Source organism: Choristoneura fumiferana, chromosome 6 (assembly GCF_025370935.1).
Source record: "Choristoneura fumiferana chromosome 6, NRCan_CFum_1, whole genome shotgun sequence".
NCBI lineage: Eukaryota > Metazoa > Arthropoda > Insecta > Lepidoptera > Tortricidae > Choristoneura > Choristoneura fumiferana.
The window spans coordinates 13,486,221-13,558,309 of NC_133477.1; the positions used below are offsets into that span (position 1 = coordinate 13,486,221).

The 72,089-nt window shown below is 35.9% G+C and overlaps 2 protein-coding genes and 1 long non-coding RNA gene across 3 annotated transcripts; 1 reads left to right on the plus strand and 2 right to left on the minus strand.

Moving 5' to 3' along the window:
* Positions 1–4,410: 4,410 nt before the first annotated feature.
* LOC141429106 (uncharacterized) lies at positions 4,411–40,994 on the minus strand. The gene is made up of 6 exons (XM_074089307.1): positions 40,660–40,994; positions 15,692–15,858; positions 13,398–13,581; positions 11,637–11,776; positions 7,209–7,428; positions 4,411–5,077 (listed from the first exon to the last, which is right to left on the minus strand). Exons 1-6 carry the CDS (start codon positions 40,727–40,729, stop codon positions 4,995–4,997), a joined length of 864 nt encoding a protein of 287 aa, XP_073945408.1. The 5' UTR covers positions 40,730–40,994; the 3' UTR covers positions 4,411–4,994.
* Positions 40,995–48,418: 7,424 nt separating this feature from the next.
* On the minus strand, positions 48,419–49,689 carry LOC141428665 (uncharacterized). Its single transcript, XM_074088673.1, has 2 exons — positions 48,942–49,689; positions 48,419–48,842 (listed from the first exon to the last, which is right to left on the minus strand). Exons 1-2 carry the CDS (start codon positions 49,246–49,248, stop codon positions 48,553–48,555), a joined length of 597 nt encoding a protein of 198 aa, XP_073944774.1. The 5' UTR covers positions 49,249–49,689; the 3' UTR covers positions 48,419–48,552.
* Positions 49,690–57,195: 7,506 nt separating this feature from the next.
* On the plus strand, positions 57,196–59,287 carry LOC141428667 (uncharacterized). Its single transcript, XR_012451454.1, has 3 exons — positions 57,196–57,678; positions 58,813–58,903; positions 59,204–59,287. It is a non-coding gene; the product is annotated as an uncharacterized lncRNA (long non-coding RNA).
* Positions 59,288–72,089: the final 12,802 nt, after the last annotated feature.

The following is a 72,089-nucleotide window of genomic DNA, read 5'->3' on the forward strand; positions in this document are numbered from 1 at the left end:
AAAATTTTTCTCTTTACAGTTATCTTATTTCTGTACCCATTGTAGTGCTTTCATAGATCGTAAAGTTCAATGAAAAGTCATCCTACGAATTTGTGAGAATTCTACTGTGTTTGGAGTAACAAACGATAAAATGTTTTGGCCTCAAACAACTTAAAGACGTCTTGTATGTGTCAGTTTTAGATTAAGTGTCATAATATTAAACGCATGTATAACAAGTTCCTTAGCTGTCGTGGTAACATGGTTGATATGTACCTATCAGCAGTTTCCACTCACTGTTTATTTACTGTTCATTGAACGAAACTTAAGGGTAAAAAAAATATGCAACAAATAAACCGTCGCGTCGACTAATGGCAGCTTCTACAAGGAGACAGCAGCGCTTGAATATTTATGTGTTCTTATGAATGGAAAATCGATTCGCAGCGATTATTCACCAGTCCACCTCATTACCGTTCGGATTAGCTAATACACAATTAATTCCCTTTGAGCCCTCAATATGTAGTTACAGGGTTTCTCTTGTACACAGGGTGTGAATGAGTTTTACTGGCGCGCTTGCTTTTATTTTACTGTCGTGTTTTGTTTTACTACAGAGGGGTGAAGTTGCGTAGAATGTGTATTGCGATATACTGAATCTAGCTAAGAGCGTTAGAAATATTTGTGGTACACGGTTGCGATTAAAAGATAATGCAATGTGATACTTCGCAAAAATAGAATACCCCTGTTAGGTTAACAGTAGAGATGTTTCGACTAGTCGGGAAAGCCGACCATCCAGGCATAATAATATTATAGTCGGCGAAAAGTCGGTGACTAGTCGACAAAAGATACCGAATATTAAACACTTTATAACTAGTTGGAAACTATACCAATAAAGAGCACTAGTTCACTGAAAAAAAAGGATAGCTGAACTAGTTTGGCTACTTGACGTTTAGCCAAACTTACTAATAAGGAACCAAAATAATGCTAACATTACAAAACTGATTTTGTAAGACATTATCTAACTTTTAACTACTAGCAGGCCTTAGCTTTGTAGTCACTCAAGCTATATTACAAGCAACATTTTTTTTTTTGTTATTGTTAGCAGTTTTTTTTTCAGTGTATTTGTGGAATACAGCAATATGATAACCTTTTTTATTTTGTTACTAAGACACGAAACAACTCGGCCAGTAGAGCAAATTAATCACTAACAACGTAAACAAAACAAATTTGATAGAACACGAACTCATGACGTGTGACGGAACTAGCTCGATTACACCCGAACTTTGCCGAAACCAATGATCAACATTGCGGACTAGTCGGACACTTCGGCACCGATTTTCGGCTAGTTGTCCCTTAGTAGTCTACTTAGTAGCCTCTACCCACTTCTTTGCTAGAGTGAATCGAGATCTGTTATTTCTAAGAGTTAAAATTCCGGAATTTCTCTAAATCCTTTAGTTTTAGAGTACTATTAGTTATTCTGTGGTTTTAGCGGTTGAGACTTCGAAGTTTTATTTGCGTGAATACACATACACAAACGCAAACTTTCCTATGTACCGATAGCTAAGAAAAATATTAGGTAGGTACCTACGTAAAATGCATCGGTCCGGCGGGACATCGATACTTTTATCGCTGAGAAGAATTCTGTAATTCTCCTCTGACTATATTTCGTTTTTTTTTAGCATTAGAAAAAAGGTAAACAATCTTGACGAGTCTTTTTATTGAAAAACGTTTTTAAAAAAACAGTACCTAACTATTACTTATGGTACCTGCTAATTGTTACTTTTTGCTGTTCCTAATTTATAAAAGTGTTTTTCAATAAAAATACACGTCAAGATCGCTTGCCTTCTTTCCAATGCTAAAAAAAACGAAATATGTCGCGAGGATATAACAAGTTAATCGATAATAGCAAAATTATTTAGACAGCGTCTTTTTTACATCAACAATACTATTATTTAATTCCTCACGATAGGTATAGCTCCCAATATTAAACTTTCTTTCTTCTTATGACAGACAATGTTCTTTGGAAGATTAGTTTGTAGCGAAGCTTACAAAAATTATTTGAGTAGCTGAACATTTTACGATGGATATTAAACCTCCTTTTCTGGCACTTTAAACCCGTGAAATCTTTAAAACTCAATTGCTATAAGTTTTTAAATTTTACGATCCCCTTTTATCGTTTCGCTTTTGTTGAAATTGTCGAGCTCCCTCGAACGCATTCGGCTTGTGAAATTGCTGCCTCCCAAAGGGCTTAGCCGAAACTTTATTAGTGGCGCCAACAAGTCTGTAGGTACCATATAGACGTCGTTGTGTTTTAAATAGTAATTAGTGAATGCCGCTTTTGCTTATTATGTTTTGATAACGCCCCGTTCGGATGCGGAGTTTGGGTACTTGAGAAGTTTTACTGAGATTGTGAAATCTGCATTTCAAAGAACAGTTGTTCAAATTTATTTTGTTGCGTACGGAGCTATGTATATCTAGCAGCCCAGTGATCATTAAGACGTGTTCACAGGCTATGCTAAATATATCTAGTTTGTAAAAGTTATTATTTACTAATAAAATAATACATTGTTGTAGAGGCTGGAAAGTAAGCAATACATGAACGAGTTAGTTTAGTTTTTCTTTTGTGTCATATTTTTTAAACGAAACGAAACGTCATCCTCGTCATGTCTGACCTGCGGTAGCACGACGAGCATGACGAGGATGAATACTCGCGCACGAAGATTTTTTCCCAATTTTCGATTTAGGCGCTGGGTATTTTGGAAATGAAGAGTGATATCAAAAATTTAAGAAAAACTCCTCTGGAAAATTTACCTCTAGTCAACTACAATTTGAGCCTAAAACAAAGACGATCGGGTTGAGGGTTTGCCCTGTAACCTAACCTTTTTGAAAAAAGTCAAAAAGTCAGAACAATATTTTTCATAGATTCATTTCCAATGTGCTCGATAGCCGTGTGAGGCACGAAATCTGTGAATTTTTGCCTAGGACTTTGTCGCGCTACGCTTAAGTTCTGTATCGCATGTATACCAACTATGATCCACATAACGTCAACGCCGAATCGCCTTCTGTGACTAGACGAATGCTGAGATCCCTGTCTCAAAACACGATGGTTTAATTAATTATTTCAATATTTACATATACTAACTAATCCTTTTATAAATCAAATGAAATTTTCTTGTTACGTGTCAATTTATTAATAAGTGCTAACTTTTAGGTAGATAAGAATGTTATAAATTCTTAGCTTCAACAATTTTTATTTAAATCTTTAAAAATTCTTATCTGGGACTCGATTGCCTTCGAAGCATATTTTATTCACCTCGACCTATCGGTCGCATTGCAATGACCGTGGCTGCAAGTATAATGCAGTAGTGCTCTCGGCTATTACTAGCCATAGGTGTACATAGTTTAGCTTAGTTATTTTTATTTTTACTTATTATTGGTAGATATAAAACCAGAACAATATAAATGTCACATCGTAATTTTAACTGTTACTTGCTGTTATTTTCGAATATAAGGACAGGTAAAGTTGTAACTTATTTCTAAAAACAGCGCATTTTTCTTTAAAAAGTTAAATGCTCACGTAATAATAAGGAACATGCTAGTTTTTAAACTCTTTTTAATTTTTCAACTGATATTAAATTTGTGTTCCACTAATATTCTCTGTTATATTCTCAGTGCCGTGTTAATGAAAAACATAACCTGTTGCTTACCTATAATCAAACAAAATCGCCTTCACCCGGATAGTTCAATCGAAGCCTATCAACAACCCTCACCTTTGTCAGACCTACGAACACCGTAAGTAAACAGACGCAGGCTAAATGCCCTCCCTTTTTAACCAATTTATTCACGTTTCGAATCTACATAACAATCGCTTTTTTACAAATCATAATATTCGGAGCAAACAACGAGGACCGTATCAGGAAATTCCCGGGAGAGGCATTCCGTCTGTTGATTTATCCGACGAGTTATTCGCGAGCTTAAATAAAATAATTTTACGGTGTTGTTAAAACCACGCTACAAAAGTAAAATATATTATCCTTCTGGCAGCTACAGGTTGAATTGAATATGAACGGAATTAAGTTACTTTGAAATAAATACTTTTACCCTCACTTCTAATTGACTGTATTCAGTGGGGAGAAATCTACCACAACTTTTTTATTCGAGCTTTTCAATACAGTTTAATCCGATGTACAGATTTAGTTTCCGTCTGAATCTCAAATCTAATTTATTTGGAGCGAGATTGGAATATTTTGCTGGAACGCGCAGCCCGGTTTAAAGGGTGAATACTTACTTGTTGGCACTTATCAGATTATATTCAAATAATGTCCAATTTTCCAAACTGGCTCGTAATAATGGTAATGTTCTCAATTTGGAACAGATGCCAAATACGCCAAGTATGACCGATTGGAGACGGTTTGGAGCCAAGAAAAACCATGTAAATAGATTGTATTTATATTTTATTTACGTATCCCATTCATATGTTACGATAAGTAAAACAAAAACAACAATTTCGTGTAACTGTACAGTATAGTTAAAAAGATGTCGTGCAAAGAATTGACGTTACCTTAAGTAAAAACACAGCCATTAGATTAATGCCTAATTATGTCTATATAGTAAAACTAATTAACGCTCAGGAAAGCTACAAAACATGACATCTTTGAGAAACAAACGAATTTTTCTTACACTTAAATTTCACCTCTAGACACCTCCTTGACAATTAAATAACGTTTATGTGCTTTATACATTTTTACTTTCATTGTGTCAACAATTTGTTAACTTTTAGAACGTACAAAAAATATTTTCCTCATCGATACGCAAATTCAAAGGCATATAATGCTCTTCGCAAGAATGTATTTATACGTTAATGATTTATTCTGAGAGGTACAGTTACATTCGTTCTATGGACATTAATATTTCATTTATTTGTAATTACAAATTTTATAATATAAATTTCGAACGCAGGCTGCGGGAAATGAGGTATCTACACTTACTGCTAATATCACCAGACTGATTCAGATCGATCCTCATAAGCTCGTAAATTTTGATATTACATTGAAAGTCCAGAAGAGGGCAAACAGCGCATTTGCATTTGCGTACAAATTTCCACCTGAAACAGAATAGTGTATATTAATCTCTAAGCGCGAGTTCTACAAACCTAAATAAATATTAATTCCGTATTCCCAAGACGAGAGTTACAAACAAGGTTGTGAACGCCGGTAGCCCCGCCCAGGTGATTATGACTCATAGCCGTTCACAATATTCCTGGATAAACCACCCATACCTACTATGAGTTTCAGTGAACATTAAAATTGAATTTGCTGACAACTTTACTCGCTGCCTACTTTTACAGTTGGCAGCTAAATAAATAATTTTGTGAAATTAAAAAAAAGGCAAGTTATTTTCTGAATCTAGATTTTATTCTTTTGGAGTTTGAGGTTTAAATGTTTTAAAATGAAAACTAAAGTAATCTGTTTCTTGTATGGAAAAAACCCTTTATTTTTAATATTTGCCTGTATGTTTTTTGGCAATAAACATCAGAAGTGCTTTTTTTAAACTAACAATGTACTTCAATGTAGGTAGGTATAGTCGAGTGCAAAACCATGGACTTATCTATCCCTTCAAAAATATGTACCACTGATGATGACTATACATTCATTTTGGTTCTCGTACAGTAACTGCTAAGTACTACTATGTTTCGAAAAGAAATAACAGTTACTACAAGGCGACCAGAATGGTCCAAAATTATGTAGATATGAGAATGTTATTTAAACATCCCCAAGTCAGTCGCTTCGACAAATTTTTTAATCAGATTCTTTTATAACGCGTAACAAAGAAAATTAAATGTTACTTCAAAACAATTTATTTTACTTTGACCGTAGCTTTGAATAAGTAGGTATTTATCTTGAAAACTGATTACGGTCCCGCTATATTTTAAAACAAAAATGAAAGTGTTCCTACGTCATTCATGATCTGATCACCAAACCTTTATTTTACGTAAATGTCAGGACTGTTTGAAGTGCCTGAAATTAAATTATAATTAAAATAACTTCACAAGGGATTGTCGTTGCTACGTGACTGTGGTAGATAATAAGTTTAATACCACATACTACCTTAGGTAGACGAAGAGGCGAGGCGAGGTTCGCCTTTGTACGTATATTTCATTGATTGTCATCTGTGTTTGTTTACTTATTTTGTACAATAAAGATTTTACATATATACATACATTATGGTTAAAACTAACGCATCAAGGTTTGTTTAGAACAAAAGTTAAAATGTAGGTACTTATTAAATTTACTTTGACAAGCACTTATAAGCGATGAAAAATCTACAACATACGACGAACGAATCATCCGATTCGGAAAACGCTGTGTAGTTCTGTGTAGAAATAATAAAACAGCATGAAACTCAGTGAGGTATAAATTTCTATCTATAAAACTTAAAAATCAGATATTATATTTTATAACAACTAGGTAGAGTACCTTGGGCGAACTTATATTATTGTACTCAAAAATACGCGTTTTCTAAGAAAAATCCCACATACCTAGTACATAAGATATTTTTAGAGCTGTTTCCGAGATCCCGAAATAAATAAATTATGCAAAAATGTTACATTTGATATCTTGAATATGTTGGAGCATAAAGTAATAGACAGACGTTCGAGGAAGTTTAGGTAATTGTGACATTGCGAGCGTTTTTACTCGTATACGCTGTTTATTCAAGTTCGCGAACTTAGGTGACATAGCGAAAATGCTCTTCACAAGTACTCCAAGTATCTCGTACGTCTATCTGGTGCTTCAGAGAAGCGAGTTGAGATGTGCTTGTTCAATAGTAAAACGCAAATTTTCTCTGAAATAACTTTATATAAAAATCATCATATATACATATATGTAAATAAAAATAAGGAAAATACGAACGAAATAAGTAGGTATACATTCTATCTATTTTTAGAAAAATGTAATTTAGCATGGACTTTCTATGGCCGTCGTATTATATATGACGTCATAGTACATGAAAGATCTCTGTGTCGAATTATCAATTTAAAACGTCCACATCTTCGTATTTTTAAGATATTAAAAATTCTTCCACTACTCAAAAGAATAAAAATATATTTGAACAAATAAATGCTTGCACATTCTCTATTATAGGTAGTACACAGCTCCACTTCGCTCCACATCGATGGAAAAACTACATCTACCTCCCCCCCCTCCTCCCGTATCAAATAATTCTATGCAACTTACCTTTATTAGAAACAAATTTCGACAGCTGCGTTCTGGAATAGATGGTGATAGTGGCCGTAGCGTCGCGCAAGACGGGCGGCTCGACCATTAGGATTGCTTCGCAGCGCAGCCGCAGCGCGCCGTTCGCGGCAGGAGGCACGCGCACGCGCAGCACGCGCCATGACGCCCGCAGCCCGCCGGGCAAAGGAGGGCTCAGCTCTATGTGCTGCCAGGGTTCCGGCTATGACAAGAATACAATCATACAGTAGCCATTACGTTACCTTGTGTTTTGCTTACCTTGGAAAATCTATCTATTTTACCTACTATACCTACTAATTATACCTATTATAACTACCTATTTTGTATGCTGTTTCTGCGTGTGGAGTAATAGAGTATCAATTATTCAAACTTTCACATTTTTTAATAGGAAGCGGCAAGAACGCATTTGTTGATACGGCACTAATAAGTTTCTCCTAGAATAGGTAAATATTTATAATTCTAGTAACGTTATCGCAAAAGCAACATCTCCATTATCATTTTGTACCAAATAGATATTTAATTACAAAAAAATACCTACCTACTTATTAAAAGTTGATGTTTACTGCTATCTAATCGTATTTTATTTAATGTTTTCATGTTTCCGTCCGATATCCAATTATTTAAAATTTTACCATTTTTTTTTAAAGGTAAATATAGTTCGGGCTGGCTATCGAATCCAATTCCTTGATAACCCCTGGCTCATGTTTACCAAAAACATTACGTGTATACGTAACCATAGCAAGCAATATGAATATATCTATTATCAATCCGCAGGTAGTCTTATGTCATGTAAATGATCGCAGTCAACATTCCCGTGGTCGCTAATCTACCCAATGCCAAATTGCCATTCGATACCGCGCAGATTAATCCTAACGAACAGCGAATACGAAGCCGAAACAGCCCACATTCTAACTGAAGAGTGCACGGTCTATTCAAAGCTACATCCACTAAATTCCTCTGGCCTGCATAACACTACGAGACGAGCCTGCTAGTTGCTACCAATATCAATGCTACGGTTTTAGTAGCGGCCAGTCTAAAACCACTTAACTGAAGTAGAATTTCCTTAAATACTCTTACCAAAAAGCATGAAGTAACATTAAAGTTTCTCGAGCACTTTCTTATCTTTGGAATTAACGGATTCAGGGAACTGGCTGAAGCATTTGACGCAAACAAGAGGTATATTAATACGAGTAGGTATACTAGTGAAAAGGAAATAGGGACCAAATTAATTTTAGTGGTAAAATAGAAAATATAAATGCAAATAATTACGATTGTTATTAACATTCCTTATCTAAGTAAAATAATGTTTTATCAATACAATACAAATAGGTACACCCCAGGTCAAAAGTATGCAAACAAGCTTAAGTATATGACAAATTGACAATAGAAAACTGTGATTTTATTTTATTTGTGATTCGAAAACAAAAGAGTAAATAAGGGTTCCTTGTTGACTACGGAACCGTAAAAATGAGAATAGAGTATTTTTAAAGTAAATAACTGAAATTATCTTTAATAAAATTGTTAATTCGACACTCGTAGAAAGAGACATTAAAAAGGTCGATTTCTAACTTCTCCCAAATTTATATATTTTTTTACTCTTTTTATAATATATTTTTCGGATGTTTTAATACATTGGCTGTAGTTTTAATCTTTTGAGGCCGCCTTAAGTAAGTTTTGTGTTACCAATAGACAATAATGGATGGAAACATAAAAACAACTTTGTTTCCATAGTTTTGGCCGGTACTGGGGTGTACCTTTGTTTAGTTAAATATACCAGGTGAAAATTTAAGCGCGTAATAAATTCAAATTGGGATCTTTATTTTCTTTTGACTACAATACTTTCATTGTAGCATGGTGCGGGTGACAGCTGTCAATATCACAAGACTAGAGAGTCAAAGTGTCGAAGTTTGAGTCGAGAAAACTAATAATTTAAAATCTTAATCATAATTAATGTCATCATTAGTCCGATTATTACGCTAATTTTGATGAGAATATTAGTGAAATTCTAGGTTGGAATATTATTTGCCACTTAAGTAAGGCTAAACGGAGTTTGCAAGAATATTCGTTACTTGCCAATTAATAAGTACCGATATAACTAAAGATCCATTAGGTCCCATCACTAAACGTTACTTTACATGCATATTACGTTTCTTTACTTAATTGTGCTTTGAACTTAATTAATTGATTATAAAAATCTGATAGCTTAAATTTATTTCGTATAACATAGTTCTTTATATGTTCAAACATTTTACGCCAGTCATATTCAGGCTACAACTGAAATATACTTCCATATATTTAGACCGCAGCAACTTTTTTTGAGTAAAACGAAACGTTCATCAAGTGTCACCCGCACCATGCTAGAATGAAAGCACTGTAGTATATTTATTAAAGTTCATATTTTAGAACAATTTTGGTTCGAAACAATTTTGGTTTGGTTTGGAAGCTCTGAATTTCTGAATATTTAATAAACATAGTGTCATCACACTAGATATTTAGTAAATTTTCAGAAATTCAGAGCTTCCAAAACTTTTTGGATAGGTGGCCATTTGCATCGCCTTCGCAAAAAATAAAAAGTCAATTAAAATAATTAATTATTATTTAATTTTTGTAACTTTTGTTTGTAACTATTATATGTGTGTGTTGAATGAAAAAAAAAACATTGTCTCTTTTTGTAATGGTACAGTCGCCTGCATTAATATCTGACACGTCCTACCGGCCCTTAGAAATGGCGTCGTATCAGATATTTATGCATGCTTTGTTGTGTCAGATATTGGTGTTAGTGACTGTACCTAAGTGTTTTAATATAATTATCAAATTACATACAAATAAAATTTTATATGTAATTAATGACATATGTAGGTAGTTAATTGTAAATGTGATAAGTTTTGTTCCGTGTAAACAAAACTCAAACAAAACAAAAATACATAATATAATAGGTACTTGAATTAGGTTCGGTTACAACTGTAGACCTAGCAATGTGGTTATTGTGTACCTTAATTACAATAATGGGCGGGAAAGGCTATGTGATTCCCGCAAATTGGTATTCTGAATTCCATTACTAGAATAGTGAGTTAACAGGGGCAAGATATCCCTTGGGTTCGCACTCGGCGTGTAAGGGCTGAATGTATTTGATAATACTAGCCTTTGTCATGAGATGAATATTTATATAAATTTTAATACCTATTAATCTATAAAAATAAACAAAATCTTTACAAAGAACACAGTTGTTTAGTTTGGCAAGGGATGAGTGCGAGTGTTTGGAGCATTGAAAATGTAACGTGGAGAATTTGAAACGCGTCAGCGTTTTGTGTGGTGTTTGTGTTATTGAGGCCTGTGTCTGTGTGATATTGGTATTGTTTTATGTGGAGGGCGAGTTCTGGATGATATAATAATAATAATAATAAATATCATGGAACACTTGACACCAATTAACCTAGTCCCAAACTAAGCAAAGTTTGTAGGTACTCTGGATACTAGGTAACGGATAAACATACTTATATAGATAAATACATACTCGTACATATTAAACATTCAGAAGAAACATTCGTATTATTCATATATATAAAAATATCTACCCCGGCCGGTAATCGAACCCGGGACCTCAAGCTTCGTAGTCAAGTTCTCTAACCAAGTGGCCATCGTCTACCGATAATATAATATTATATTTACCGATAATATTATATTTGTCGCACAGACGTATCTGTGGTGCACGGTAACAGGGGAGAAGCAAGGTGCCTACGTTACGTTTTTCTCTACCCTCCTCCCCTTCCCTAAACGTTACGTAACACCCAAATTACCATTTTTAATTAAAAAGTTTTTTCTTAAAAGTGCTAGCCGTTTTCTAAATTTAGTTATATTTTTTTGGGCATACCTAGTTGCACTGGCAAGTCGGTATGAGAGCATTTATAGGCCGCGTACAACAGCTGATGATGCGAATCTCCCACTTTTAAACTAGTGTAAACTTTTTATAAAAAAAAACTGTGATGTATATGCGTTGTCCAAACCCCCTCCGGTCCTGTATCGCATCATCGCATCGTAACGTTTCACAAGAAAAATATCGTTACGTGTGTACGTAATACTTGAACGCTCCCTTTGCCATCAAGGAAATAAGTATAACTGTATACTCATGTCCCACTGCTGGGCACAGGCCTCCTCTCAGAACAAGAGGGCTTGGGCCATCTTTCCCACGCGGGCCCATTGCGGATTGGGAACTTCACACGCACCATTGAATCGCTTCGCAGGTTTGTGCAGGTTTCCTCACGATGTTTTCCTTCACCGCAAAGCTCGTGGTAAATTTCAAAAAACTCAGAGGTGCGAGCCGGGGTTCGAACCCACGACCCTCTGCTTGAGAGGCGATAGGTCAAACCACTAGGCCACCACGGCTTGGTACTGCTGTAACTGTATACTAACCTTTTGTAATTCGTTGTCGATGTACCAATTAATGTCCGACGGAGGCAGCGAGTAGTCCGTCGTACAGTTGAGCAGCATTTGCTCCCCCGGCTTCACCAGCTTCGGGGCCCCAATTATGACCGGGTCCTCGTCCGGCATAGCTGCAGGTAAAATTCATTTGAATAAATCAGAAAGTTATACTAGCTAAGTTTATTACTAAGTTAGCTATGAAAATTGAAGGCGAATAACTGGCAAGGATAAACCCCTAAAGAGAATCGAGCCATTTAAGAATTTTAAGAGAATTTTCTTTTGAGCATCGTTAAGTTTCAAGTTGAAACAATGGATGGAGACGTAATTAAATCTTAAGGCACTCAAGGCGGGTGTCTCGTTACTGGTGGAATCAAAGGAATGACTGTGTTACCACAGTACGCGGCGAGGGGCGGTGCCGCGATCTTTAATGGAAAATTACTCGTAGATCCACCGAATTAATTACAAATTGTGTGTTTACAGTAGGAAACAGTCACTTATTATTATTATAAACAAACTTTGTGACCTAAATGTTGAAATAACATTGAATCACCGCTCCTTCAGTCTGTAATATGATTTCTTAATTTTAATAAGAATGCGGAAATTGAACGAATCTGTATTTACGTTCTGTTGGTTCGAAATTTGAAATAGGTAAATTATCTCCAAGATTGGAACAAATGTTACATAAAAGCCTATTTCATAAATACCATGAAATTGTTCTTGGAAAACAAAATGATAATGAAAATTATAATTGCTTCGCAACCGCCGCACGCGGCGCCGAAGGACGCGAGGGTTTTATTTTTACGTTTTCTCACTTTCATTTAGATTTAGATAAGCCATCTCTGCATAATAAATTACGGACTATCGATTTCCTAAATAGAATAAAAAACATAAATAAGCGTCTTAATGTCAGTGAGCAGCCAATTACAATGTTGAAAATGGATTACTGTCAAGTGCTTCGTTTTACTTTCTTAGTAGATTTACATTTCCTAAGTAACTTAAGTTTTTTATCTGTACCTACACACAATTCGGTTTTTTTTTTGGGTTATAATAAATATTATGATTGTTTTTTGGAGTATTTTTGTATATTTTATTTCAACTCCAAATTTGTTACTTTTACAGGTATATCCCGTGAAACCATATCGAAAATACAAACTGAAACATGGATGCACAGAAAAACCAGAAAAAGAGACCAGCACTGGGAATCGAACCCAGGTCCTCAGCAATCCGTGCTGCGTGCTATAACCCCTACACCACTTTTGGACAGGAATCTAGACACGAATTTTTCCTATGCATACATCGCTGGTTGCTTATTTCTACTATGCTCCTTAAGCAGCAGCACTAGCGACATCTATGTTTCTTCGAGAGACGTCACATTCTATCGGAAGTAACCGCTCAACCAGACAAGAAAATAATAATAATATACTTAGTTATCGTCTAGTTAGATTTGAAAAGTACCTATGTCAATTGGTTGGGTCCTTAGCCTATAGTTAGTGTATGCAATCTAGCCTAAGGCTATAGTGTAGCCTATTAAGTTTTTTCGTCTTGGTTACCTGAAGTCAGATTCAAACTGAAAGGGTTTTGTTACGGTTTTGTTAAACATTTTCAATCTCCAATTAATTTTTAGGTACACCAGCTCTTTGTTTCCCCCTACTCTTGATCCTAGTGATGCCGTCTCTGTTTATTTTATTCGATCAAACAGAGATGCCATCACAGACATCACTCGGGACTTAAGTCTACTTTCCAAGTCCTCACCGACAACAGTCATATGTTTCGTCTGCCTCGCTATCAGGAACTTTGGTCCTTCCGTGGACACTTCGCAGGTGTACGCCGCTCGCGTTGCTTCGGGCGGCGGCATCACTCGCACCACACATGAGTCGGTCTCGCAAGCCCCTCCTTGGACCATGATGCCTGTCACGTTGAACAGCCGTATCTGCGTCTATGGAAGAAAATAGTTTAATTAATACTACACCTGTAAAAGAGTAACACGACTGGAAAAAACGCACGTTTTGATTTGGTAATGGTACGGTGATGCCTATCATAATTGCTAGTTTGTAGTAGGTAGTCTCCAAACTAATGATCATACGCTATAATAATACAAAAATGTGAACGCACTCAAGTACATGATATTTCATTGGTGATAGTATCTATTACCAGGCTTGGCAATCGCTGTACTGTCACCCACATTCGGGACTCAGGTGGAGTTGAAGTCATATATCGTGCTCCAAACGTTAAATGGGAACAATAGGGCAATTGATGAATGAGAAGAAACTGTGCGCAAAAGAAATACCTAATTAAATTTATATCGCAGATGTGCCTACAAGAATTGAAAATCCTATTTATACAAATTTAAATGGGTTACATCTCTTTAGCAGTCTCTGTGTTTAATTTCATTTACCGTCAGATGTGGTTATAACTTTCCAGGTCAACTTCACTTGGGTTGCCGACTTTTTTTTATAGTACAGGAGGAAAACGAGCAGGCGGATCGCCTGATGGTAAGCACAGTAGTTGGACACCTGCAACACCACAAGAGTCACAAGTGCGTTGCCGGCCTTTAAGATACGCTCTTTTCTTGAAAACTTGAAGGTCATATCGGTCCGGGAATACCGCAGGCGATAGTTCATTCCAGAGTTTTGCTGTGCGAGGCAGGAAATTTTTGGAAAAACGCACAGTAGAGGACCGCCAACCATCTAAATCGACTAGCTCTTTATCTACCCCCAGTTAGATTTTTGCGCGTTCTCAAATTTCCTTTTCTTAGTAAAATAATTACTAAACAGGTTCTTACTCCGAAATATCCAGAAAGTACACCGTAGGTACGTACAAACCAACAAATAAACAAAATTTATCACTTTATTATATTGGTTGAATTAAACGACAAATTATAGAATAGTTTGTAGATGACTGGTAGATATTATCAATTACTAATGGCTGCATTAACAGGGGTCATCCATAAATTACATAACACGTTTAGGGGGGAGGGGGGGGGGTCAGGCCATTTGTCACACACGGCTTTGTGCTTATAACTTCTAAATTGCATTTTACCTTTTTATCAATATTCCCAGATCTCAAAACTTCTTGGTCTCAAAATACCTACATTGCAGAATGCCTAATTTTGTTATTTTATAACACCGGAATCTTGATATGGCTGAATTTCAAAATACCTTAGTCTCATAATACCTAAACCTCAAAATCACTTTCATGGCAAAACAACATATGCTTAAAACAACCAAAAGTTTAAATACCTAAATTTGTACGTTGAACAGGAACTATACTAAAATTCAATAATCAACATCAAATTTCTCAAACACCACCCGTGAAAAAAAATAAGGCATTTTGCCGTGTGGGTGTTTTCGGTTTGAGTTGTTTTCATATTTTATCATTTCTGTAATTCGGTAATTTGAATGAATTGTGCATTTCAATCTTTAGGTATTTAGAGAATATGACATTTTAAGTGAAAGTCATAATGAATTTCGTTTATTTTAATACAAGAGACAATTTGACATTTAGGTATTATGAGCCCATGGTAATTTGAAAATTAGGGGTATTAGTGATTAAAGCATTTTGCAAACAAAGCCATTGGTGTGTGATGTACTTTTTGGATGACCCCTAACAACTACCAGGCACAGTTGACCTGGACCTGACCTCAGGCAAACTGTTTACTTTTGCTTATACAGAGCTTGTGTGTGGTTACTATTCACATATATGTATCATTCGCAAATAAAGAATTCCATTAGTACAAATTGCGAACACATCTTTTTAAATCTTGCTTTATTCTTCAGCGCTTAAAAAAATTAAAAAGTTGTGAGAAACCCTAAAACCCAATCTTAGGTTAGGTACTCAGAAGCAAGAAAGGGCTATTCTATGCAATCCTTATAAAAAAATCTCTGACACTTCATTAATGTTTGCAAGATTACTCCAGTTTTTGTCAAAAATCATTAGCTTATGTAGGACATACAGTCGCTATCATAAAAATCGGACCAGTCTTAGCGCTCAAAATTACCTGGAGGGCTTGAACCCTAACATTGTTACTAGCTCTAAATTCAGCTTACCTTTTGCGATGGGTTGTATCGGAATATTTCGTGCAAATCTCTATACCACTTCACAGAGTGAAGCTTCTGGTCGTCCATTTGGAAGTGGCAGCTGAGCTCTGCCGCCCGCCGCGGATCCGCGTACAACGGTACTTTGAGCTGTGTTATTTCGTGTGCCGATGTTATGGCTGTAGACAAGAAAATTAGACGTTATTATCTCATGAAAGTAAAACCAATACCTTGTTGATTCTTGTCTCTAAGTACTTTTAATGGGTAACCTATAGATGGAATTTTAGATGCTCGAAAATTAGGGACAAAGCTATGTGAAATCATTTTAGATCAAAAGTGTTATTTTCTGCTTGACGTGACTTTGAAGATAGACAGTATGACAGTATAGATTCAAGTGACAAAACAAAATTATTTGTTCGTCATCACTTCGTCATACTCAAAACTAAATTACACTTTGTGTATATTTAAGAGGCAAAATTGTATTGTATAACTCTTTATTGTACATAAAACATATAAAAATAACAGTTAACAAAGCAAAGAACATAGTACAAAGTCAAACTAATCCCTTAAAGGGATCTCTTCCAGTTAACCTTTCAACAATTGAAAGGACATCAGAAACTGGAGTAGACACTACACAATAAATAAATTTAGTTTTGAGTATGACGAACAAATAACTATGTTTTGCCGCTTGATCCATCCATACCCTGGCGTTGCAGATATTTATGGGCGGTGGTGATCTCTTACCATCAGGAGACCCACTTGCTCGTATGCCATCCAGTCGAATAAAAAAAAACAAAAAAAAACTGTCTACTTATCTTCACTTTCAGTCACGAACACGGAAGAATTAAGATTTTGGGTAGCTAAGGTTAATAATAGTCACCCCCTTCTCATTCGTCATTATAATATTCAAAAAGACACTAGAGGTGAACAAATTATTATTAGATCCTAATTTTACACAACGATGCTTTATATTTTACATGATTCTATTTACTTTGATTAAATCTACTCAGTGTAAACTGATTAACCAATTAAACTTTCAAACGACTTGTATACGAATGTCACTAGTTTTAATATTCCAATTATCTCGGATAAAATTATTGCACAAATAACACCAACGTACCTACTTACATAATTGCTTAATTGGTGTCACTGATGAAAATAATTTACACCGAAATATTAATTAAACTCAATTGTTCCACATCAAAATAACACCTGTTGCTTGTGCAGACTAAGTAAAGTAAAACTTGAAATAAGAACTTTTATATTGGAATAAATTTTATGCACGGCCCGGCCATGAAATGAAGAAAGTTTGTTAGAATTATTCGGGTGTTGTTCCTAAAGAAAATAGTAGAAAACTTGTGTGCTAATAAAATTATGTTTTATTGTTATGGTTTTGTTAAAGAGCTTTTGCTATCTCACTTATCCATAATATACAGGGTGGAAAGATCGAATGGCACATAGATGGCAACTACCTTAAATATTGGAAATAGCACATTCTGTGTAAAGAAGACTCCTTTAGGTATTTTTAAAAACAAAATAATTCTGCATTTATGCAATTCAACATTCAACTTAGTCAATACGTATTTTTTCACACATTAATTTAAAATGTTGTTATAAACAGTAAGAGATGACGTTCTTTTATATCTTACTGAAAGCACTTCTTATAATAATAATGTTAAAAGCGACTCCATCGTACCCCTAAATATCTTAGTAAATCCGCTAACCGAAAAATCAACCGAAGTAAAACTTTACTGAATACCGTGGACTTTATCGTGCTTAATATGTTTAAGTAGTTTGTTCGTGCTCGCTCACCTTGTTGCTTGTTTGCCAACTTTTAGGTATTCACGCAACTGCTGTCAAAGATATTCTGAGAAGTTTGTTTGCAAGGTGTTCATTCTTAAAATCTTGTCAGCTCAGTTCAGAGCTTAAATGTTATTCTCTTTTCTGATTTATGATTTGTAAAGGATGATGAAAATCATTAATAATTGAGTATTTTAAAGTCACTTAATTTCAATGAATTAGGTCCCACTGCCATATTTCTAACCGAAACTTTTAGTAAATCGGAATTTCAATTCAATGTTCGCATCAATGTTGCGTGGTATTGGTGATAGTTGGGTTTGTGTCTTTGTGTGTGTACTTACAGTGTGGAGGTGGAAGAGATACATATACACACAATGTGTTGCTGTAATAAAATATATGCAGGGCAGACAGGTCGCAGTTTTAATGCTAGATTTAAAGAGCATGTTTTGGCGTACCTAAGAATGACCAGACAGATCATGAACAACATTTGTTAGAATCGAATCATTCTTTAACGCTGGTTTAATAAATGAAGCAGCCATGATTTGAAACTTTACACGATCTACTCGTATTAGGTATTGTTTCGCGCTATAATAGCGTCGCATGAAAATCGGTCAAGTGCCGCGCGCGCCCGAAGCGACCACGTTCTAGTCGCCCCTTGTGTCGCCTTTAAATAGGTAAATGACACAGTGGATGAGTTAACGCTTTTAAGCTTTCGCGTTTTTTCTAGCCATCAAAGCAGAAAGTTTTGTAAAAGTTTAACGCACTCGTATACAGTGACTATTGCTGCATAACTGTACTACTACCAAGTACTAACTATCTGGGCGCGTTGACCCGAAGTGGGTATTGGCCACCAATACCAGACTATACCATTATTTACGATATTGGGCCAACTCTTGCCACCCTTTGACCCCGAGATCCGAAAGGTCTCTCTGGACCTCGTCCCTCCAACGGTACCTGGGAAGAGAAACCGGTTGCAAGTATACAAGGTGGTAATTAATATATTGAAAACCTCTGTCATCCCAACAGTATTTTTAATAGTAAATTGGTTTATTGTGTTTAAATTCAATTATATTAACCATTCAAAAAAAAATTGTAGGTATGCTTTGTTAGGTCAGTAACTCTACTTGATTTCCAACTCAAATCTACAGTCATAATTTATACTGATTATCATGGATATATCATCATCGACTGGTATATTGAATTGCCTTTTACGAAGCTACTCCGCTACCACAGCTACGTCTGTGTGTGCTTCCAACATGCAAGTTTATAGTCCATACGGAATTCCAAAAGTAACGCCTAAAGCCAAAATTTGCATAAGAACTTCATTTTCCAACTCAATACCAATTTTGCTTCGTAATTTTGATACGCATTTCGTAATTTTCAACACTAACCAAATTTTAGCTTGAGCGCAAATAAAATGCGGTCAGTAGAAAGTATATCACGGGAACCCCGTAATCTTTAACCTAAACAGAGAACATTAAACTCAAATTGCATAGCGGTACGCGAAGTTCAAAGGACTAGCTGAATTGGTTTAAAATTATGACAAATTGTGTACGGAGCAAACGTGGTAAACGGACGAAGTAAATGTTTGCTCGCCTCAGGGGCTCGGTCCTCGTAAACACACGGTTAATTCACACGATGCTGCCATCATTAAATTTGCCCGACTTTTTCACGCAGCCAAAGAGTTCTCAAAGGTGACCCTTTGAACTTGTTGATGAAATGTGTTGTGAAGTGGGGCGATGATTGTAAATACGAATTACCCGCCTTCAAATAATAAGTTTTCCAATAAAAATAAGATTTTATTAAAATATCTCGGCATTCTTACGATGTAACGCTGAAAACTTTTGATTGATTCGCTATTTCAAATGGTTTATCTACTTTCAAATCGACTTTATTTAGTTTATGCATATTACGAGTTTGTAGTTAAAGAGTGGTTTATTTGGTCATGACATATGAGAGAAGATACCATAGTGCGAAACTCAGTAAAATTGCACTCTAAAATGAGTGTGTGTTATAGTTCACAAGTTAGCAAACAACCAACAAATATGCGTACGCAGTGCCATAAACATTCACCTTTTATTCAAGTAAAACTTTCATAAACCTTGAAATTCTCAACTTACTACAATTACATTTCTGATGCTTTCTCTATGCTGATAACCAAGTACCTATTAGTTTTCTCTATGCTGATGACCAAATATTACTTGCGTCTTCGGCCGAGGAGTTGCAGGAGATGGTAACTACTATGAGTGGAGCTTTTGTTAGAAAGAGAATGAAGATGAATGTAAAGAAGACGAAAGTGATGGTGTTTGAAAGAGATGAGACAGTGACAGACTGTAATATCGTGATTGGAGATGAACAAGTTGAACAGGTGAATGAGTTTGTGTGTCTGGGTTCAAGGTTTACAAGAGATGGAAAGTGTGAGAGTGATATTGAAAGAAGAGTGAATGCAGGAAACATGGTGAAACGAACTTTGCACTCCTTTATGAATAGTCGGAAGGTGTCTAACAAGGATCGTTTGGCTGTGTATGGAGGGGTGTTGGTTCCGACACTCATGTACGAAAGTGAAAGTTGGATATAGCAGAAGAAACATGAAAGCAGAATAAATGCAGTTGAGATGAGAGCGTTAAGAAGTATGATAGGAGTTACAGGATAAGAAATAGTGAGATAAGGAAACGTTGTGGTCTGAAAGAAGATGTAGTGACAAAAATTGAGAAAGGTATTCTGAGATGGTTTGGCCATGTCGAGAGAATGAATGAAGAACGATTGACGAAAAAAGTGTATGAGGCGAGTGTGAATGAAAGTGTTGGAAGGGGTAGACCTAGGCGGACGTTTCGAGACCAAATCAGGGATGTCTTGAAAAAAAGCCAGGTCAAGAGTACCCTAAACTGAAGAACATGTATGAAGGGAATAATGAAAGTGGACGAAGCGAAACAAGTATGTAAGGATCGTAGCAAGTGGAAAGAAGTGGTCTCTGCCTACCCCTACGGGAAAGAGGCGCGTGATTATATGTATGTACAATTACATTTGATGGTTTGAATAATAACTGTAATTGATAGTTGGCTTGTGACCCAGATGACGTGGTTTGTGTCATTTTAATACGCTTGTTGAGGCAAGAACTACGAGGGGTTAATACTTACTTAAATAACTATCCACCCTTAATCACGCTACAAACATCAAGCATTTTGCTTTACATTGCTTCTTCGAATAAACTTAAAAGTGTAATAAAAATTAAAAATAATTATTTTTAAATCGCTGAGATAATGTTGTTCAGTTTGAGGAGCATGATATGTTTTAATTATTTGCTCATATTACCTGTAATATGGGGTGTGGCCTGCCACACCCGGTATACTAATTTAGCTCCTGAAGGAAGTCCATAATTATCCAAATAGTATGAAAATGAACTGATATTGAACCGAAAGATGTCAAAAGATAAATAATTAATTACGCGAATTATTAATGTTTTTGACGTGTACGAGCCAGGACTCATGTTATCTTAATCTTGTAGCTCACGTTTCTATTAGAACATGAGAATATTTCACCGTTCTAGGAATATCCGCAGGTCACCTTTGCCGTCGTTATATCTGGAATCTGGATCAGCTGACTAAAAATACTAAGTGGATACACTTTATATAAGGCAGCTCTTTGCGTTATGAAAAGAAGTTTTCCTAAGGAACACTTGCCTTATTTATAATGTATACTTCCTAGGTCAGGTTACTAATGTTGTTTACAAATGTAATTAAACAGTCAAAATCAACAAACTTTTATATTTAGTACGCTAAAACATAGCCAAATGAGACCAAATTAACTCAACACATCTTAAAAAACTAGTTTTTTCAGTCTCAAAATTCAAGGTAAAGTTTAGTAAAAAGTTGGTACAATCACTATATATTTTCTAAAAGGTACCTTATCGTCGGTGGTAAAATATTTAGTGATTATGAAGTGATATCATTTGAAAACGACTAATAACTTACGATTAATTTTAATAGTCTTAATTTAAGAACACTGTAGTATTAAAACTCTTACAAAAACCTATAATTTTATCTCAACACACTAAATGATTAACGTATTTGAAAAGGTACCTTATTGTCGGTTTTAAAATGTTTAGTGACACAGTTAAGAATAAGATCTAAAAAAATGCTTTTGATTTGTAGTTGTAACTATTAATCGTTATTATTATTACTATAAATCAACCTCTAAAGACCAGCAGGTGGTAGGACCTTGTGCAAGGTCCGCCCGGATTGCTACCACCATCTTGCTCGCTAATCCTGCCGTGAATAGCAGTGCTTGCATTGTTGTGTTTCGGTGTGGAGAGTAAGACAGCCGGTGAAATTACTGGCATTTCAGATATTCCATCTTAGGCCTCTAGGTTGGCAACGCATCTGCAATCCCCCTGGTGTTGCAGGTGTCTAAGGGCGGTGGTAATCTCTTACCATCAGGTGACCCACTTGCTCGTTTGCCATCCAGTCGAATAAAAAAAAGACAAAGTGGCGTAAATCGTCAATAAGGGCCTTATCACACTAGCGATTCGCGGTAGAGTTGAAAGCGAGGCAAGCGAGGCGCTGCAAGCGTATAACGATTTCGCCGCAAGCGCGCAACGATGTCGCTGCTGCGAGCGCATGGCGAGTTCGCTGCTTTAGCGCCAAAAACGCCATATTGTAGACTTTCGTATAATAAATAGGGCGCCTTCGGCGCTAACGCAGCGAACTCGCAGCGACATCGTTGCGCGCTCGCGGCGATATCGTTTCATGCTCGCGGTGAAATCGTTACGCGCTCGAAGCGAACTCGCGCGCGCTCACCTCGCTTTCAACTCGCCCGCAAATCGCTAGTGTAATAAGGGCCTAATTGGCTACCGCCTAAGGGTGGCCAGTTATTGATGATTTACCTTACTCTAATGAAACGCATTTTATGATGATTCTTGACGTTTTTTACGCGCCGACAAGCACCGCAATGGCCCGCGTGGGAACTAATGCCCAAGCTCTCATTCTGAGAGGAGGCCTGTGCCCAGCAGTGGGACGTATACGCTAGGATGATGATGATGATGATGACGTGCCGACAAAGTACCGACGTCCGACACGTCTTCCAAACCGATACCGAGCGCACAGAAAGCATTCAAGAGCGGCACCGACAATAAGGTACCTTTCTTACTAAACTTTAAGGGAAGTTTTAACTCATAAAAAATCGATTTAAAACTTGTGTCTCTGTCAAATTAAAATTTATACCCTGCTTATTAATATAGAGTAAAAAAAGAAAAAATGATTTTTTTCGACATTTTACTTCAAGCGCGATTATCTCGGAAACTAGAACCGACAACAAGGTACCTTTTACCAGATAACGCCACAAATACTCAGTTACAGTGACAGTCATAAACGTCAGTGACGCGTACGTACAATGAAAGAAACTGGTTACTAAAATTGCTGGTTTTAGTAACCAGTGACGTGATTCTTGTCACCAGTTTCGTTTCGTTTCGCTCAAATCACGTAACGACCCATGCCTAAAATAGGTGATCGAATTGACATGAAATTTAATACTGATGATGTACAATCAGCAAAACAGCATGTGTTATTTTTTCTAATTTTGTTATCAGTTTAAGACAATTACTTATGCTCTATACTTTGGTAATACAAAATAACATTAATAAACCTACTACTACTACACTTAGCAAAATTTAAAATGTACACCTCAATACGGCAGTAGTGTTTAAACTATGCCTTAACACAGCCAAGAATTAGCAACCTTCTTGTTAAAACCAAAGTCAAACTTGAAATCAAATTCATTCACGAAGTCTACACTACGCTACCTTCAATATCATATCATACTTCAGACCTTTCCTATTTACATAAATTAGAACACTTAGTTAGGAAGGGACTGGTTTAATATTCAGAACTTTGGGACGTAATTCCTATTTAATTTGTTACCAAGTTTATAAATTACATTTGATTAAAGTGTAATATTTTGACGCTAGATGTCTACTTGAGTTGATGATTTGACAAAATGCTGTGTTATTTAAAGGGACGCACAGTTTAAAGTATCAGATATTTTGCTAAACGTACAAAAGAAAATCTTTTTTATTTTCTAGCCCTGTTAGTTTTGTTTTTCATGTTCAATTCAAAAGAACCTCTTGAGTGTCAGAAATTAAATTCAGAAATTATTGGATTTGCATAAATTAAAGTCAAACCAATCAAGTAACTGACAGTTATTTACTGGACCACTTCGAATTCTGCTGTGTTCTCGTTCAAAGTCTTTAGTGACTTACTGTTCTCTGAAAATGATTTATGTCCCCCCTTTTATTTGGGTAAGTTTACGAGTTTAGTCAATAAGATAGAAACATCATTCTAAACATCTGATGCTATCAGATCATCAATATGATGGTATGTTCCCAGTGCCATCTTTCTGATGGTGAACCTTTAAACTAGTTTATTAATTTTATTATATCATGTACCTACCCGAATATAGCTAGCAAGTCCAAACTTTGTTTTAAAGATCCTATTACAGGGCGCACTATGTAATTTAACACTATCATTATACGTGTAGGAAAGTCTCAGACGGGTCTTTATAATAAAGCATTTGGCGTCCAGGTGCTCTAAGCAATGTGTCTCAAAATCTGTAACAACCTTATTTACAGAGCTGCATAATTCTAGTCCTGTTTCGGAAGATCATTCCATCTCTCGCGTGGGATGTTACGAGTACATGCAATTTTTATATATTGCGACATTGCGAGTGATAAGACCTTGTGTCCTATCAGTATTGTGTAAGAACCGGGTCGTTATCATCATCTTTCACGCTAATCTTGCCACCAAGATGTTACAAGTACAGACAGAATTACATTTGTACCCTAACAGATAAAGCCAAACCGACACAAACTAATAAACTTACAATAGCTGAGTTACGCTATAGTGCTCCTCTCATGCATCTGATCTTCCACTACTCTCTTGCGCTCGGTCATCAGGCGCACTACAATAGTCCCAAACAGTTCGATGACCCAAATACTAGTTTTCCACCATATTAATAAACCATTCTTATATTACATCACAAAATATGTAAAAAGGTCTTGGACATAGCACATACAGAACCTTGAAGGCCCTACTGGAAAGTAAAAGTAAGTGGATAACGAGAACCATCATAAATATTTTTGAGATCTCTGCAAGGCCGAGGCCCTGAGCACCTAAAGATCCTAAAAATTCAAATTCAAAACACACACACACACACACACACACACACACACACACACACACACACACACACACACACACACACACACACACACACACACACACACACACGTACATGCACACACACGTACATACACGCACACGTACAGTCAGCATCAAAAGTAGCTGATTATTTTTGTACTTTGTCGTTTTACAACCACGTACTTAGCGCAGAGTAAAAAGTAACCAGCTACTTTTGATGCTGACCGTACACACGCTCACACGTACGCACGCATACACACATCCTTAGCGTTTATACATATTTAATATTAGTAAGATGGTAGATGTGTGATTAAGGTCTACTTCAAAAAGCATTTGTGAGCTGCAGCCAGCGACGCGCGCAAGGAGCCCGTAATGGCTGCAAGCGACGGCTTCAATCGGATTCCTCCGATAAAATGAAAATGTTTGCACTCTAAATATTTGACCGATATTTGGAACGATCGCGAACGTCTTTTTTAAAAGTAATTTACTGTAATATTCCTAGATAATTTATTCGTGAACCGGAAATTCCAGTCCATTTACTCTACTTTAGCACTTTGGTTCGGCGGAGGGAAAGAAATGCTTTTAATAAAAGTAATTTCAGAACAAATTTACTCGATTTGCCTCGGGTAAAGGCTGAATAATAATTATGGCGGAGGGTTCCACAGTAATTTGCTTAAGTTGCCTTACTATAAACATTTCGACAAACCAGCACACTCCAAATTGTTATTCAAAATATTTTTTTGCTCGTATTCTTGCTGTTGAATATTCATTATTTCAATTACTTATTATTAAAATACTTCTATAGCAAAAAAGGCATATTAACGAGTACTACGTTTACTTTTATTTAACTTAATTCTAGGGCGTTCTCCTGAGTTATAGATAAGTACTTATACTAATATAAGTGTAGGTTCATATTTAAATATTGATTGGGTTTAAATTATGAGGGTAGAATAAACCACATCAAATTTAAGTTAAAACAGAGCAGCTAGCTTATGGAGCGGTTTCGTATATATATAAAAAATATTCATCTATAAAGTTAGAGACAGGGTACCCTTGTGTACGTATCCGGTTTTAGATTTGAAAACAAAAACAAAATGCTTTATGACCCGTATAAGGCATATAATTTATTTTTATTGCAAGGGTAGTTGTACCAAATTGTGTTCATAATAATAAAATTTAAGTTTGTACGTATTTGTAAATCTTTATTTGAAAAACTTGAGCACTTATTTCTATGTGCCATGAACAAGTATTTTGGGACTGGAAAATCACAAAATACTCGTATTTGGTAGAAATATAACAAATTACTGATATGAGTGCGAGCAGCCCGTCACGTGTGACAAGTGGCGTGAGCCATTGCCTTTACCTCGCCTCTTGAGGGTTGCCCACCATCCCGGTAATAATACTAATCAACATTTTTGCAAATAAGCCAACCTAAGCGCACACCGCCCTGGTATTACCCTAATTAAGTATTCCTATGTACCGCCCCACTGTAATTTACGGCTTCAACTCGACCTATAAATAAAACTAAGTTTATTCAAACAAAGCCCAAGGGCTTATCCTTATCTTTTATGACAATAAAAACAAAAGCTCTTGAAGTTTTGATTGTACCTATCATTAATACCGTAGGCAGAGTAAGACGTTTCCAACAAACTTTCTCGTTTTTATTCGTACTTTCATTTTGTTGATACTTTATTACTCGTACTGATCTAAATAAGCAAGGATTTTGTAATGACCGAATTTTAAAACTCAATTATCATTTTTCTTCGCAACGACAGAGGACTCAATAGGAGCTGGAAAAACGTGAAGTGTAGGTACGTGGTATCAAACGGTATCAATAGCAAAAAGGAAATTGTCGCCTGTTCTGGCTACAAGCCAGTATTCCACTTTTTTCCATCACCTAAAATATTACACTGGAGCGCAGACAGTTGTCTCAAGAATCTGAGAAAATATATTGCTTTGCGTTTATATCTTCAAATTTATTTATTATGATATCTTTGTGGTTGTTCAAATCAGCCCTTCGATTCATTATTCATTGTTTTTTTTTAATGTGAGAACACTTATTTGGATGAAAATTTATTTAAGAATATAAACTTATAGAAAATACAATCATATACCTAAGAGCTTATTTGGATTGCTTTGCGTACAAAACTCAAAAATTCTAAATATAAAAAGATCTTGTAAGTATGCCAGTGTGTCCACTTGGCCATTTCCTAAAAGAAGTCTAACAATAAGATATGAGTGTTAGGTAATATGACATCCGGCGTATGAAATGGTCATACGGAGATATTAGAACAAAATCTATTGGCCATCTACGTGCACTTATCGTTCCATTAGACGAAATTGTCAATTCGTATGCGGCAGTGACCTCAATCGAGTCACATAATGGCGCGGTCGGCATTTTAGAAGGACCACAGTAATTGCGACAGCCTAATGGATGGGATCATCACGAAGGGCCCCGGAATGGATTGACGTATCTATCTACTTTCTCTAGAGATTGTCTCAAAATCTTACTTAATTGTCACATAGCGTCAAACCACTTTAAACTAAATTGCTATCTCAATTCCATCTCAGATTTCGGAACACGTCATATTCAATTCCCGCTACCACGGAATGATCAGCGTGCTTACCTTTTTTCCCCTATATGCAATAAAGACGAAAACACAACAATTCAGAAAATGCTAGCAATCCCCATAAGTGGAGCTAGGGTATGTGGCTACACGATCCCTCTTCTACGTATATTACCGAATTCCGCTTACTACCCACTCCGTCGACATCTTGGCAACAATAAGTCAATAGCGAGTTCGCTTTATGACCCATAAATATCTTTGTTTTCTAACTACGTAAAGAGAGATTTTAAATTTTACTGTGATAAAATGGCAACTAACTAACATTATTGGGTCGTATAAAATGATGAGGTCTCGTAAACGTATATCCGAACGGCGATATCCATGTTTCACGCGTTTATGTGCGGGATAGACAATGTCGCACCGCGGACACGCTGTTTGCATATCAACATCCGCGACCCTTCACCCGCTTCACATACGTAAAAAAAGCGCAGTATATAATTTTTAACGGTGAACAACGTTTTAAATCCGTGTGCTTCCTTCTGGTACACTTTTCACAGAATAAACGGCCATCATTACAGTCGGTCGTTGCACACGAAAATTCTTTCATGTCCATTCAGTCGTTGGATGCCGAAGCAGTTTGAATAGTGCACCAGTGAAAATAATCGCCATAGTAAAGCACAATCGCTGGTTGGAAGGGTGCCAAGCCATCGCAACGTACGACCTAGGGACGTGGTTTCCTATGTGTTTCGTTTCGATAGAATTAACAATTTCCCTTGCGATCGGCAGGGAGTCGCGGTCTGCGTGCCCCTGCGCGTCGATAACCGTTCCAGATAAACTGTATTACGCGGGGCGTGGAAAAATTCGATCAGATTACTTTTTGTCTTTCAGCTACCTGATAGGTCTACGAATTAAACTGGCTTGTACATTTCCTAACCGTAAGTATCCAAAACCCTCGTTCAATAGTGGTTAGCACTCAACACCTGAAACCATAGTGTAAATAGAGTATTTATACCTACTATTAGATCTTGATGTTGACGTATTGCGTTCATGTTCAAAGGAATAGATTATGATTTGATTTCAAAGGAAATAAGAGTTTATCTACAAAGGTTTTGTTTATTGCTAACCCGTATACCAAAGTGTAGCAATTTTCTAAGATAAAAAAACCTCTGTATCATTCCAGAGCTTATATTGTGGTAAACAAGGGTGTTTTGAATCCATCTAAATTTCATCCAATTCCGACATTCCGATTTAGCGTGAAAGAGTAAGAAATATAGACACTAACTACAGACATGCTTACAAATTACTAACTTTTATCTGCGACGTGCTCGCGTGAACCATAGATAGTTGATTTAAAATTTTGAGATTGTACTAAATTCTCATGTGCATTCCTGAAAATCACATCGCGGTTTTAATTTATATTTTAAGAAAAACACCCATACAAAATGCCTTAAATGCCATGTCTCTGCATAGAGTGGAAATCAAAGGGGGAACCGCGTTATCACAGCTCATAAAAGTCATTTATTGATTGATAATTTCAAATATCTTATAATGTTGTGCACCAGACTCTGCAAATACTAGTCTACCTCCCGTTTTACAGCCATGGTTAAATTTATCCGTCAGTTAAAATTAATCAATTGGTCAATGGGTGTTGAAACAGCCCCTACATCTAATAAACTAAAGCGGTAAAATATTGTGAATTATATCTACGTAGGGGAGGGAGGGGGGGGTATGGAAGGGAGTTTCTCTTTCTCTCTTCCTCTCTCTGTTAAGAATAACTTTCACTGGTGCAGCTTTTTAAGTGCATTGCAGTTATTTTATATTAATATAGGCTGCTTTTGGCCCATAATCTATCTCTATGCCAAAAATCACGTCGATCCATCGCTCTGTTTCGACGTGAAAGACGGACAGGCATACAAACACACACACTTTCTCATTTATAATATTAGTATGGATAGGCTTGCGTTTGACTTCAATCACGCCTAATGGTAAGCGAAGATGAACTGTGCCGAATTCTGTACCTATCCAAGGCTCTGAACCGATCTATTACCTATCTTTTTTTCTTTGTTTAAAGTTCCCGTGGAACGAAGGAAGGTAAGCTAAAGCAAGTAATGAAAGGCATTGAAAGATATTATTTTAAGTGAGAACAATTTTACTTAAGTTATCTCCCCTAACTACATACAACTCATTTCATTGCCAGGAAGATCTCCTAAGACAGAAATTTAAGGCCATAACTATATTGGCACGAAGTAAATATAAAGTTGTATATCCGAACATAACTTGTCATACATAAGTTCAATTTGTATCGTAGCCAAAATAAAATCCACAATGTTAAAACTCCGCAGCAGCTGTTTTTATTCCGGTGCAAAAAGTCGTCTAACTAAAATATAAATTTAACGACATCGACTTTTTCGCAAAAGCCTTCAAAGGATAAAATAATGGAAGCAGTGATTGACTTCCTATTGATCTCTTAATTCCCTTTTGATGAAAGAAGTACTAATTTCCGAGTGCTAATGGATTTAATTTCATCCCTGTAGACAAATGACGGTGGGCCGGTGCGTGGGGTGCGACGGATTCACGATTTATTACATTTTTTTCATTCACCTTTGTCAGTGGCACATTGTTCGCGATGTCCGCGAAAAGTAAACAGACAATACAAGCCTGGCTCGCCGCCAACCGTCTCACGTTCTCAAGAAACGGCAAACTTCGTTTAATTTCGCCGACAATTGACAAAATTTAAATTAAAATTAATTAAAAGACGTTGACGAACTCAACAATGGATGTTGTTTCGAGTTGGGACTTTGACGGGATTAAAATGCCACGCCTTTGTAAATTACGGCTAAGATAATCCTTTTACAATAATCCCACTCAAACCCCACAATTTGTAAGGCAAGACACTCAAGCCGCGTCAAATTATCTCAAATTTGGTTAATTCCTTAAAAGTGGTTCGCTTTATGTCTTCCAAATCGCTTTATGTAAACTAACAAGATTATGCTCGAGTTGTTGCAGTTAATAGAGAAATATATTTTCATATGATTTTGATGTTTGCTTTTTTTAGGGTAATTTAATACACCAGCAGCTCATCGGTCGTTACTGAGTTAAGCTTATAACTTAATAACTTGCCTTACTTAAGCGCATATTAACGGTACGCATGTGCCTCACTATGATTCTATTAACATAAGTTAATTTATTCACTCAGAATAAACCTCTCTACCATTTAAGCATGTTAATTATTTTAAGCGAATCAGCCGTACACGGTTCAAGATATTATTTTACATTTGTGCGTCTATTTGATTTCCAATATAGATTTATAATTACTTAACTACAAATAACACAATAACCTAACAATCAACTATATGTATATTTTACTTAAATATGTGTTTGAATCCAGTTCCACAATACAAACCATCATGCCCCTTTGAACCCTTTTTGAAGCTTTCAATATACGAAAAATAAATTATAAAAAACATTGTCCACCTGTTAATAATTTACTGACATGCTTAATATTATGTAAAAGTTACGAATAAATATGTCAAGCAAACATAAATAATGTATTAGATAAGAGGCAGATTCAGTTTTTTCTATCTCGCGTAACTATGTTATTGTCCGGGATAATTGCCCGGGAATAATAATCCCACTTTTCCCGCTGCAAAACTAAAGTTAAATCAGGGTGCTACGAACTCTGCTACGGCGTAGCGCTACATGATTTCTCGTAGCACAATCGAATTGATACTCAACACTCAATATTTTTTTAGCTGCAGAGAGCATGAGTAAATAAGTGTCTGAATGCGTAGAAAAAAAAAAATATTGAGTTTTACAAACCTAACTTGTTTTTGTTCCTTGTTTTTGTTGACAAAAATCCGTTACCAAAAACGAATAAGACTTTTTTCAATTATTAAGTCAGATTTTCTTATTCATGAGCATTTATTAATTTAACGATCGTTTGTTTTCATTCTGTAATTTCAACATAAACAAAGCATACTTGCTATAACCGCTTGCTAACTTTTATGAACCAGCAAAACTTTCTTAAAACATCATTCATGTAATAAGTGTGTAGGCATCAACTTTAATTGTTTGTTATAGTAAGGTTGCTTGTGATATTTCCAAGTTTTGGTAAAAATACAAAATAAAATTATCGATGTTAAAATATTTAATGAATAGTTTGTCATAAAAATAAGGCGCACCCACTATCCTCCTATTATCCTGAAAAAAAATTCAAAGTTTCTGCGGGAGCGACAAAGGAATTCTTCACATCAAAGTAGTGTGTGCAATAGAAAGTAAAGAATACTTGTATTGCGTAAATTGATTCTTGGTTCAAGTCACTTGACACGAAAATAAGCCAGTAAACGATTATAAATTCAGATGACAAGCCACGTATGGCTTTTACCGAACGGCTGACTGAAACCAAATACCCTTGACGACTAGAATTGGCACACGTATTTAATTTGCGAGGTGCGGCTCGAGAGAAATTTCACGTTTAAGGTGATTACCATATTTACGACTCGGTGTCATTATTTAGCTCTAAAATAGTGCCGTGAATAATAATCGAGCGTACCTAGTTCTGTTTGGTTTGACATTTTAACCCAGGGCGTTCACCGTACGCGGCTATTCAGAGTATTTTCTAATGAAATATAATTTATTCAGGTTTCCATCGTAAAATAATGTTTTTAAATTATAAATTACAATGATTGATGTCTAAAACATTATTTAGACGGCGTGTGAAATAAAATGCTGATTTTGTTACTTTGCTGGGCCGCTCTATATGAATTCATAAATATCGACCATATCGATGGTATTGTACCTACCGCATTCGTATGATATTTCACGTATCACCATGGTTTCCGTTTAATACGCTAAAAATTGTTTCATTCTTATGGATTCATGGAGTATGTTCCCTGACCAGGTGAAAAGCGGACAGTGATACTATATGTTAGGTACTGCGTTTCGTGGTACAGGGTGGGGTGAGCGACACTGTTAGATAGAGATAACAAACCTGTTTTAACATGTTTACTGTTTAGAATGAAAATAATATTTTAATCATCATCATCATCTCAGCCGTAGGACGTCCACAGTTGGACATAGACCTCCCCCATAGACCTCCAGTTGCTTCGATTGGAAGCGGCCTGCATTCACCGTGAACTCGTGGCATAAATAAGAGTACCTAAACCTAAAGTCATTCGTCCATCCCGTTGGCGGATCTCCACCAAACTTAATCTTACACAATAATATTTTATTTCATTCATTACTACGATTCATCATTTGTGTACCTCACCAAAAATGGCTGGTGATCACACTGACCCCTGTTATTATACTCGTAGTATGTAGACACAAAAAATACTGTTATTTTTTGGCCTGTCCTAGGAACATAGTACAGCCTTGACACGAAAATACGCAGATGAAAGGGTTTTAAAAATAAAGCTTACGTCTTACTCTTTTTGTCAGAAATTCAAAACTAACGCATTTATCACTAGCATCATTTTTCTTCCTTTACAAATGAATAAAAGCTTTGAAAAACCCAATGTTTCCATAGGTACGTGACACACGGTATTACACGCTTACAAAAAAGAAACCTTAAATTTCACCGCTAAAAATAAATTATACCTATTTAGTATAAATATCAACAAAATGTTTACGCACCGCGAATTTCCTGCTCCATCTATCTATGTATTTATACGGCTTGTGTTTATTTGACAAGGGAGATAGCTGCGCCGTAAAAATGTTTATGAGCAATATCGAAACTCGGAACGCCCTATATCATCTGTCATTGGCCAGACGATGTTTCAATTTAAACGTAACCATTAAAAGCCGTTCTAATTGTTTCTAACTCACATTTAAAAACCTGCTAATTACGCAAAAAGGATATTACAAAAGGGTTATATGTTAGGTATATTACATAGATCCGTTTCATAACCAAAAGTCAAACGAGCTTTGAATTTTCATTATATTCCAATTTCCGAATCGTATTTTTGACTAGATGAATTATTTAAATGTGGGATTGTCTATCATACCTATTTTAAAAAATCAGAACAAAATATGGGAAATAAAATGATGGAACTCATTAAATATGTGTTTTAATCCATTTTAATTAGGAGTAACCAAGGACGTAAACACACTCAGCACTCTAATTATTCCAGGTAGATGAAAATTCATATTAGATTGTGAAAGCTGGGCGTAAAAAAACTGTCTTGTCATTATTATAATCTTTAAATGTTAATACCTATGTAAGTACATAATATATAAATGTACCTACGTGGTTTACGAAATTTGCAAGTTGAATTCCACTCACTTGTAGTGTTTGGCTTAGCTTGAAATTTGGTACGTGCGTAGAAACAACAATATAAGAACCGTACAGTCACCAAAAAAATGTACTGAAACTGAAAATTGAAAAAAAATATGATTATATGGCAATTTAAGTGATTTAATTTTTTATACTGTACCTACTTGGGCGAGCGAGTTTTGCTTGGAGTTCTATTTTTGTCTAAAACTCGAAGACACGTTTTCCAAGAGATAAGATTAAAGGTAAACTGATTGTTCGCCCCCGAAAATCTCCGCATAACAAATTTCGTCAAAACCGTTAGAGCTATTTCTGAGATCCCCAAAATAAATATATACTTAAAATGAGCGGCAAAAAATCTAACCCTCAAATGTATGCAATAATAGCTAATTTTGTATGGAGTGTGGGCCAAATTTTGCGCCGCTGAGTACATATAGGTACACTGCTCGTTTAAAAGTATGAGATAGATTATTAATAACTGGCTCTTAACATTGTTTGCCTCCCGTGGTAAGTCCACACGTTCCCGGGATAAAATATAACCTATGTTACTCACTGATAATTATTTAAAACTTTGAACAGGTGACAGAATCAAATCTGTAATTTAAGGTAAATTTATGTATTACAAATAAACAAACAGGCTCACAATCAAATCTTTTTTTTTATAAATTGATTTAGACAAAACGGACCAACTTCTTTGGACATGTATAAATTATACCCGTCAAAATCGAGTGAGATGAAAAGGAAAGTCGCTCAAACCGTAGCAACTCGCATTGAAACTCCGCGAAATCTTCAGGTTCAAAAGCGAGCCAATCAACTTTGAGCATCTCGAGAGCCAGTTAAAATAATGTGCTGCACTTAGTCAGGTATTTTAGGAGGAGTGGGCGTTCACGGGCTATCGACCTTGTTTGATGACTGGGAGAGATTTATTGCTCCATTTTCGTTTATTCGAATCGGGAAGACGCGGTTTTTATAGCGGCGCAGGGCATCCGTCTTGGCATTAACGTAAGTGGCGTCGTGTTACTATAACGATAACGATAACCAATGACAAATCAGCTGTCAAATCTCCGGGTAAGTAAATTTCTGTAAGCTGAAATTTAAATAGCTTACTTACTCATAGCGTTAATTGCACCAAGTTAGGTACTGGAATACATAACTGGAACCAATATCAATATTTACTTAGTAAAACGTAGAATGTAACGTACTAATGAACAATAAAAAAATACTTTGCTCACCCGCAAATTCGCGGAACGTAGCTAACGCCAGAGAGAGAGAGAGAGAGAGAGAGAGCAACAACTGTTAAGCAACTCAATTTCGGTTTTACGGGATGACCGTAAAAGTAAAAATTTGGTATTGAAATAAAAAATACAAAAAGATTCTAAAAACGGTGTACTGCCTTTTCGGCGAAATATTTTTCGCCAAATTTCACTTAGCAACCAACCTTTCGCCGAAGTTTCATTTGGCAAACCAATCCTTGGATAACTTTGCTTCGCATTTTTCTTATTTCGCAACATTTTTATATTGCAAATTTTACTTCATCACACTTTTATGTGGCAAACAATTATGTAGCAAATGATGGCTAAGGCAAATAACAAATAGTCAAATAACATTTAGCCAATTTTTACATATAAGGTAGGTAGGTATATCAGTCATGATATATAAATAAAAAGAATAAATGTTAAATTATGTGGCGGTGAGCGAGCGAAGCGAGCGAGCAAGACGAGACTAGGCAGAAGCGACTTGGATAGGTTAGGTTCAGAAGGCTAAGGCGGGAGCGAAGCGTAGCGTAGCTTCCGCTTTAGCCTTCGATGTTAGGTTTTTTTTGTAACAGAACGGAAAAAAATCTTGGCTTGCTTGCTTGTTTGCTTGCTAAATGAAGGAATGCCAATCAACGCATTTGACGAAAACACAATTGACATCTTAAAAAATCCCAGGTAATAATTTGCATAATAATCATTTATCAAATCATTAGTTGGAAATGATATCAGTGCGCAATGTTGAGTTGGGAAATGAAATTTCGCCTAAATAAAAATATGGGATAAATAGTTTGGGAGTTCATAATTTGCTAAATAGTTTTCGCCAAAACATTAGTAAACCCTAAAAAACCAATCTTAATTTGATTGCTTAGAAACGATATCTCTTGTCCGGGTGAGCGGTTAGTTCCAAAGGAATGCCGAAAAAGTTTGAGGGCTTACGGCATAGATGTCGCTAGCGTCGCTGCTTAAGTGACTAAGTAAGAAACACAAGCAGAGATATGAGGTGCATAGGGAAATTCGTGTCGGTACCGTTGACCATCAGTGGTGTAGCGGTATAGCACGCGGTACGGATTACCGAGGACCTGGGTTCGATTCCCAGTGATGGTCTTATTTTTCTGTTTTTTCTGTGCATCTATATTTCAGTTTGTATTTTCAATAACTGTTAAGCAGGGTCTACGGATGAAGAGGCCAGAGAGCCTAATACTAATTATTTGAAAATCAATCAAAAGTGTTTCAGATATCAGATACTTGACTGATTACCACTGTTAAAAAATTTCATCAAAATTTGTGATTCAAAATTTAATCGTTTTTGACTGTCAAACAAAATTAAAAATACCCTGAAAAACATTTACAGGAGTGTTGAGTCACTCAAACTAATCTAACCACCTACTGAAATACTCCGGATTTATTTTAAAAGACCTTATTTGATATCTTTTTGGGGTCTTTAACTATCAATAATCACATGTCAGGTACTTGTACATTTTGTTTACTGAACTACTTATAAACAATTACTTTGCTCACCCGCGACCTAAAAAAAGTTCAAAGATTGAAGGTCGCGGATGAGCAAAGTAATTTTGTTGTTTATAGTTCGGATATACCCTCAAAGTAACGCCTGATTCAATAAATTATTTATGCAAATGCTGTTAAATTTAGAATAAAACCTAGTATTAGCACAAAGTAAAATTTGCAGTGTTAGCTTTAGCTTTATAATCAAAGCTTTAACTCCAAAATAAGTATACAAAACAGTGAGAGAATAAAGTTACATGAAAATGTAAGTAGATACAAAATTTTCCAAGAAACAGACGTTACCTTTTTCCTGAGTAAGTGTAAGAAAATATATCCCGGCTGTAAATTACGGAGGTAAACAGCTGTAGAGTAGAATCGAATTCAGATGTAGATAATCGATTTTAGCTGTCATTTCGGTTAGCTATCATTAACTTAATAGGGATGTGCTTATCCCATCTCTAAGATTTCGGATCCGAGAGCCCTCGGGGCATTTTATGCCAGTTGTGCACAATTCCCGTTAGTAGAATAATCTTGTAAACATGGGAACGAGATTGTTCTTGTTTCTTTCGTCCAATTAAAAGTTTCCGTAGTCAGCGGGTTGATGCTGCGTCAAGTATTTGTTTATTGATGTAACTTGTTATAAATGGGTTGTTTTAGGGCAAAGAATAAAGTAATACATACGTACGTTATGTATAATTTTACTCAAAATGATATTATAAGTTATATTTATGTAACTTTTCAATACAATGAAACTTTGATATTAATTAGATATCTTAGATCAAAAATATTAAGTATCTACTTTTATGATTATTTATGCATTATTTATTATCATTACCCGTTAATAAATTGGGCCTATTTTTAAAATATTTATCGAATGGTATCATGTTTTGAAGGAAAACTTTAATGAACCAAAACGTAGCTAGTCCTAGCTACTCTGTAATTATATTGTTTTATGTGGATGTGGAGGAGGGCGGGTTTTTGCATGAATTCTTGAATATCTCGCATTGAAACATTGTGCAATATTATCAACGTAAATTCCAATTAATGTAAATATTTTATAGCTGGTAAATTTTAGGTTAAAACTATTATAAAGCATCACTAATGGTGCTATCATTTTTACGAACTTTCGTATGGTTTCGCACGCTCGTTCATTAGAGCTATTACTGCATCCAATATTAATTTAATAAAGCTGACATCATTTACTTAAAAGCAGGCATAGCCTTCTATCAATCAGCAAAAAAACGGTCAAGTGGGATATTAAGCAACCATACACTAAAAAGTGTCTATACATATAGTACCTATCTAAAAAAAAAGAAAAAAAGATAGGTAATAGATCGGTTCAGAGCCTTGGATAGGTACAGAATTCGGCACAGTTCATCTTCGCTTACCATTAGGCGTGATTGTAGTCAAACGCAAGCCTATCCATACTAATATTATAAATGAGAAAGTGTGTGTGTTTGTATGCCTGTCCGTCTTTCACGTCGAAACAGAGCGATGGATCGACGTGATTTTTGGCAAAGAGATAGATTATGGGGCAAAGAGTGACATAGGCTACTTTTGATCCCGGAAAAATTCTCAGTTCCCATAGAAACAGCGAGCGATAACCGAATTCCACGCCGGTGAAGCCGCGGGCAAAAGCTAGTCTCCGTATAAAAAAGCTTGCAATCATATAAACCTCCATAAAAATAAGGTAAAACGTTATTCAAATAATTAAATGACTTAACTCAATTTTATATCGAATCTGCAAGCGGCTATTGGATGGACGCGTTCAGTTATAAATTAATTGCTTTATCGCACCGGCGAAAATAACAACAAGAACTAGGGGAAACAGAGTAGCGTTAACGCTTTACAGCCTGCCTGGCCTCCAATATTCCCGACTTTTTCTTTTCATTGCGCGGTTTTAGTAGTGGCAGCGTCGCATTAGTGGTTACAAGACACGTAATGAACAAAGAAAACAATTTCGCTGCTAGAAATACAAAATTACATATTTTTACCATAAAACGCTGGCAAAACACGGGTGTTTTACAATCATTTACGTATAATAGTAAAATCACAGGCGTGTTATTACATATTTTTTTTCAAACCCGCGCGCGTAAAGTTGCATAATTATTGCGTTGTATTCAAATTCCGGGAATTCTTTAAAACAAAACCTCGCAAATCTCGCCTACGTAATTTCATGTCTCAAATCCTAGCACTTGAAATTTTTGGATTTTATTCCAATTCCGTGAGCACATCGGGATAAAAAGTAGCCTTATTCCAGACATCCAGCTATTTATGTGCCAAATTTCATCCAAATATCTCACACAAATGTTAACACATACCTATACAATACAATACAATAACTCTTTATTGCACACCAACACAACAAGCAGTACAGAAAACACAGGTATATACACAGAGATTTTTTGAGGTAAGCAATAGGCGGCCTTATCGCTTCAGAGCGATCTCTTCCAGGCAACCTTTACAATGGACAGAAGGAAGGAATAAATTACACAAACTTTCGCATTTATAATATTGGTATAATAGTAGGATATTTGTGACACTTTGATAATCCAAAATTGTAAAATTCGTGCATTGCTACAGAAATATCGCTGGAATTAATATTTCAAATATCCCACAAATTATTCCACCGTTAATTTTCGAATTATATTCCGAGCTTTTGATCTTGACATTCTTGAATATCGGCATTATCGGCATATTCCAGTGCGGATATTATACAGTCAACAATATATTTTAGTAGTAGTAGTATATTTTTTTTGCAATTTATAATTTGAAGACGCGTGAATCTTTAAGATCTTTTTTTAAGGAAACAGATATCCTAACCCTGCCGTCGCTTTATGATTTTGAAATAATCATGTATGTTAGGAAGAACATATGTGATTATCCCACTAACGTCGATAAGCCAAAGGCTACTAGAAACACAGGGAAGCTTAAAGTTCCATCTTACAGACTGGCTAAAACCAAAAAGTCTTTTCTGGGAAATTGCATACGTTTTTTAATAAAAATTCCAAAAAATATTATAAATGAAACGGATACAAAATTCAGATCTATTGTCAAGAAGACATTAATATCAAAGGCGTATTATAAAGTTAATGATTATATCATGGACAGGGATATTTGGAAATAATTCCGATCCGCATTAGCGATCCCTTCAAATAGCGAACCTACTGTGTTAAAAATAAAGTTGTGTTAAATACTTGTGATGTATACATATCATTTAATAATATTGTAAATCAGTTTTAAAAAAATATATATACCTCGTTGAGTTTCTTGCCGGATTCTTCTCAGCAGAGGTTTTTCCGAACCGGTGGTAGATTTTTTTTGACATTCATAAGTGCTTGTTATAGCCTAAATTGAATAAAAATATTTTGACTTTAACTTTGACTTATCCCTAGACAATTTTGATCATTTCAATTTACTTATCCATATTACTTCTGAGTAAAAAAAACATCAAAATTTGTCTAGGAATAATAATTATCCCAAGACTTTTATGATGTGTAGTATTAAGTCTACTCAAACGCAGATAAGTATACTGAAGTTCAAAAAGTTGGAAATTAAAACGACGTTATTTAAAACAAGTTTTAAAGTTTTCCGATGTGACATGAAAAACATGATTGCATTTTTTTCCATTCAGTCGTATTTCATTGTTAACAACCATTTGACACATTTCAACTTTTTGATCTCCTCCCAGATAATATACCTACCAACACTTTGGACAACTCAAGGTCAAAAATGTTAACACTACCACTTAACGGCTCCCACGCTCTTCAGATTTAAAGATATAATCTATACTCGCTATAAATTGCATAAAATACCACATAGATAGCAAGTAACTTTAACAATAGTGCAGCAGGAAATGCCAACTGATGATCACATCCTTTTTAATTCTAATTCGGGAATTCTGAGTGGATTTGTTTAGGTAGGTATATTTGACTAACATGTAAATCAAAAAATTAAAATGCATTGAAAACTTTTTTTATTCATTTAAATACTTACGTTAGATACTAGAAAAAGAGGAAGTTATAGAGGTAATAATAATAATATGGTAATACTGAAACGAAATTATTACGATGTATTGTCATTAAAAAAAATTGACGGTATCTCATTAATTTATTGTACCTATACAAAGAGATACAATAGTATCTTTATTGTGCAATTTTTAGAATTAGATGAATCATTCCTAAATTATATGTTAACGCGAAAGATAAGTCAAATATTTCTTTGAATGCTTGTAATACTTAATTAAAGCCAAATGGGTTTTTTTTATCGGCTAAATATACATTTTAACTGTCAGGAGTGGTACTTTGAGGTTAAATGTCATCATAATGTACTCGTAAATAGGTATGACATGATAAATTTGAAAGAAATAATTAACGACATATTATTTACTCACCACACAATGTTATAAGCGATAGAATCTTCATTTTGACGTTTTTATGCAACATTTTTCTAAAAGACAACATTAGTTCATCAACTTCACATGCACTTCAGTTAATTACAATTCCAGTAATTACTTAGTCACATTGTAATGATAACTTCACCGACGCCAAATTTTTCACAATCCTGGCAGCCATTAAAAAAAACTCAACAATTGAAACTGGTAGTTTTCAACTTCAATTTGAATTTGGAAAACTTTCGTTAATCGTCAGTTGTTTACAAATCACCGAACGCGATCATACTCCATTTTGGAATGAGCGCGGGCCGGGCGTGCTTGCCACGCGGAGGCCGGTCGCCGTATGTCCTTGGTTTTCCCGCTAGGGCAACGTCATGCGCACTGTGAACTCCCCCTAAAGGGTCCTTAAGTGGATTAAGTTTTTAAACTTTGACAATTGATAAAATGAGGTAGACTTTGTTAAGTGAAAAGTTGAAAATGAAACATTGTTTTGATTATTGTTATAAAATATCAGCGCCGAATCGAATTGGAAGCTGGATTATCTTTTGCGTCTTCATTTTCTTGCGTCGAACCCATGTCACTTTATTCTTATAGAGGGATAGGTACATTTTTGATAGTTTTTTTTTTATCTCGAAACGTCCGGCAATCTGATTAAGATGTCAGTTAGGGATGAGTAGGACATATTTTCGAAAGTAACTACTAATAGGTATACTTTACGGACCTCTATGTCTTGCTTATGCGATGATTTTAAGAAAATATCAAAGTTTTCAGTTCTAAAGAGCAAAAAGAGACTTGTATGACAGAGCAAGTAGGTAAAGGTGAATTTTTCTCCTGGGCCACGGCCATTAAGCGTTTTATGAGACATCGTAAGCTTACCTTCCTCGCTTTAAAAAATGTCTGTCTAAAATCCGAGTCACATATTTTTTTACAAATGTATGAAATTTTAGAGACAATTTTTCACCTGATTTTACTTGAAATTGTGCTTTACCCTTACACTTTGAAGTTAGATTTTCGAAATTCGTATAATGTCATTCCGTTCGTTCACGCTAATAATATTTAACATAAGAGTGACATGGATGGTAGGTACGATACGAATTTCTAATTTCGTAGTAGCGCCAGTAGGAGTAACAAATACATCCATTTTTTAATTACATGATTAATATAACATTTTTTACAAAAGAAATAAAATAATAAATAAAAGTAACTTACTTATTCTAAGCCTAAAAAACTATATTTACAAATATAACCCAGATCGCTATACTATATGGCAGTTTTCCCATAACGTAACGCTAACTTGCGTTTTCTCGTTGTATGGCAATGCTTAAGGGCGTTTTCTTGTACAGGTGTACCCTTTCTTTTTTTCCAATTTTGGAACAAATATGGCTTTTACTACTCAGAATCAAGAGCACAATCGATTCCGATAGTAGTTTAAAAAGATGTCCCCAAAAAAAATACAGTTTTGTTACGATTTTTTCATACACTCAGTATAGGCGTAACAGAACTGACTCATAAAATTTTGTATGAAAAAATGGGGAATTTTTTTAAACTATCGGAATCGATTGTGCTCTTAATTCTGAGTAGGAAAAGCCATATATTTCCAAAAAAAAAAGGAAAGGGTACACCTGTACACGAAAACGCCCTAAAACGTTGACCGAAGAAAGAGCCTCTGGTCACCCGTAGAATGGTGAAAATGAACGGTCTATATTATACATACCAAATTTCGTCAAAAATTCCGGGATGCCCCAAAACTACCCAAAACTATATTTACAAATTTCACTAAAACGTTGCAAAAAAACTCGCGCCAAATTTCATGTTACGGTGTAGCGGTTGTTGTTTTACGCACTACGGTTAGGTACATTTGAAAACATTAAATAGAAGTTAAGTTTTCATTTTTCAATTTTCTGCGTAACTTTCTTAATTTTTTTCCGTAACAACCTTCTGACTACTAAATATAAGAAAACTTTAAAAGAAAAGATGGATGAAATCGGTAAAGTCATTCTCAAGTTATGGCCAAGGGAAATAATCGTATAGGGAATCATTTTTGATACATAGACATAGAGATGTTTTTATCGTATACCTACCTGATTTCTCAGACAGACACGCAGACCAAACTGTAATGTTCGATTATACCTAAGTACCTTCCTAATGACGAATATCCCTTCACCTTCCTTGTAATAAAGCATGTGTTTTTTCCCACGCACTTTTTCAATAATACGTCCAATGATTGATCTTCCGATCATCCCATCGCTCCCACAGAACGGCCACTGTCATCTGGTTGGAATAATTTGGTATTTCCCCGTACAAAATGCTGTTCAAAACATGTCAGTTGCCCAATTGAAGTCAGATGGCGAAACGGGAAAAATAGAGCTGTTTGTTATTTACCAAGGATCACGTCATTTACGTCAGAAAAACCATTAAATCGCATTATATAAAAATATTTTTTTTAGTATTAAAGTAAAATAAGATCTTTTTTTACAATGTTACTCTGACTGTACGAACTCTCGATGCACGAACTTTTGACTAATTTATTTCCGCTTATTAATTAACCTAGGCTTCTAAAGGTAAGATTAAGTGATACTTTATAACTAAAATTTGTGACATGTCGATGGTTTCGGTATAATTCCAATTATACAATACTATTACTCAACCACCTAAAACAAACCTAAACAAACTTTAATTTTAATTATATGCCTCTGTACCAGGTCTCACTACGTTACGTAAACATTGCTGCTAGAGACATGTCAAACCCAAATGAAGTTCCGCTAACTTGGAGGATATTATGGAGCTAGGAAATTCTAAATTTTGATGTGTAGAGTTATTCGCCGAGTCAAGGAAAATAGAATATTATACTGAACACCTAAAGTGAAATTTACCTTTGTTCGATTAGCATCTAATTCTAACATCTGCCGTACTTTCTTGTAAAATATATAGACAGGTACAGTCAATCAAGCTGAATCACGTACCAGGGTGGAACCTTTGTGTTAGTACTAATGTCGTGTTGACATCCCATACATCTGCCAAAGAAATCATAGCGAAATTAGTTATGAAAATGTTCCACGAAATGGCACGTGATTCAGTTTCCTCGACTGTATTAGAAAAAGTACAGCCGTCATCAGATATTTCGGAGCGGCCAAGGTGTTTAAAAATATCGAAACATGAACTTTAATACCTTAATAATAATAAACCGCCGCTCCGAAATATCTGATGGCGACTGTACTTATTAGAATCATGCTTTGCTGTATGACTAAAGTGAGCACAGCCTACGTACCGACACTCCGGTTTTTTCTCGGGCTACCACTTGCTTTTTTTGTTATATAAGAAAGAAGCGTGATTTATTGACGTACTCCCAAGTAAGTACCCCGTATTTAATCATGAGTACGACTCGGATTTTTACTATGTAGACATTTTCCCTAGCGCATTTCCACATGTCCTGGAATAGAGAGCAAGCACGCCACGTCTACTCCCATTTGCTCCCGCGGATTTAAATGGGTACGCGACTGTACACGGGCGCTATTGTGGACTTTTTACAGTGCACCGACGAAGATTATAGCCGACGGCGTTGCTCGTAATAAGTACTTGCGCTATTTAGGTCAACACACACTTAGCGAGAACCGAGAGTGGTATAATTGTACCTACCTACGAAATACTGGCTGGCACAGTCCACCCAGGTTTTTCTGAAAAGCAAAAACTGACTCGCACAATACATACGAAAAGCTAGTTCAGTTGACAATATAAGTACAAGCATCTGCATTAATATCTGCCACAGCTAAACGTGCAAAAATATCTGATACGTCCTACCAGCCCTAGAAATAGAGTCGTATCAGATATTTATGCACGCTTTGCTGTATCATATATTAGTGCTGATGACTGTACATACACGTTCTGTCGTTGCATTAGAACAAGAAGTCAAATATGACCATACAAAAAATATTTCACGGAAAATCTGTTGACGAGACTAACAAATTCATAACTTTATACCTATACACAATTAAACTAAAATGTAGTCAAATCTTACAAAGAGCCAAATTCCTAACTGTATAGAGCCTTACTCTACAAGACAAGACCCAACTCCACGAACCCTTACTCTACAGAACTTTACTTACTCTATAAAATAAGTCAATCCATTTTTTGTTTTGTGTAATGCAGTAGTTCTATGTAACAGGCACCATAATTTTGGCCATTATGTAGAGTTAGTTAGGGGGTTGGCTCTTGATTGTAGTCTTGGTAACTGGGATTTTATATTTAATGTTTTTTCGATAGAAGTTTGAGAACACACACAAAACACACAAACCCATCTATCACCACCATCACACTACACTGACGCGTTTCGAACTCAACCAGAGCTCATCTTCAGAGTGACACAACCGTACACCATGCTACCAGTTGTTAGACTAACGAACCACAACCACCGTTTTAATTTATCACTGTAACTCCCCAAGTACCCACATATGTTTTATGAAACAAAACAAAACTACATTATTAATAAATTAAGTTAAGTTTATTTTTATTAATAGAATTGGTTTTGAGACGCGAGCTTTTTAAAACTAGTGACGAAGTGTACCTTAGCTTAATATATTTCTGAACGTAGACTGAAGGTGACATCGCAAAATTCCAGTGCTAATATCAATCAACTCTCACTTTTTTCCATGACAAGGTACACTTTCGATTATATAATGTATTCATCATCATATCAGCCGTAGGAGCTCCACTGTTCAGTTGGACATAAGGCTCCCCTCCACTAGACCTCCAGTTGCTTCGGTTGGAAGCAGACTGCATCCACTGTCTACCCGTGGCTTTAACCAGGTTAGGGATGTACGTTAAGATTCGATTTTTATAAAGATCGATTCAATTGGATACGATCTAGCAATTTTTTGAATCGATTCATTTCAATATGATCTACTACAAACGATTTGATTCATGAGTAAGGTGAATCGTATCCTTTAAATCGTATTCAGAGACAATATATTAATTTGTTATAAGTATTGAATATTTATTATCTCCAATTCTTAATGAAGACAGATCGACTATAAACGGATGCCGCAACAAGTTCACATTACTAGTCTGCATTGCTTATGTTACTAAGCGAAGTAAATAATAGATACGCAAAAATCAAAAACATGATGCGGATAGTTTAAAATTCAAATTCAAATTATTTATTCAGTAAATAGGCCGCAATGGGCACGTATTTTTTTTTAAACTACCAGCGCTTTCGGAAAGCATCATTGCCAAGAATAATGCGCCGCAAGAAACTTAAAAAAAGTTTTAATTGATTTTAATTATAGGTAGCTAAATTTATTTATCTTACATTGTTTATGCTGTACGTATCGTCCTGTGTGAATAATAGTGGTATGTTTATTGTGATTGTACCGATGGCTCCAACGATTGTATATATCAAATGTGTGGTCAGATTTAATACTTATTTAAAATGTGTTTTATTTTTAACATAAATACATGTTTTAAATCGATATTTGGTACGATACAAAATTTGTGAGATCAATTCAAGAGCATGCGATTCGATCTGTGGATCGTTTCAGAGGTTTACGATCCATTACGATTCAAAAAATCGATTCAAAGTGAAAAATCGTGCATCCCATCATCAGTCCTTCTCGCTGGTGGACATCCTACGCAGCGCTTGCCGATCCGAGGTCTTCATTCGCGAACCTTTCGGCCCCAACGGCCATCCGTTACGAAGTAAGTATTGCTTCATTGTCATCATCACCATCATTTTTATATGTTCTACTGCTGGACACAGATCTGTCATAACGCGAGGTCACGGGTTGTAACGCTCAGTGTGGATTGGAAGTTCACATATTATTAATAAACTGCTTGTGTGTGCCAAAAAGCTAATTCAAAATTTCAAATTAAATGGTCCGGGTTAAATTACATTGCCTTATGAACTACCTTATTAATTAATTAAGCACGTAAATTACACGTTTAAAGTTCCTAATGAAACAAACTCGAATTTCAAAACGGATGGACAGCAGAAATCCAAATAGTCACCACACACAATAGCCGGTAACTTAGAATCAACGAACACCAACTAACTCGTATCACAAAGCAAAACCAACGTTAGAATTCATTATAACAATTACTGATTCCCGCAAAGCTATACGTTTTACATGGGTCAGGATAATTAAATTCGATAGTTACAACAGCACCCTTACGGTACCTTTTTGTTGGGTTGCTCCGTGTAGCTATCTCTGATTCCATTCAATGGAGGTCCGGATCGAAAGGTTTATATTGAGCGTTACTCTGCCACTGCCGGATTTCTCCAGGGAAGAATCTATACTCCATAGACTTGAACTGATATGTTTCGTCTAGGCCCGCTTAGACTAAGGTTTAGAACAATAGCATACTTATTTCGTAGCTCCGCCTGATTGTGCTCGCCCTAGGGTGATTTAGAGAATTACTGCTCACAAACGTATGGTAAATCAAAGCATTCAAACTTTACGTACTAGCACAATGTCCGAGTAAGAGGTAGATACCGTAGGACTAGTTGGATACTGATCCACGTTGAAACGTCTTTTTAAAGAGATAGAGTATGATAACGCAATTGCCAAGTCATTATAGAAATGACGATGTGTAATATTGATACGGGCACTGTAAATATTGATAACAAAGTTATTGAATAGATCCCCCCATAGATATAACTAAAATAATCGAATTAATTTTACATGATATCCTCACAAGTTTGTACAGTGAAAAAACTGCGTTGCGAGACTTGGCATTTATTTTACATTTATGTTTTCAATGGATGCTGATGTTTTCTTGACTGAAATCTCAACAGATATGTAATCAGTATTTTAATACGGTATTTGACTATTTTGTATATGTTTTATAAATTAAAACTACACAATGCCTGTTATCGAATAGAAAAACAATTTTAAGCTACCTTTACAAATAACAAAGTTATAAAGGTTTGAAATTCAAGATTAGACAGAGAAAGACATACTGGAATGTGACGTCACACGCCAGTACCGCCATACTCGCTGCATAGAGAAAAGCGTTTGAGAAAGAGAAAGGTATATAGATTTTACGAAAAATCACTTTAAATCCAATTTTCAACCGATTTAAATTTTCTCTTCGCTAAACACTATCTGTTTATCTATATTTTCATAATAATATTAAGATATAGCAAAATCAGGAGTTGTCAAATACCGTATTTATTACACTCACGTTGTAAATGTTAGGTTCCTTGCCTCAACAGCAATTTGAATGATGAAAATTAATAAACACAAAAAAAAATATTTCGGTCATTCATTTTAGCTCATTGATATGGACCTCCGCAAAGCAACACCTGATGCAATAAATTGATGAAAATTAAAAATATTTATCAGTTTTCTGGTAACTGCTAAATATTTTTGACAGGAAACGAAGAAAACGAGACCCAAGCACCTTCTTTCAGAAGACTTTGAAGGTTCACTTAAAACGACTCCAAAAACCTAGAAAGATAGGGTGTTCCTACACCAAATATTACGATCGGCCGTTAAGAACTTTCTAAGATTGTCTTGTTGCGACAAATCATTGAAAATGACTTCTAAAAATGATCCTGCGTCTGACAGCGTGCCCGTAGTTAAGTTTTTTGTATCAATGAACCGAATCGAATAATTGGATCGCCTCTGTTCAAACACTTTGATGGCCGATAAAATAACACTGTGAAAAGGCATGTACGTTTCCGATACGTCTAACGGAGCTCCGGATTTCAGAGTTTAATTCCCACTGGTCTCGTGAGTTTCCCCTTTAGAATTGAAACTATGGATTCTTGGTAACACTTAACTTTAATGCAAGTTACATATACGGTCCATCGTTAAGATAAGAGACCAATAGAATTCATTGTATTTTGAACATCATATAACTTGATGTGAATGTTAATGACTTCGATATCAGCTAATTTCAATAGAAAAAATCGTCCTTTCGTTTTACGGCGTCAGCCTTGTCATTCAAAGCGAGATTGCCCTTCCCCTCAAACGCGTTTCGATTCTTCTCCACCAATGTTTTGACAAACCTGTAATAATGAATCAAACGATCACGTTCTTTCGTAATATTTCTCCTGTGTTTAGTTACGTATCTTTCGTAAAGTTCATCTGCGTCATTTAAATCATATAAATTAGTATTGGTTATTTCGATTCCATTATCTGATCGCAATAGTTCCTTGTTATCACCACCTTTATTTACTTTACTATCTGAAAGAAATATTAAACTAAATGGTGAATCTATTTCAACAGTTAAGTTAACTTAACATTAAAACTTAATCAAAGTAAATATCCCTTAACTTTACTCACAAGGCTTTAAATTTATGGAGTAACGGTGCCGAACTTCTGCGGGGTCCAAATCTGCATATTTATTCAACACATAAATTGTTATATTGTCTGTCGAATTTTCATTGAGAGCAGTTATTGTGTTTAAATTGTCAATAAAGTTCATGTAATGAGATTTCTCCACCTCAATATTATCATACGACTTCTTGTATTTTATTTTGTAGTCGATATACTTCTGTGTCGCATTTGCAAAATTATATAAAGCTTCGAGATTATGAATTAAAAACGTGAGTGTTAATACTGTCCGCAACATCGTTATTATCGTACCCATTTTCTTTGGGTTTCAAGATACAGTGTCGAAATCAATGAATGAAAATGCATTTTGTTAGTGCCGCGAATTGATTTTACGTGTACTGATACTGTTGTACTGATGGTCGAACAACTTTTAATCATAATTCACCACGGAAGAAATCCTCTTACATGAACACAAAGGCGATCCGATCCTATATAAATAAGTATTCATCGCGTAATCAGCTAATCTCGCGTGAAATACCGAATTCGAGTTCGACACGGTATAAGTGGCACGGAATTTACAGGCGTCTATATTAAATCTCCTGTTATCCGACATTGAATCGGGACAAAGGGAGAGATTTCGGGAAAGTTCTTGGCCGAACGAGGGAAATTTACATTACAAACAAAAAGAGAAAGGGAACTTCCCAGACGTGAAATTACAACCGTAAGGATCAGGGCAACATTCAGCCGGAGCATCGCGAAATATAGCCGAGGAGGGTATCGACTATCACATGTCTAAAAGGACTTTTATTTATCACTCGCTTTTAGCTCTCACATCCTGGTCTTTCCAAATAAAAGCATAGTCAATGAAATATTGACCGTGAAATCAATAAGCCGCCTTCACGCTCCCTTTGATGTTTATGATCCCCTTCGGGATATATTTTTATTGATATCTCGAGTAACAAAGACATGTAGGTACGTTATGTATTCCACTACAACAATACAATACAATGACTCTTTATTGTACACCAGAAATAGTAAGCGATACAGAAAACAGGTACACAGAATGAAAATTATAACCAATAGGCGGCCTCATTACTTATCAGTTGTAAATATTATTCATGGTTTTTAGGATTACGCAGGCCTCTGAACGTATGTAATTAAATTTAATATTCATGCGTTAACTAGATCCCGCTATCACTACCGAGGGTACGAATTAAATTTTGGCCCTTTGATCTAATATGATATTCCGGGCTGAACTCTAAATGCGTTAGGCCGGTAATCTCTCCATGCTCCATCTAGAGCCGTGTGATTAAAATTTCCCCTCATTACGAATACTATTAGCTGGGATTGCTCGAGATTAATTGCGTTCGATTCGTTTCGTTCCGAAGGTTATTCGATCAAGTCATCTCATTTAACGTTATACGGAATGCTCTTTTTAACCCTCGTGACTGTGCTCGATTGACCACGGTCTTGCATGAATAATTTCCAATAATTCTACTCCCCTTTCAAACGCCATCAAATCTCTGTGATTTATTGCTAAAATATCGGTAAGTAATCGAGATACCCGGAAAATCGTTACACGAATAAAAAATCGACTCGCATATTTTTGGGTATTTATAATTCGCGCGAAGGCAAATTCCGAGTCTGATTTAAAATACTTTCCATGAGGGACGATTGTGTAATGAGTGAACAACGCATTTTATATTCGCATAAAGGCTGCGCCGCCGTTCTCTTAACTCAATTTATTCAAAGCTTGTCATCCCTGTTTAGGTTATGATAATACTTAAATTCCGTGTGCTTTATTCTAAAATACGTTCCTTTAATCCTAATCACCTACCTTATAGGGCTATTATACGCATATAAAATCGTTCAGCCTTCATAATACGTGACTTTTTTCACAGATGAGAAGACACGAGCTGCCGACTAACACTCTATCGGAGCAAATTGATTTTCAAACAGGAAATATTGAAAATTTTCTAGACACAGCGGGGCGAGCGCCGCATCAACAGTGTATGTGCAATACCTACAAAATGAACGTTTGCTAAGTTGTTATGTATAGCTTGTTGACGTTTAATAATATTAAGCGAAGAAGTTAGCTTTTACTAGAAGACCGTTTTGTTTTTAATCTCTTGTTAGGTATGTGTTTTATTTACGGCAAATCACTTTAACTTGATCAATTATGTTTTTAATTCTTATTCAAAACTATTATATTATAAAATTTATTAGTTATAAAGAGTACCTAGTGTGAAAATGATAAACGTTAGGACAGTGATTTGAGGTTAATGAGCATTGCATCGGTCGTGGGCTGGCGAAGGTTTGACTCTTTCACTTTTAAAAGCGATGTTTGCTAAACCCTTGGTCGGCGTGAATGCCCATAGCTGAATCCCAAACAAAGTTGCCCGTATCAAATTAAGCGTTGATATATAGCTTACGTGATTAACCCTCGAATTTCGGAGCGGAATTACAGCAGTTTCAGACGTCGCCAGAACTTTTCTTTAGGTGATAAACGCTCTCGCAAATTGCCCACATTTATTCGACTCTGCAGGAAACCGCTGCTAATGTGGACCGAGAAGAATTCCTCTTTGTAAACCCATGCCTCTTATACACTCGTGTGAGCGCACAGCGCGCACTCATTCATACAACATTGAACTTTGTTCGACACTCGCGCCAAATGAATTGGGCTGAAATTAAAACGTTTTATTGCTCGCCGTCAGACCATCGGAACATTTCCGGCAGAATTTAAATTAAATCTGTCCAATTAAGATAATCGAGTAAACATCACGCTACATTGGATTCACTAGGTACATATTGTTTTGCAAACAATGTTGTCATAACACTAGGTCCTTACTGTACTGAAAATGTATTTCATCATTTTTTTTATCGTATCTTTTAAGCACAGCCGTTGGTTTAGGCGTGCCGGTAACCCGAGAGGCCAGGACTAAACCAGACATAATCTCAATATAATTAATGGCAACAAAATGACTATTCAGCAGTTGCCTTGCATTTCCTTTAAGTCACCTTCGCCTACTAACTTAAGCCGTTGAATAATCCCTGAGATCAAAGCGGTTTAAGCTATTAGGGTGACAAAACGAAAATAAAAAGAAATATTTTTAAATATTGTGAGAGCTAGAAAAGTATTGGGTCCAGCAAAAGTTTTTGTTTAAAATCAAAAATCGCTTGACCTTCTAGCTTTTTATATTTAAACGTATCTAATATATATCTAGGCAGGGGATGACCGAGACATGCGTTTATGGATTAATAAGACAAAGAGAAGGTCAGTGTAATGTCGTATTAGGAGTACAAAATGAATTACTCCACCGACAAGAGCTAGTATAGTCAACGTCATAAATAAGTGATCATTTCTGTACCTTGTCGCTTTCAGTCGTTACACAATTTCGTATGGCTTTTCAAACATGACGTTAAAGTGACAAGGTACAAAAGTGATCACTTATTTTTGACGTTGGCTGTACAAGTTGTAACAGACTAGACAAGAAATAGACGGTCCCCAGTTTCCTCGTTTATATTAATTCTGTGTGGTCATCCAGCACTTACATTCAAATGTGTGTGTACTATAATATCCCATTATTACATAAATACTATAATATCCCAGTCTAGTTTCGTTCCCTATTATTTACCTACAGCTCACGTCGGCGACGAGTATCAGCATCACTTTTCAGTTGTTCAAAAACAAAACTCTAGTTGGTAAGCAGGGTATTAACTAGTGTAAAATTTTACACGTGCCTTCCTGCATATTGTGAATCCACACATTTTGTACTTAGGTATTATTTTGTACGAAATTTAGACCGTTATTTCCGAGTTGTTTCTACATGTAGCTAATTCTACATGTAGTTAAGTTGCCTAAGTCATTGTAGAAATTTATACGTTATTAGCTGTTGCCCGCGACTCCGTCTGCGTAGAAGTATTTTTTTCCTCCGATATTTTAACGAGGCCTTAGCACACCAAATGTGACTAAAGCGTAGAAGTATGCAAAATAGTTTACGTCCTATTATCAGATCCCCTACCGAATACACAAAAATTTGGAGGGATTTGGTTGCAAGCACTGTGACACGAGAACTATTTCCTAGGCATATCGTGAAATGGCGCCATTTCATGATTGGCCAGTTTAAGCAGATTATGAAATTCCTAGGCATATCATTAAACGCCGCCATATCGGTTCTAGCACTTCGCCGGCCGCTGCCGCGGCACGCTCGCTTCGCTCGCTCGGCTCTATGACCTTTCAAGCAGAGGATCGTGGGCTCGCATCTTTTTCATGTGCGAAATTACCTATATTCGATATTTACCACGACCTTTACGGTGAAGGAAAACATCGTGAGGAAATCTTCATACCCTGCGTAGCAATTCAATGTGTGTGAAGTTCCCAATTATTTAAGACATTATACTGTAAAACATAATTTTTCCTTTAACGCGTGTCCAATTAAGCGGTATGGACCAAAAACATCCAGTTTAAGCGAGTTTAATGCAGTGCAGTATGAAATAACCCGGAGCTATTGACTGCCGGGACGTGTCAACGGTGGGGGTCGGTCGTTGCAGAAATTTGCAATTTCTCGAGCAAAATGTATTCCTGTGAAAAATTACATCGACGGGGGGCGCTGTCTTCGAAAAGTCACGTACTGGACTGTGATGGCTATCCAATGGTTATCAAGAAGACATAGATGCATTCTCAGCTGGAAGATATGAGTAACATTTAACTCTAGCTTCCCCCGTATTTACAACCAGTTTCGTTTAAGTGTACTTCGTTTCATTTGGTATTAAAAATTAAATGGTTATGTTGGCATATATTTTTAATAAAACGAAGATGTTGCTGCAAATTGTGTTAACTTCTACATTTAAGTGTGGCCAGTACGATCGCCGCTGATCGCATTTTCATACAAAAGTAATTTCGTTCTAATTTGCAAACAACACACTGAAACAAAATAAAATTGTACGACTATAATGGGAGCAGCTATTTTGATGTTTATAGTTTTCGTTCGTATTCAATGTCACAGAATAAAATCACATTAATTTTAAGTTTTCTATGAGAAATGGAAATTCGTTAATGTTTTTTTTTCGTTACATTTTATTTGGACCAAAACAAGTTTAAACATCGTAATGGCTGCTCCCATTATAGTTGCAAAGTTGCGTTTTGATCTGTAGTGCTGCTTGTAAATTAGAACGAAACTACGTTTGTATGGGTACGCGAGCGTCCAGGGGACTCTTAAGACTTTTATTAAGTTTCTCAGACTAATAAGTGAGTATCATTAGTCTTTCACTTCGAAGATTATTAAAAAACAAGCACGAGTTTGACCGTTAAATTTTTAATGAAATGTTACTAGTTACTTCAATCAATCGTATGGGTTATTGAAGTAGTTCGAGATTTAATAGTTCGAGAACGCGTTTTCCCAGAAATACGTTTTTTTTATTTTTGTTTCGGAATGGGCTTCACGTCTTGTTATTTGTTTTATTACAGTTAATAAGATTACTTTTGTCAAAACAAAGAGCCATTTTATTCAACATAAACAATGGCGGTCAGCGAATAGTCCTCATTGTCTGTATCTAATTAATAATTAATCTAAATTTAGGAAAGTTATCTTTCTAATTTTCTGCCCATTACATGGGGCTCTTTACTGACCTGTTACTGGTGAGGTCGGTAAAATGGTATACAAAGCTACTAAAGCAAAATTCAAATTGAACAGTAAATTAATTATTTTATTTAAAATCTAATCAAGTAGACATTTTGGCATATAATAAATTAACCTAAGGTGGCTACTAACTAAATCTCTAAGCTTTGCAAGTTACCGAGGTAGTAGTCGATCAAAATTGAACATTGAATATTATTTTATTGTTTGAAGGAAGGCGCAGCGCACATGCGCGACACACACTTGGCCTTTTTTAACCCCCGACGCAAAAAGAGGGGCGTTATATAAGTTTGACCGCTAAGTGTGTCTGTTTGTCTGTATGTCTGCGTGTCTGTGTGTCTGTCTGTCTGTCCGAATATTGAACTTTGATGTGACAAAGTCGGGGGTTTTCCAACTTTTTGTTTGTAAGGTTAGGTTATTTAGATTTCGTCTACAACGCTTCAAGTTGTAATTTATTTGAGAATAAATACTTTTAAAAAGTACACAGGTATGCTTTTGTTTTGCAGCAATTTGGCTGATCCACCCGTTAGTCCCGTTAGGAGGTAAATTCATTGGAACATCTTTATCTCTATAATAACAGTGACTATGTTGTCTAAACTTCTACTAAACAAGTACCTATCTATTCGTTGGTTTATATTAATAAGCTACCTGTGTGTCTCGTAGACATGTTACGTCTATTTATGTATACTGCCTGTTTCAGAGAATATGACGGCTCGTGTTATCTAGCACTGCTACTCAGGAGAAAATAGACTCGTCTTTATTACTAACATGGAACAATTGACGTTCGCTATTTCAGTATCAAAATACCAATATCTTTGTGCAGAAGATTATATAAAGCAAAGATAATATCAACGCCAAAATGTTTCAATGGAATAGCTCGTGATTTACATACATGTAGATATAAAACGATTAAAGACGGATATGTATGAGAGAAAACTACAATCAATCAAAGATCGTATTATAAAATCCTGCCCAAACGGTAATTCTGCATGTCATTCCTAAAGATGTGCAGTTAAAATATAGCGTTGCGCATCCATTTAATCCCATTTGGTCTCCAGTAGGACGCAATAAATCATGTAGAACTAAATCTTTGGTCGAATATTCGCGGCGAGTTCAAGCAACCGATCCGTGCACGGATTAGGTTTCTCCATTTCCAATAGAACAAAAGAATGTCTTCAAGCGTTGTTAGTCTCTGGCATTTTGAAAGCTTTCTCCTTTTGCTGCAACTCGAGCATGAGTATACGTGTCCGCGTTATTACGGTTTTCTTTTGTTTCTAGTAGTTATTATTCCAGATTCATGCACGAATCTCACTAAGCAAGAATGCTTTGAGAGTATCGACAAAGAGATAGCACAATATTTTATATTGAATGCTCGCGACGAGAGCTTAGGTTTCCAGCTCGAGTAGATATCTCTCGTGACGTGACCTAAATAGTTGTCAAACAAATTCTATTGTTTATCTTCGCGCAAACAATGTACGCGCAAATGCGATCGCACTTGACCCACATTCCTTATAACTTCCTTAACATTCCTTAACTTTCTGGCAACCCTTAGGAAATTTTTGACAGCAACTTGGTATAATAGGCAGTCATTATAGAACTCATAATAGCTCACTTCACTACGAGCAGGATATTGAGCTCTCCAACTTTTGCGTCAACAAAGCAGTTTGATGTAGTTCCTTCAAGTTAGACAAGCAGAGGCTCCCGATATTTATGACAACTTCCTCGGTTGAATACAAACATAAAGTTCAAAACTAGCTTAACCCTTCGGGAGAACTCTCATCTGAGCGGAAATCCCAACAATTTAGTCTATGAAATTGAATGGTTCTGATGGAACTTTAAAGTGATATGCATAACATTTATTTAAGACTTCTGAGGTGTTGGCATAGTTGAGTCTAGAGATCATTCACGTATGAATTCTAATACATGTACATTTTTTAACGGGGATAGTCTAAAGAACTGTCTCAGTATTTACATTATATAAATAAAACAAAGTTTGTTGAAAAAAAATATCATTTTCTTATTAAGAATATTAAGCTTTGATGATTGATGAACAAACAAGGTAAAAGAAAAATAAACATTAGCTAAATAGATATTTTCAATATATCTTGTCTTCATAATCAATTAACTTAAACATATCTATAACTTTGATTCTTTTTGGACGTTTTGAAAATATATCCACTTTGCCTTTTTTCGACTGTCCCAATTTCATTCTGTCCTCATCAGTGTAATCCGCGTATTTATTCACTTTAAGTTTTAGTGAACCCGGCTGAGCGTTGTTATTATTAACAGTTTTCAATGTTTTCAAAAATGCTTCGTATCTAATTTGTTTTTCTTTGTCCGTACGAAAATTTCTTCCGTACTTCTTAATAAATTCATCATAAAGTGAGGGTGCTTGTTCCAAATTGTAGTGAAAAGGAAATCTCAGCTCCAAGCCATCAAACGCGGCCACAGCAGCCAGTAATTCTAATACAAGTAAAATGCAAAAGTATCCCATTAGATAATAATATTATTACTTACACGTGCTTCACTGTCTTGCAATATCTTGTGCTATGAGCTTGTTATTAAGATACCATTCATGAGATTCAAGCGCGAAATTTCTATTAAAGATGTAATTTCATACTGGTGGTGTCGTAGGTGGCGGCAATGGAATGCGTTTGGATTTTAATCAAGTACTCGGTAGCTACGCGTCGGCGCGTCTCTACTGCGTTTTACATTTTTCATATACCTACTCGTAATTATAATGTATGTATGTATGTATGTAAACTCTTTATTGTACAAAAGAAAAGAAACAAAACACAATAACAAAAACATAATAACAACAAAACATAACATAATATTACATAGAATACCTACACAATATCTTTATAGGTATATCGCGTAGATTCTTTTTGGGGGTCTGTTCCTCAAAAGGAAAAACATTACTTATAGAATCTGTTTACCCATGAATCGCCGACGAACGTTTACTTTAATCGAAAATCACTTCAATGACGTTTCACTTAATTTTCACTACATCAACAATTTATTTCGATGAACAGTCGATACAAGTAACTAATTTGAGGACACGGACTTTTAGATAGTACATGTGTTATTTCATCAATGAATCATATTGCGTAAGTACCTACGTTTCTTAATTTACGTTTTTTTTCTTGCTTTTAAATTGAAACTATCAGTGTAAGAGACCGACACATTTGGCTAGGTTTTTTTTTATATAAATGGAACTAAAGAACCAGCAGATTCAATCGATTTGTCATTGCCTTTCTTCCAGGAATGTAATTGCCCACCTGGTCCTTTATACTTCGGGCCTGGTTCGACCCTTTCCATGTCACAGCGGGATCCGGGTCGGACGGACCTGCCGTAGTTTTAAATAAAAACTTCAGCTTTTTGTAATCATTGTAACCGAACGTTACTCATTTTGTACTTGTTACTATCTATTAAAGGTCAGGTTAACTGAAATCTACCATTTTTGATACTACTTTACCTATACATTCACATCTTTTTGGTTGGATAAAAATATTATGTTGTAGTTTAATAAAGCATTTTTGTTTATTTAACGGTTCAAAATAGGATAAGTACAATTAACTTTAAATATGATTCGCACTGTCAGCGTTCATCTACCATTATCTCTCATATGTCGATTTGTAGATTTTTAAAGTACAACGGCAAAACCTAAATTGCCCTCCGATGGAACCATATTTGAAAAAAAAAAAGACTATTTATCCTAACTACTTCATTTTAACCCTAAAATTGGCACCGTATCTAATAACTATGTATTTAAGATAGGTACATAATTTTAGATTATCTTTTTGTGTTTTTTTTTATGTTATTTTTGTTAGCTCTACAAGAATCCAACGACAACCTTGAATTGAGTACACTTGTCTCAACTTGCCAAGTTTAGGGTATCCGGAAACATGTATTTATGTTTTATTGGTTTTTCATTTTATAACAAACCAATCCTTTCTCACAAACTTATCGAAAAATAAATAATATCATTTATGAAAATACATATGGTTTCATTTTCTTAATCACGAAAAAATATCCATGTCTCGGTTGTTTTTCGCAAATAATGTTTATATCACCTCAAGGAAGGGGGGTTCCTCTTGAATATTTCTACATCCGAATAACCTGGATCTTACATGATATCAAAATGAATTAATGCAGGTACCGGAATACAAATTTTAACACGGAATGTGTTGGAATCACTGTTTGAATAGGAGCCTTCATTACATCTCAGCTTTGCTTCACAGATGAGGATTTCGGCAAATAAATGGATACAAATGGAACGCTGTAGATGCTGATGCCTGCCGGTTGTGTCTAGAATACGGGCTGCGAGACAAGGTTGTATACGTATGTAGATACATAGATAACTGGTTACACTATCCGGGATGCCTATATATAATTATCTGCCTGTACATAAGCCAAGGACTTAGTACCATTATTATCATCATTTCTGCCTACACAGAGGGTGGAAACAATGGTGGGCATGGGATAAACTGCCATAAATCATTTAGTTATCTCATTTTTAACCGACTTCAAAAAAGAAGAAGGATATCAATTCGGTTGTATTTTTTTATGTCTGTTACTTCAGAACTCCGTCATTTATGACCCGATTTGAATTTTTTTTTTGCGTTCGTCTAGGAATGTCTTCAATTAGGTCCCATAAGCACCAAATCAGGATCTGATGATTGGATCCTAAGGAAACCGAGGGAACTCTTCAAATGTTGTAGGGACACCTACGTATGGTAATTTTGATATATTTAGCAACAACTCGTGCATTTGCTTTTGAAAATCATCATTTGGTGAAGTGGAACTGATGATGAAGACCACAGTTGACCATCGGAGTTACTACTCAATAACAAGTATTTCACGGGTTGAATTTCAATTACTTTAACACAGTTGCTAAGCAATTTATGATTCTCGTAATGCATATGGTGAAATGGAATTGGTGGTGAAGCACCAGGAATCCTCAATAATGAAAGTCTCTGCATCGGAAAAAGCAATCTATTGTAAAAGGTGACAAGCAGTTGACATCTAACTATTGTATCTTAGTTTATTTACACTAAAAAGCGTGAAAAAAAAATTATAACAAAAAATTGAACCGACTAAAAAAAACCATGAAAATAACTTTTTACCAGTCTGAAGTCGGTGCCTCAGCACGAGCCAGCAGGAGTGATTGAAGCCCAATATGTATATATAATATGTTACAATATGCTGATGTAATATGTATATATAATATGTTACAATATGCTGATGTAATATGTAGTGCGTAGGTGAGGTAGGCGACTATAGGTCCACTCTTGCTGGCTCGTGCTGAGGCACCGACTTCAGACTAGTATAAAATTATTTTCATGGTTTGTTGTAGTCGGTTCAATTTTTTGTTATACAATTTTTCTTTCTTCTTATTAGTAGCTATGTAGTTAAGGTTTGCTTTAAGGTTGTCTTATTTTTAATTGTATTTTTTTTGCTGTAAAGAATTTTGCCAAATTACATTCTTTTAAAGAACTATTGAACCTTGCATTGTGCATTAAATACTTAAATACAAATAAAACCCATGCATGACTCGAGTACGAACGTTCATATTCATTACATAAATCTCTACCCCTACCAAGATTCGAACCTTCTTAGGTTCTTAGTAAGATCTGTTTTTTTACAGTTCGGTTTAGTTTTATATCGTCATCTTGGAACAGTCTTGGATATTTTTACAGCCATCGCTATAAGTATTATATTTTGCAACAGACTATAAATAGTTACGTTCAATAAAAGAGATAGGAAGCCGTAACATTGTAAATTTTATAACAGCATCGAATAAAAGTTAAAATGCTTAAAGTATGCGAAGATATCCTTTTAAGTTGGTCCAATTTCTTTGAAAAAGGGATGTCACCCTTAAATTTTCTTTAACTTTACGAGTTAGGAAGTGGTGAAACTGCTTGGTTTGTCGGGTCACCCCGCCTGGCGTAATGGCCGCTGGCCCATCCCTTTCGCTGTACCTGTGTCTCCTGAGGGAACAACTCAACATTGCCATCTAATGCCGACTTTACAATCTACACCTTGGAATAAACCTAGCAGTTTCATCTCGTTCCTCTAGTGGGAGAAAAACGAAATAAGCCAGGGGCGGTGAACATTTTTGGGCGGATAAACAGTTTTTAAAAAGAAAAACCGACAACCAGCCGGACTCGGTTTCAGCTCGATAACTCCACACGTTCGTGAAAGGTTTTGACAGATGGACAGACAGACAACAAAGTGGTCCTATCATATAAGAATTCTATTTGTTCTTTTTGAGGTAGGTACCTACGGGACGTGCCGTCACAGAATATTTTTAAAAAGGCGACTCGCGATCTTAGTCTAGGGTACTTTTATGACCACGGTCGCTGCAATGTAGCCGAAACGTGGAGAAACATTATTATCTTTTCGACATCATTTTATAAGAGATCACAGGAATCATCACGAAATTACTCTAGCTAAGTAATTAAATATTAAAATAATGTTACCAACCAACCAAGTAAATAATTCGTTGATTACTGGGCTACTGGCGTGCCCGAATTATTTTGTCGCATGCAATTGGTGCGCCATCCCTGACATAGACAAATCGACTGTTTAGTAGTTCTAAACGTTGCATCGTTGTCAGCTCACGTATTTACTTGAATGCAATCCTGCAGAGATCCCCATAGGGATGCCGCAGAATTTTGCCAGGACACGTTTGCTTATACCTATTATAGTTAAGTAAACTCCGGCCTGTACAAGGCCCGCTGTAGAGCACAGGCCTCTTCTCAGAAAAAGAGTGCGGTTTGGGAACTTCACATGCACCATAATTTTCCTTCGCAAACGCTTGCCGGCTTTCTAAAGAAGTTTTCTTAAATGGAATTTCGTACACAAATTTTCAAAAATTTAGTGGCGCGAGCCCGGGTTTGAACCAAGATTCTTTGCTTTAGTAGCCATAGGTCAAAGTACTAGGCTACCAGTTTTTTTACAGCTAAGTACTGAAGGATATCCTGATCTGGAGTAGGGTCCTGGTATTGAGGAGCAGTATAAAAACACGTCCGTCCACTATTGCGTTTATTTCAAAGAGAAAGAAACAAACTACCTCACAAATAAAATATCAAAATAATCTAAAACTACCTCATACATTACAACAACAAGTACCTACAGCCAAAACCTCGCCAGGCTTTGTCAATATAAGACCATTGTAACCGTATTCTGGCAAATAAATTAATTTGATTGATTGATTGGTCAAACAATTTCATCCAAGACACCAAGAATCAAGTCGTTACGTTCTTATAAAATACTAGCTGACCCGGCAGACGTCGTCCTGCCCGGAAAAGCAGCGCCAGAATAAATAAGATAGGTATTTAAATTGTATTAATTTTGCGAATCCACAATTATATCTAACGATTCTACCGTTGAGTCATCATTTTTGGAAATATTTCTGGTATATGTATATATATGGTAACAGTTTAATAATGACCAATCGAAGAATAACTTCACCATTGTGCATATTTGCACAAACTGATACAAACGTATCTACGTGCGTACTCGAACTTATGTATTTATCATAAATAGGATACCTAATCATCAAATTTCACAACTCTTGGCTTGCAAAAAGTGGAACTAAAGTTTTAAAACGCATAGCTAACTAATAAAATAAAATATCTCGGTTAACACCCTCGTTCTAACTTGATGTAACTTTCTTGGAGTCGAAATCAAGCTCTCCAAATTTGGCAACCCGAGAGGCCGAGATTGTTAACTTTTCTCAGCGCTTTGGATTATGAAGAGGTGCTTTGGGCAGAATTATGTTATGACTTACCTCAACTGCTTGTTTTAGTAAGTAGGTTACTCGATGGATTTTTCGTTAACTAATTATATGTAGGTCTTAGTAGGTAGTAGGTAACCTACCTACAATACCTCAGTAGTTACATCACCTTTTAAAGTTACGAAATGACTTAAAATGCACTTACTATACAAACAATAATACAATTCGTACATGCAATGTGGTAGTCTTTTTATGATGATCCCTTTACTCTTGACTCTACCGTAATTATTTAAATTTTATTTCCTGAAGTTGAAACCGTGACAGCTATTCTAACAAATACTTAACTATCCACATCACCTATTACAAGAAAGTGTCGCTAATTTAAGGCTCTCGCGGTCTACTATTCTTCCTTAATAATCCTATACTATTCTTATCCTTACTTCCATAATAATATTATAAATACGAAAGTAACTCTGTCTGTCTGTCTGTCTCCTGCCTCTTCACGTGAACCCATTTAAATGAAATGTGGTAGGTACTTAGGTATATAGTTACTAGGGTTGTAACGGAACTTCACCTCCGCCTCCGCCTCCGCAATTTTTTTTGCGGAGTTATAACGGAGGTTTATTTCTCATTTCATTATCTCGGCGCGCAGCGGGAATGCGGTCGGGGTGGGGGCGGGCGATGTCAAATAACACACGACAAGAATCAACCTTTCTCGTTACTTGGACGTACGAAATTGTAATGTATATGTTTGATTGACCCGCGATTTTTTTAAGTGATTTTGTATGAAGTAATTGTTTATTTAAGTCACATGTACGATGACGCCGAAAACAAGTGAGATTTGGCAGTTTTTTTAGAAATTTTAAAGATTTTTGAGTTGAATAAAGCATAAAGTACTATTTTTTCCACATCCACGGGGGCGAAACTTGTCGCCTCCGCATCCGCTCCGCCTCCGCTAAGAAGGCCTCCGTTACAACCCTAATAGTTAATAGTTACATATGAACGCTGGGAAGGACTTAGGATACTTTTTATACCGGAAAATTTCATAGTTCCCACCGATAGCGATAAACGAATTCTTGGCAGAAGTCGCGGGGAAAAGCTATAGTATAGAGTATTCAAATAATGCTTCTGGGTTTAAATGTGTCCATAAGCGACGGCAATTACTTTGCTACAGGCAAGCTAGTTTTTTTATTTTACTATCTTCGATTTCCCGATGTTGTCATACTCATATGCCGTTTACTGAAGCATTTGGCAAGTATGCCACAGAATAACAACGCCTATCGCCAACAGCCTAATCCAAGCAAAGGTTGGATATTGAACGTGACAGTACGCATAATTTTTCTAGGATACGACAATCTCGCTTATCGTTTGTGGAAGCGTTTGTCCTTTCCAATAAACGACTGAAGTCGTAACTGCGTCTCGAAACCACTTCAGATTTTACAAGAGGTATCCGATATTTTGGAGTGGTGCTTTGTGCTCGCTCGCGCACAATCTATCGAGAGCGCATAACCGGTTGTGCCGAAGAATAGTATTGTAAGGCTGCAACATGGCAATCACATACTATGTTGGCGTTGCATTACCTACAGGTTCTCAAATGATAAATTATTTACGGCACGTGCTTCTCCTTTTTCCAAGAAAGTTAATTTGATCGACTATTTCAGAGTTTACAATACCTACATGAATAACAATGGTCATTTATCATGTAAGATGCCTATTAAAAAAGAAGCTGAAAGAAGCAGGGGTTTGAAACACTAAAAGTACCCAATATAATTTTTTACTTTTATTAAGAGTTATTATCTAGGATGAAGTAATACGAGTAGGAGAAAAAATACTTAGGTACTTACCTCATACTAAGGTACCTCGTTGTAAGAAATCGTTCTCGTTACAAGTTTTCCAGCTTACCCATGTGCCAATACTTCGATTTTTTCAGTATCAAAAGCAGGTAAGGCATATTGCTTGACTTATCTGTCTGTAATAGGTATTTTAATAATGAAAATCCCTTTCTCTTTTAACAAAGAACAAGTAACAATGGAATAACAATGGGATATATTGCTGTGGATCTATAGACAGATTTGTAATAAGTACACGTTTTTCAATTAAAATAATGAATAGGTACCCGTTAATTTCGCAACAAATTTTTGGCAACCTGATGCATTTCGCAACTTTTCATATCGCAAACTCTAAAACTGTAAATATATCAGGATTTCTTTTAGGGCATCATGTAAAACCCTTTAGGTTAGGTCAGGTTAGTTTTATAAAAATCCTGAAATATTTACAGTTTACAATCCAGAAATATTAAACAGTTGCGAAACCAAAAGTTGCTAAATGAATCAGGAAACGTTAGTTGCGAAACATTTGTGCACCTACTGAATATTATAGAGTAGTTTACCTTATTACTATTTAATGCAGAAAAAAATAGTAGGTACGTATACTAAACTATACCAAAATCAAATTCCAAGTTTCCAATACACTATTCCACTTACCCAAAAATTACAAGGAAGTTGTGTTTCGGAATGATGTCAGCCCCTTGATATCTATCGTCCATTAAGAGAGTATCTAAAAGCTTTATCAGTCTGAAACTTAAATCTAGGTTAGTAGGTAGGTATCATTTCTCTTCTAACATTAACGTCATCCCGCGAACGTTTCTTGAATCGCAAAAGCTTTAAAGCGGAGTTTATTCGCCCAAGAGAAACCACGTGTTCAATAGAGAGAGGGTTCGTTGAAAGGGCACAGAACGCGCATGGCTTAAGCGTCAAAATGTTGTAAACTAAAGTATTGTTTTGATTTTTAATTTTACTACAAATACGATAGAAGTGCTAAGTGCCAGTTTTTGAGAAATATTTGTTTCGACTTTTTTTTCTAATAATTTTAATTTTTGGATGATTTTTGGACTATCTGCGTAAGAATACTTATAGGCAGGTAGATATTCAATCATTAATCATGCGTTAAAATATTAACTCTTTATTTCAAATATTAGAGAAGATAATCCAAATTTAAATGCATGCACAGCCCCTTAAGTATTTTCTTTTAATCGCGCTATTCCATTTCCAAACAAGAAAGTTAAACATGTACAAGATACATTAACTCCTAATAACAGTTTGTCAAGACAAAATACAGGTAAGGAAAGAAAAAGAAAAACGAGCATTCCCTGTTATAATTCCGCATAAAAGCGTAGCTATGTACGATTACTACAATAGCAGGCATAAAGGTGACAAATGATGTGTACCTGAACGCGGTAAATAACCTTAATTCGGGGAAAATCGTAACAGATGTGTTGGGGTGCAACGCCCATTACTGTCATTACTTAAATTAGAAATAAGCTGATATCAATTGTTTGTTTATACAATTTTGGCGTGTTAGAACGTTTGTGTAATCTGACTTAATGGCTTGAACTCAACTTTGTTAACTAACGGACTTAAATATTCAACATGGGATAGGTAGGTATGTACTTAAAATTAATCGATTCAGGCGTTACTTTATTGGATATATTTTAACTAAATGAATATCTTGTCCTCTGACCAAAACAGATTTATTAGGCTTTAAATCTTACGAAAATGGATCCAAACGGTTATGGGTGGATGAAGAATTAAGTTTTAGGTATACCTAGATACAATTATAAATCAAGAACCTTAAGACAAATTTGCTTCGACAAAACATTCTAACTATTCCTTACACATTATTATAGATCTCTATCTAAAATGACGTAATGACGTAAACATAATCCATACTTCCATACTTTATAATATTATAAATGCGAAAGTAACTCTGTCTGTCTGTCTGTCTGTCTGTTACGCTTTCACGCCTAAACCGCTGAACCGATTTTGATGAAATTTGGTACAGAGATAGAATAGACCTTGGGAAAGAACATAGGCTATCTTTTATCGCGAAAAGGAGGCTTTAAGGGGTTGAAATAGGGGATGAAAGTTTATAAGGTGGAAGTTCGTCGCTGTCGAAGATAAAGCCATGAAACTTGGCATTTAGGCACTTAATAAGAAATAAATCGATATTTGTTTGAGTTTTTTTGAAAATTCGACCTGTGAGGGGGTGAAATAAGGGATGAAAATTTATATGGAAGGTCGTCATTATCGAAGATAAATCGATGAATCTTTATTAAACTTGCCATTTTGGGCACGTGATAAGAGATAAATAGATATTTGTTTGCGCGTTTTTTAAAACTTTTCCTGTGAGGGGGTGAAAGAGGGGATGAAAGTTTATATGGAAGATCGTCATTGTCGAAGATAAATCGATGGTTCTTTATGAAACTTGGCATTTGGGCACGTGATAAGAGATAAATAGATATTTATTCGCGCGTTTTTTATATTTTTTCCTGTGAGGGGTGAAATAGGGGATGAATCTTTATATGGAAGATCGTCATTGTCGATGGTTCTTTATGAAACTAGGGTTTCAATTTCAACTCGATACCGATACTCCGCGCGTTTACGAGATAAAGGGTCTTGACTATAAGGGTTCAATTTTTTCCTTTTGAGCTGCGGAACTCTAAAAAACATTTGTTCCGGCGCTTTTCAAATTTCGACCTATTTACTTGAAAATATGGGGATGAAAGTTCTTAAGGAATTCCAAAAAAATTACTATAATTATATTTATCGGAAATATGTGTAGCTATACTTAGTAAAAATGCCGTCTAAATTATTATATTTTTTCCAAAGAACATGGATGGATGGATGGAAGAATAAAAAAAAATAGTTTATATTTATAACAATATTTTAAAATAGATTAAGTATTTTCAGTAAACCGTATAAGTTTCTATGTGCTATTATTGGCAAAATAGGTATCCTAATTAAATTAGATACTTCCCAAAGTTACTATTCCGCGCGGACGAAGTCGCGGGCAAAAGCTAGTTGAATCATATCGTGGTAGAATATCGTACCTGTCTCCGCGGCACACCAACTAAGCGTAGGTTGTTTGTGAAATAGTTATTTGTGTCACAAGGGAGCAAAATGGTGTATTTACGGCGAGGGGGTTCATTGAATCCAGAATGTAGCGAAGGATTCTGCAATAGAATCCTGAGCGTAATGGGGGATTCAAGTGTTAACGCCCAAGATGAAAATAATTTTGCTCCCGAGTGGCTCATACAACTTTTCACACCGAGCATTAAGAAACTTGAAAAAGAAAAATTTAAATATTATTAAAGAACAACCAGCATAGAAAATGGCGTGGCTTTACAATTATCAACTTCAAAAAATGCCATTGGCAATAAAACGCTTAGAAAAGCCTTGAACAGAAAAGTTGCACTTTGCTCCCTCTCGCCAGGGAGGAAATGTTAGTTTTCTGAAGGAGAGGTGTGAAAAAAATATTATTTTCAGCAGTCCACCCCCGGCGGCAAATTGGGGGGGGGGGCAAAATTTCATAACAAATAAAACTGAATATCGAGTTTATAATTCCTACATTTCACAGTTTTGTCGCACCTACGATTGTGACTGATTATACCACGCGCCATATAAATCTGCCCAAAAGTTCATTACTTAATACTCAGTTTTGACGCATTTTTGAGATACATTATTTATGCGACGTCTTTAGGCAAATTTATGCGGCGGAAGGTATAGAATGAGCACGAAAATTTCCATTACGTATACTGTGACGAAATCGGGGTATCCTCTTTTTAAAATTAATTGTAGGTACAATAATGACACCTTGTATACTTTAGTTTTTTAAAACCTAAACAAGAGGCCGGCAAAATTTTCTTCCGCCCCGGGTGGCTGATACCCACGCTACGCCACTGTTATAGTTACATAGGTACCTAGTGCCATCCACAAAGACGCGTGATTTTTCTCTAAATTAAACATTAATGACATTGTAATAAGAACCACGGTACGCGTCATCGTGAATGACTCTACCTGTACCTGTCAAAAAATATCTTAGTCCTAGCAGCGGAACGCCAGCCTTTTCACGCAGGCATAAGACAATTCAATTTAGGTTTATGTTAAGATGGCAAAATGTAACTCTGGCATACAAAAAAAGCCATTATAATATTCTCAGGACGATATCGATGGTGGAAGTCTCAATTGACGTAAGGGACAAAATTCTACTTTTCAGGAGAGCGAAAAGAAGTTTTTGGTAATTTTCAAACCCTCACAGCATTGTTAATGTTTAACTTAGCAGGACGTTATAATTACGTAAAATCTTGAATTTTCTTGCTTTTCAACGTGAAACTATAGACATTTTCGTAAAAAGCTTAATAAGAAAAATAGCTGTCCCTTACGCCCGTGACATACGGGTGTCATAGCCCCTTACACCCATAAATCCTAAATAAATAAATAATGTAGTAACCGATTTTTGGTCTTACAGGACATTTTATATTTTATTTACTACATATTTGGACGTAAGTTCCTGTAGAAAAATAAAAAAAATGGTGAATTAACTCAAAGAACCACTTTAATTATTTAAAATAACGCGCAAAAGCCATAATTTGTACGTCCCCTTATAAAATATGTAATTTGTAACATTTTCTTTAAATGGACATTATAAGTTAAAAGTTAAATAAAACTCAAATAAATTTTATAACGTTTTAAACTTTCGTGATTCTCACTCATAGTCAAAATACCACCAACGGGACTTATCACGCTAACACATACGAGTAAATTTTCGAACTACCCGCACTTGATCACTAATAGTACCAGCACTCGTATCACGAACTACCCGCAATTGGTGATTTTTATTTGTCACCCCATCACACCGACTCACAACACTCATCCCGACGTCGACACTTATTAATAACAGGATTCCACGAAGATGAAAGCTTATATCCATCGTCCCGGTTGTCCTTTTTATGCTTTTTATTTCAATTGCTTCACGTACCATTCTTGAGTAGAAATGACGTTCCGTGGACAGAATTTTGGGATTGTGAAGCTCAATTCAGTGGTTTGGTCCTGACTCCAACAAATGCTCGGCTATGGCTGACTTGTTTGTTTATAGCTGAGAGGGTCAAGGAAGATATTGCAGCTGTTAAAAATCGCCAAGTAAATAAGTTTTTATCCCGGAAAATAGCATAGTTCGGGGGGTAGCGATAAACGAACTGATGATGTTGTTGATGACGATGATGATGAAATGATTTTCACTGCCACCACTGGCGTACTAACTCTGCTTGCTTGCATTATTGCTTACATGCTTGCTTGCTTGCTTGCATGCTTGCTTGCATGTTTGATTGCATGCTTGCTTGCACTATTTCTTGCACATTTGGGAGTATTCTTGCTTGATTTGTTGTTGCATGCCTTCTGGCTTCACGCTTGCTTGCATGCATGCTTGCACTATTTATGCTTCCTCTAACACACTGATTGCAGCTGTGAGGGAGTGGGACGCCAGCCCGCTCCATGAGCGCTGGAGGAGATACCATAGAACTGTCATCGCGGGATCGGGATAACCCACGATGTTCATCTAACCCAGGCCGATAAAATTGCATGTTTGTTGATTTGATTGTCAAAATTACATGTTCACTTGCAAGCCTGCTTAGGTGGTTGCTTACATGCTTGCTTGCATGCTTTCTTGCACGCTTGCTTGCACTATTTCTTACACATTTGGGAGTATGCTTGCTTGAGTTGTTGTTTCAATCACTACAAGTTCTAAAAACCATCTGTTTTGATGCCTCCTACGACCTAACATTAACAAGGTATTTTAATGAACTAAAAGAAGCAAGCTAGGTATTTTACTTTAAGTTACACCCATAAAGTAACCTCAATTTTTAAAATGTCTGTTTGTTACTGTCCCTTACGACCAACAATTTACTCTAGTTTAGCTTTTGATGTCCCTTACGCCCATAAGAGTATTCCTTATTTTATAAGTTGCTGTTGTTTAATGCCACTTACGACGTACCAATTACACCTTTTTTTTAAATGTCTGTTTGCTACTGCCCCTTACGACCGACAATTTCTCTAGCTCTTTGTTTTTATACCCCTTACGCTCATAAAAGTATTTATTATTTTATAAATTGCTGTTTTTTAATGTCCTTACGACGTTCCGATTATACCATTTTTAACCCTCACCATACATAATAATTATACAGGCCAATTATTATTATGTATGCATCATCATCTCGGCCTATATACGTCCCACTGCTGGGCACAGGCTTCCTTTATTAGGATCTGTCAGGACAGCTTAAAATAAACAAAGTAGCTAAGAGAAATTTACCTCAACATCCTTGACTGAAATTCCATTACGGAAATGTTAGCTCGACGTCAAGCCATTAGGGGATCCATCAACTTAATCTTCTTTTTTGTTTTGCTTTTGGCATCTTATAAAAAAATACGCGCGTTGACAAAAAACAAACGTAGGCAATCAAATACGTCCTCCGTGTTTGACGTGTCTGACACGACTGACCGAATGTGCAATGCACAAAACGCTCGGCGCGTGGAAGGTAGGTAGACGCGTTAGTATTTTGATGTTAGGTACAAGAAATAGTACAGGCGGTAAGGTTACGACCAACAACTTCTTGCTTTTTTATCTTATTCGTTATAAAATGTTGGGGTGTAAAGGCAATGAAACAATAATTGACCCATACGCCCTTTTATTATATTTGTTGGGTTTTTTTTTAACGACATGAGCCGAGTCGTAAAGGACATATGAGACTGCCACAGCCCCTTACGACCCAAATATTAAAAAATAATACATTTACGCCATTTTTCAGCTCAAATATTTTATATCATGTCCCTTAAGGTATTTTATTTTAAAATAATAAATGTTGATAACAGCAAAAGTAAGGGGCGTATCGTAACTTGAATACTACCAATCGACAGAGAAAAAAACTCTAATTTTCTATGTTTAAAAGTGATTTTCGGTATTTTGTCCCTTACGCCAATTGAGACTTCCACCATCGATATGTAAAATAATAAACCTGCGCCGAATCGATAACGAACCCTATTTAAGCCTGCCTACCTACAAAATACTAAATAGGTAGATACGACCAAATTGAGCACGTTCGAGTATCTAACAATTTCAAATAGCTCGCGAAACTGACTTCGCAAGTAACCGCGTCGATTGACACTCAATTTCCTTTTAGTTTTAGGTATTCCAATAGTGCTTGGTAAGTTTCCTTTAGTAGGTCCTCAAAAAACACCCTCGTTTATCCTCACTTAACAGAGCCGTGGAGCATTTTCTGCTATTTACATTTACCTCATCTCCCGGGCAGGCAAGGGCCGAATGAAAGGGGAGCATTCGGTCCAGAATCCGCAATGAGGTGAACAATGGATCATCCGGATATTGCCTGTCAACCGCGCTACCTACACGCGCTGGACTGCGATACTAGGTCACTCCCTGGCCCGAGGACTGCTCTCATAAATGACAAGTCCTTCTTGTTTTACTGCTGTTTGAAAAAAATATATAATTGAAGTGACTACAAATTCCCTGTCAAATATAACACAGTACAGCTAATGAAATTGAATCAAAATATTTTTATTAAGCTATAGAAAAATCAACTCTTATTTAAGATGCTGAACTTTTTGCACTGATAGCTACATTTCCTCCGTTCTGTACTTTTTATTGGTCAATAAATTTGATTAAGGTACCTACCTAACCTATTCTTTTTACTTTATTATATTTCCCTTGATTTTTATTTCTTTATTTATTAATTTTGAATTTCTGCATATCCTTAGTTAATCTTCGACTAAAAATACCTATTGCTGCTAAAATCTAATTATATCAGACCAATGTATAGCGTAACTGTACCATAATCCAGCATGCAATGCAAATTCTGATAAGTCCTACTTAGACGCAGCATTCCAGTCTAGTCGGCAAATGCTGTGGTAGACTACTCTACGCCCTGGTATT

Excerpts from the sequence above, each read along its gene's own strand:
- LOC141429106 (XM_074089307.1), bottom strand. The coding sequence starts at position 40,729 with ATGTTGTCTTTTAGAAAAATGTTGCATAAAAACGTCAAAATGAAGATT. Across the intron at positions 13,582-15,691 it reads GATACAACCCATCGCAAAAG|ACGCAGATACGGCTGTTCAA; the intron begins GTAAGCTGAATT and ends TTTCTTCCATAG. Across the intron at positions 11,777-13,397 it reads GAAACATATGACTGTTGTCG|CTATGCCGGACGAGGACCCG; the intron begins GTGAGGACTTGG and ends TTTTACCTGCAG.
- LOC141428665 (XM_074088673.1), bottom strand. The coding sequence starts at position 49,248 with ATGGGTACGATAATAACGATGTTGCGGACAGTATTAACACTCACGTTT. Across the intron at positions 48,843-48,941 it reads CTCCATAAATTTAAAGCCTT|ATAGTAAAGTAAATAAAGGT; the intron begins GTGAGTAAAGTT and ends TATTTCTTTCAG.